We start from the raw sequence: 72,089 nt of genomic DNA, 5'->3' as shown, positions 1-72,089 counted from the left end.
TTTATATGCACTACCCAAGACTCATAAGGGTATCATCCCCCCACCCATGCGTCCTATTGTCTCAGGTATCGGGTCACTCACAGAGAAGCTCTCTGAGTGGCTCGATTTCTTGTTACAGCCTTTGGTACAGCGCACCCCTGGACATCTCAGAGACACTAAGGATGTACTATACATATTTGATAATAAGATATGGAATTCTAACTATACCTGGTTAAGCTGTGATGTAGTAGCGTTATACACCTCTATACCCCATCACATAGCTATTCAAGCTCTAAAACATCATATAGGAAAATATAGTTCATATGATATCAAGTTGCAAGCGTTCATGCTTGAGGTATTGTCATTCCTTATGACTCATAATTTCTTCAATTATGAGGGACATTACTTTCTTCAAAATAGAGGAGTCTCCATGGGTGCTAAGTTTTCCCCCTCCATTGCCAATTTAGTTATGGCGTGGTGGGAGGAAACCACCCTTTTTTCTGCCCACAATCCGTTTCTTCAACACATCCATTGGTATGGCAGGTACATCGACGACCTCCTGATTATTTGGGAGGATGATGTATCTGCCATACCTAAATTTCTTGAATATATCAACTCCAATCTTTTTAATTTGGCATTTACACATATTCATCATCCGGCCAGTATAAATTTTTTGGATTTGACACTAACAGGATTGGCAGGTAAAAGTATTCAAACAGAGATCTTCCATAAACCCATTTCGGGTAACACAATCCTACATGCCGCTAGTAATCATCCTAGTCACACTATTTCATCTATACCTGTAGGTGAATTAACCAGGGCGAAAAGAAACTGTACTACCAACAAAGGTTTCTTGAAAGAACAAGCAAATATCTTTAATAAATTAACAAAAAGAGGTTATAAAAGATGGACTCTAGACAGGGCTCAGGCCATTGTTAATCTTAAAGACAGGAAAGATCTACTTTCCATCCATCACCCAAACAGGGATCTATCAAAAACTAACAATTTGTCCAAACCGACGCTTATATTACAATATAACAATCAATTTCAAGAAATACGTAATATGATACACCGATATATTCCAATTTTGTTTGATGATCCCAAATTGGAATCAATTTTGAAAAACGGGTACCATATAGTCTCTCGTCGAGCTCCAACATTGGGTAATATTCTGTCTCCATCACAATTGCCATCTAATACTAAACCTCCAACTTGGTTACAATACACAGGGTACTACAAATGTGGGTCTCACCCGTGTAAAGTTTGCACCTTCAGCAAAAATACCAAAACTTTTTCAAATTGTGATAATACAACTAGTTTTCCTATTAAAACCCACATCAATTGTAATAGTGACCATGTTGTCTACATAGTGGAATGTTCACACTGCAACCTAAAATATGTGGGTTGTACCACAAGGAGACTAAAGGTGAGGATACTAGAACATCTTAGCTATATCAGGAATCCGGCCATAGTCAATATTTCCAACGCAAGTAGGCATTTTATTTCCTGTCATGATCGAAACATCAATTATTTTCGGATATATGCTATAGAAAAAATGATTAAAACTCATAGAGGAGGCGATCTTAAACACAGGTTACAAACTCGGGAGGCATTTTGGATTTATCATTTAAATACTAGATTTCCATATGGTCTTAACCTCCGTAAAGAATTGATGTTCCATTATTGATATTTTCACATTATTTAGCTTCTTATGATTATGATCTGTACATTACTGCTGCTGCATTTATGTGCATTTCTTTAAATCATTATCTTATTCCATATTCTATTAATATTAGCAAACAAAGTCCAATTATGAGATTATACTCATTTATTTATGTGAATTTTGTAATTTCCATCTTTTTGATATCTTCGTGTCTGTGTTTATCCATTTCATCACAATTTTACAATTGTGGTTAATATCTTGGTCTCAAGATATTCCGTTTTTATGTCTTACATTTTATCTTTATAAATATCTCCCTTATGGATTTTGTTTCTATTAATATGTCATTCATTCAATTTATATGTATTTCTATATATTTTGGCCGATGTGAGTTACAATATTATTTATGTCATTAGTAACTGTGGTAATATATACCATTACAAACAATATATTTAAATCCTTATGTAAATGTATAAATTTGTTATCAGTTATGGCTCTCATTTGCCGACTTTACTGTTCCGGTCAGTAAATTATATGTTTATATATTCCTTTTTTTCTTATTATGTTATGTATTATTTTCTTCACTGTGCATATTTATTGGTTTATGTTATGTACATTGTATATAAATTTTTCTATTCCTCTGTTCTGATATATATAACTTCGACTTATGACGCTCTGCAAGTGCTAAATATATGGACATTCCAGCTATACATTCATTTTTTATTTTTTCTACCAACAGTATACAATTCACGTTTATATTCTATTTTAGTTTTCCTCCGTGTACATTAGCTATATTCAGGTTATATTTTATTCATACCTACTTATTGATCTAGTTTCCTGGATCCTAAATTACCATATTAGAGGGCGTTGTTACGTTCCAGGTACTTCCTTCCACCTTTCCAGGATATATTTACCTTGACGCCTTGCAGCAGCTCATTCGTCTGAGCCATGACTAAGAGCACAGTCAGTGCTTGAAACGCGTAGGCTTCTCTTCTTTTTTTGCCATTCCACCACCTTGTTACCCTCCTGGTGTTTCCGTTACTTTGTGTCATTGTTCGTGGATTATTTTCCAATAAAGTGGGAACCCAGTTTTCCCTTATCTACATTATACATCGCTGGATCCTTTCTCTTCGTTGCTACAATAGTATATATACCAGATGACTAATGTTTCTATTGTTTGTTTTATTAATTTCGGCCTTTCGCAAATTTTGATTAGTTAGGAATTAACCAAGAGGCCCTTATAGCTTCCATAAATACGGATATATATATAAAAAATGGGGTAAAATCAAACGGTCATGGACTGCTGTAATCCTGTATATATTCTGTTGTTATTTCCTCTTCTCCACATTGAATAAATACATCAAACTAATCAGCCATCTCCACACTTAAAGAGGGGGGAGAGGTAGCAGAATGGTGAAAACTGAAGCAAGACTCATTGTTTTTCTTCATAGAAAAATAGGCATCATTGGGAGGAAGGTTGGTACTAAAAGAGCTGATTATATTCAAGGAACTTGGTTTCCCGACACCAACTGGGGACGTTATAAGGTTTTTAGAGATACATTGGAGACATGGTCTTCATTGTATAGACACAATCTATGCCAAGTTATTAAACTCATAGATATTAAAATATCAATTTTTAGGTACATCATACCGGATTTTATACATAGACAGTCCATTAAATCAGCATAGTGTCATTGGAGCATCTGTCCTAGGACAGGTCCCTTCTAACCTTATCCACCCTAAAACTGACCTCATATTAAGGAATAATAAAAGTTAAGTCTTATTTATTTGTTTGCCTCTTGGCAAATTGTATGGAGTCATAAGAATTCTACTTATACCACCTACTAGGGTCGGTTGGATATTTGTGTTAGAACAGTTTAAAGGGGTTCTCTGCTTTGAACAATTCCTACTTCTTAGAAGGGTCCCTTGACAATAAGGTGATCACAAAATGTTCCCCTGTTAGGACCCCTAGTGATCAGCTGTAATCGTGGGGAAACCTGGCAGTAAGTATTAAAATTCCCTGCAGCGCCACCACAAGGGGAAACTAAGCACTGTACAGTGTCCATTTAAATCAATAGGTTGTCTGTGTAATGCAGGACAGGACAGGTCCTTCGGACAAAGAGAGAGACATTCTTTTTAACTGCTCCCCAATCTAGCCAAGATATGAGAATCATGAACCGAGAACCCCCCTCTATGAACCAAGAATTCCCTAAAAGTGTATGAAACTAGGTTTTCTAAACTGGACAACCCCCCTAATAGGATCCTTTTTCTGAGTTATTTGCAGCCTCACTCCATTTAAGAAGACAGATAATGAGGGGCACCACAGAATATTTTGTGTAGGGGCCACCACAGACCTTGGCCTGGTGCTGGTTTTGATCACCCTCAAAAACATATGTGCTCTTCTGTGTGAATTCAGTTCCCCACACACCCACGTATGTATCATTCCGGACATGTACAGATAATAAATTACCATTTGCTAATATAAAAAGGATAAGTCTCATTGCGGAGTAACAATACACCTCTAAGTGACCTCAAATAATATCACTGTTATGGTACCACAATGTCCTGTAAGCAGATTACATGTCTTATTGAGTTACTGCTTGTTATCCTTGTACTAGAACATGGTTTGAGACAGTTTTCTATCAAAAATAGAAGGTCTTCTCCTAATCTGCTCCTATCTTCTAGGTACAGTACATGAAATTCAGTTTAATTAAGTTAATTGGGTTTGATAATTCTAAGAAACTGTCCCACCGTGTGTTTGCCTTGCCTTAGGCTTTGTACTTTGTCAATACTGTGAGCTCCTATTATGTAACACTTCACCATCTAGTCTGCATCAGTTATTTAAAGGAACACTGGATATTGTAGATAACATGTATCTAGGACATGGGCAGGATCATGTTTTTGGAATGTTCAGGGTAACTAAAACATTCAAAAAACTTCTGACATATCATAAGTTTTGATTGGTGGGGGTCCGAGCATTGGGAACCCCACCAATCGGTAAAACAAAGCGGCAGAATTGTTAGTGTGATTGCTCAGCCGCTTGGTTTCTGATCTGCTTTTTCCGGAAAGCCGATGTATCGGAGTACGGGCTCATAGACTTTCTATTGAGCCCGTACTCCGCTACATTGATTTCCGGAAAAAGCTGATCAGAAACGAAGCGGCTCAGCGCTCACACGAGCACTTCTGACGCTTCGTTTTAGCGATTGGTGGGGGTCTCAGTGGTTGGACCCCCACTAACCAAAACTTCTGACATGTCACTACGACATGTCAGAAGTTTGTTGAACCTTTAGTTGCCCGAACATCATCATCCTGCTTACTGGGAAAAAAAAATTGTACTAACTCTTCACCTGCAAAGTCAAGCAAATGATGAGTATACATAAATACATACATACATACATACATACATACATACATACATACAGTTATTTTTATATCCATTTGGCATATTAAAAAAAGCTCTTTAAATTTATTGTATGTATTATTTTACAGCCCAATATTTTTCCTGCAAGTCTATATGGAGCAGTAGAAGATGCATAGAGGATTGACGCTGCGTAGTCCAAGACTTGGGGACGCAGTTATTTTGAACCTTGAAGACAACGAATGGAAGGCGCGGTTCCACTCTGCTCCCCATTATCAGCACCAGTCACATGATTACATCAGCTCCGGCTCTTCATTCCTAGTCAGTGGTTTTGACCACTCGTTGGCGCGTCAGCCCATACCAAATACATCTTCCTGCTTGCGAGTGGCAAAATATAGAGGAAATGGAGGGCTTCAGGCTGCACGTGATGTAATTGACCTGCCCATTGGAATGCCCTTTGAAAGAAGAACAGAGTAGCAGATTATTTTCCCCATTAGATTACATTGTAAAGTTTTCTGCAGCATATTTTTACAATACAAGGCAAACACGCCACTCGTGACTTCACCTTTACATACTATGACATGAGATGTATTGTTACTGTCCCACTTTAATAGACATAGCAACTGTGGCAACGCCAATACAATTTACAAACATAACATTGCTACACAGCACTTATAAAATCAAGCTATACAATGCCAACATAAAAGGGCCATAAAGCACCTTTATAATAACAGTAATTCTAGGGCAGACATACTGTATGCCTGTGCGCTTGTATTTGAAAGAGAACCTTTCACTTGCCCATACATGTGAAGCTGAGTGCACCATGTAATAGGCAGGGCTGCACAAATCCTGGGGCACTCTAAAAAAAAATCCTATCCTACTCCGTTATTTAGATATCGGTGCCATTATATTTAGAACCCGATATTTAAATAACCCCCTGAATAGTCAATGGGGCGTGTAATAGCAAGGGGCATGTTACTATCGCTGTGACAAGGTCCAATCAGCTATGGACAGTGTCACAGCAAGAGCTGGAGAGGGGAGAGCTGGTGCGCGCACGCGCAGCTCCGCCGCCACCACTGAACAGAAGAGGAGAAGAATGTGAATTCTTCTACTTCTGTTCCATGGTGGTGGGAGTATCGTCAGTAGCAGCGTCTCTCTCGCGAGAGATCAAACAGTCTTGTCATTCCTTGTCTGCCGAGAGCTGAAGAGTGAGAGCATGCACACGCACAGCTCCGACGCCGCTACTGACATTACTCCCGCCGACATGGAACAGAAGTAGAAGAATTCACATTCTTCTTCTTTTCTGTACAGAGGTGGCGGCGGAGCTGCGTGTGCGCACACACGCTCTCCTCTCTCCAGCTCTTGCTGTGACACTGTCCATAGCTGATTGGACAGTGTCACAGCGATAGTAACACGCCCACTTGCCAATTACACGCCCCATTGACAGTTCAGGGGGTTATTTAAATATTGGGCGCCAAATATAATGGCACCGATATCTAAATAACGGAGGAGGAAAGGAAAAAAAATTAATTGCCCCAGGATTTGTGCAGCCCTGCATATTATATGCTGCACTCAGCTGCACATGTATGGGCAGGTGAAAGGCTCTCTTTAAGGACGGCACCAATCACTCCCATGGCTTTTTTATGGTTTCCACCAACTAAATTAGAGAGGGTTTTGCAAGAGAGCCAACATTGAGATGATAAACAATGAACACTTCAATTGTCTATTCGAGACCAAGGGGCCCATATAAAGTTCCCTACAGGGGCCCTCAGCTCATGTCCGCCTCTGATTTTAATGGCAGAGTTATGCTTCAACAGACACAGCATCATTGAACGTCCGTTGGGTGTCATTGACACGTGTATAATACTCAGCAAAACTAGCATGTGTTTTTTATTACTGCAGTATGTTCTCATAACTGAAAATAGGGAATTTAGAAATACTGGTGAATTTCTTGCAGTGATTTCTCTTTAAGGGTTCTTTGTAATGAATTTAGAGAGTGCAGGACATGCACAAGCGTAATATGGTAGTAGAGTCTAGTACCTAGTTAGCCATCCAGAGAGATAAAAATCTCTTAGTTGTATATTTTTTCTTTTTTTTTTTATTGGCTGACTGCGTTGCTAACTCGATAATTTCTCCCGACTCCCCCATAAACATGCATACTCGGCTCAGCCAAGCGTCTATATTTGTTATAATAGAGAGAGATGAATTAGCCGCTGCCAGACATGCCCAGGCACAAGACCTGCTCAATCTATCTTTCCTCCATCATTTGCCATTACTGGGGAGTCGGGTGGGATTCATACAAATTAAATCATCAGCCGATCCCACTGAAAATAGCGGGTTTGGCCAAGTTTTTTTTCTAATGTGTATGTGCAAGTCTCTTCCATGGGCATTTTGAGGACCACACAAGTGTCTCTAAAGCTTGCATCTGTAACTTACCCAGTTCGCCAATAAAAAGGATATCATTTTTGTAATATGCTATATGTCTCAGTTTGGTCCTTAGGTTCCTCAATGGGTTCAACCTATGGATGAGGAATGTATAGATACTAAACATCACTAGACAGATCTCTAGCTACACATTACCAATGGACTTCTAGGTAAAAATTCATGAATGTGCTACATTGTTATAAAGGGGCTTTCCGAGTTATTAAAAAAAAATTGGCCAAGGTAGGAGGGATGCATAAAAAAAATTCAGGCAATCAGTTGCTTGAGCGATCCTGTGACGTATACCTACTGAGACCAGTGATTGACTGCAATGGCACTGGAACGCTGGGGATCTGTGAGATGCTTTTTTTTAATGCATCCCTCCTGCCCCTTTTTGAATAAGTCTAAAAACCACTTTAATCCAGGGACTACGTGGACCAGATTACAAAGTTGCAGAACATTCTGGACTGCATTAAACTTTATTCACATAGTATTAGAGAAATAATTTAGTATTATGTGAGCGTACACAAAGGAGAATCGCAGATGCATAGCCCAATTCCCTCAAATACCAGGACATATGGTGCAAATTACATTCTGCCGGTCTCTCTGGTGTCATACTAATGACACAAAGTTGATATACAAAGCAATACACTTATATAGAAACAAAAAAGACTGATCTGCAATTTAATTAATTTGTAAATTATACAAACCCTATGAAACCTTGTGTTTGCCTAAAAAAGGGACAGATTTTAGTAGTCCGTGCTAGGAATTCTAGGAATTTAGTAATCTCACTGCTTACGATGTGTTTTATAGCCATAAAAAAGTTAACTAAATAAAAATATATTGCAGCAAATAGTTTAGGATCACCAGGACATGTTTAAAAGGAATGTGTTATCAGAAAATGTCCTATTATTTAAATCAAGTTTTTATGTAAAACATATTTTTGTAACATTTTTGGGGATATTTTTTTTATTTTCTATGTCATTATCTATATTAAAAATTATCCAAAAATCTTGCAGTTTTCACTCTGGCCACTGAGCCTCAAATAGACTGACACTTCCTGTTCTGTAGAGATTACTTCTCAGCAGTGGTCTCATTATTATCATCATAGGCAGGAATATAATGACAGGTAATACTTATATATAGATAACACAGGATCCACCATTGACAATAGGTGATGGACACAGCTCTCCTCCTCCCCCCGTTCTTGCACAATAACCTCTGCACAGGTCACAGAGCATGCCTAGAAAACTCTCTCATAGAAGTCAATGGGTCCCCTCCTGTTAACAGTTTCCTATTGAGCATGTGGCTGCTGTAAAGCATATCACTAAATACTGTTAACAGGCGCTTAGGCAAGATGGCTGCCCCCATAATTATGTACTGAAAATAGAATTAAAAAAAAAAGCTACAATCCCTAAATAAAAATAGATTAGAAAAAACCCATTATGTTTCACTATTCGGTCTTAATTGGGAAAAAAATTGATGTTATACATTCCCTTTTAAGTACATCAGACAAGAGGTGGCTGAGAATCCCAAGTATAGGGTCATCTTCTGACCTTTTGAGGCCAAAAGGTCAGAAGATGAACTTTAGGAAAGCACTGGAGCAGCACATTATACAATACTATATAATTAGAGGGTTGAAGGTGTAAGAACCTCCATCTCTGTGTTTTGCCTTCGTATGTGCGTGATCAAGTCTGTGAATGTGTATTAAAACAAGGAAATGGTGGATCTGGATGCAATTTAGTAGACATTTATGAAAATGTTCCCCTTCATATACTTTGGGCCTCATTCAGACAGCCGTGGTCGGTCCGTGACATACGGACCGTGTGTCAGCCATATTTCCCGGAACCGACCAGTGTTCAGGGAGCCGGGCTCCTAGCAGCATAGTTACGTACGACGCTAGGTGTCCTTGCCATCCCCCGGGAATACTGTCCCGTACTGAAAAAATTATTTCTGTACGGAGCAGTATTCCCACGGGGTAGCAGGGACTCCTAGCCTCATACATAACTATGCTGCTAGGAGCCCGTCTCTCTGAACTGTGGTCGGTCCAGTAAATATTGCCAACACACGGTCCGTATATCACGGGCCGAACATGGCCAATAAGGCCTTATAGATACCTCCCAGTTTATTATATTATTTGTTCAGGTAGATACATTGAGGAAATGTGAAAATCCAGAAGCACTATATACATTGGTCTACATCAAATAAACACACACAAAAAAAACCAGATGGTTTTAATTACAATACCTCCTGAAAAAAAAAGTCTGGGACTATAAAATATCATGGAAAACATACCAACAAAAATATTGATTTTGCAGCGTTGCTCATGATTTAAAAGTCTGGTTGTGTATTTTCAAAGAATATTGCCGTGTTAAATCCTGCCAATGTTAATTACAATATATAGTTGAGGTTGACTTTTCAGTCGTTCAACTTTAACACACAATAAAAAAGAAAAAATTCCTGTAGAACAATAAAAGGCTCAATGACATAGATGACTGAATGTTTTTCAATGTTTTTCACTTCCGAGGTGCACCCGTGCAGGACGCGTTGCCACGGATCCCCCATAGCCTAGAGTCTATCGAGGGATGTGTGACACACAGGAAAATAGGACATGTTCTATTTTTTCACTGACCCTTCACACGCTCCGTTGAAACAACAGTCGTGTGAAGGGCCGCATTGAAATACAGGAGTCCGTGTGACGCCCGTTGTTTTAACGGCCGTCACGCAAACGAGATACACGCTCGTCTGAATGAGCCCTTAGGGGTAAAGAACAGAAGAGTGGTATGGATTGTAACCGTCCTGTTTAACTGCCTAAGGCCTCATGCACACGACCGTAGCCGTGTGCACGGCCGTGATTTTCGGGTCGGCCGGCTGCGGACTGTCAGCCGCGGGCCGCCCGCAAATCGCGGGACATGCACATGGCCGCCGTCATTGTTTTCAATGAGCCCGGACCGCAGAAGACGGCCGTAATAGGACATGCCCGTTCTTTCTGCGGTGCGGGTTCCCGGGCCATGCACGGACCGTAAAAACTACGGTCGTGTGCATGGCCCCATAGAAAAGAATGGGGCCGCAATTCTCCCGTGGATTTTCGGGGGAATTGTGGCCGCAAAAACACATTCGTGTGCATGGGGCCTTAATTGTAATTTAGTCAATGGGCCAGAATTAATAATAAAAATAAAATGATCTTGTTGCCCTTAGCAAATAATTAGAGCTCAGTTTTCAATTGTTCACAGGTCAGATTTTTCCAGTGGATTTCTGCCACAGTTCGGCAGTTCACAGCCAAGTTTTACGCACACAGATTATTCCCATCCAGTGGGAATATTCTGCTTGTGCCTTCCAATGCTGTTTTCGCGGCAGAAACACATTTTTTCAGCAAAGCAGTTTGCTATTCCGCCGGCTGAAAATTCCAACCTGATGACCACAATGAGAGACTTTTTATCGACAAAATTGACGCAAATTCTGACACAAAAAACATTAGATTAGTTTTGATTAATGAGGCCCATTGTTGCTAGTCTAATGTAATTTAGAGCTCATGTATACAGTTGAGCCATGTCAATGGAGCCTGTACAATGGCACATGAAGATCCCATGGCCCCATACTACGGAGCGCCTTAGGCACTCTGTGTGAAGAAAGAAAGAAAGAAAGAAAGAAAGAAAGAAAGAAAGAAAGAAAGAAAGAAAGAAAGAAAGAAAGAAAGAAAGAAAGAAAGAAAGAAAGAAAGAAAGAAAGAGAGAATGAGAGAGAGACACTACTGCGTATGGGGCTCTGAAGCAGACGGATGGTTACTGCTCCTATGCTAACAAAGGTGTATCGGAAAAAGAGTCTTCAATTTGCACGGCAGTATCGGAATTGGACCACCGATGATTGACAAAAGCAAGACAATGCGACATGTCACATGGTTAGAAATGTCCGACAGCGGTTGTAAGAGCACGACCAAGACTTCCAAGTACTTCCCTGGCCCCCTAATTCACCAGACTTGAACCCAATTGAGCATCTGTGGGACCACCTCGATTGTCTTGTTTGATCTATGGATCCTCCCCCACGCACCCTCCAGCAAATGTGGGATGCACTGCAGTCAGCACGGCTCCAGATACCTGAGACAACTCACCAGCACCTTGTTGAGCCCGTCACTCCCAGACCGTCTAGCAGTCGGTTACCTGTCCTGAGAATATGCCACAAATGTCCCTGATGGGAAAACCTTTAATACATTTTCATCCAAAATGCATAAATATACCAGCCAAAATGCCCACATAATAGCAGCCATATAGAGAAAAGGTGAGCCATCCTGGCATTTAAAAGCGGCTCCTTTGTTATTTCCAGCACTTGTGGAGTTAAATTCTACTGAAAATAGCTTAAACTTTACTACTCTAGCAGACCATTGATATACAAAAATGTTATTTTACTCATGCTACATAAATATGTGTTATTTGGTCTAATACAATATCTTTATTCTAACCACAAGGATAAACACAACCACATTTGTCCTCAAGTGAACAGAACGTGAAACGTTCAAACCCTGCACCATGTACAGTAAAGCGTGTGCAGAAATACAGCCGGGTCTGGTCTCCTGGACTTCACACTCATCAGACGAGCTTAGCAGGTCTACTGGCAAGGATTGAGGGTTACATATTAATAAAAACATGTTGGAACACAACTGCTTCTCTCTTCACTGACCATCTTCTGCCGGGATTCTGACAATTCCCAGAACTGAATTTAGAATAGGAACAAATGTTTATTTGACCATGAAATCTTCATTTTGCAATCGCATAGCAATGCTTTTCAAGTAGTAGTCTGCAAGTTATGGCTCTCCAGCTTATGTGAAACTAAAACTCCCACCATGCCCTGAGACCCAGAGCCTTGTCCGAGCATGGTGGTGGTTGTACTTTTACTGTTGAAGAGCCACATTTACAACTTTGTTTATAATACAAAAACATATCTATCTAATCATTGTGACAACCTGGGGGCAAATTAGATCACAGGATTGCCATCTCTTGGGTTGGCACACTAGAAAATTCTTACTCCAACACAGTGGATTAGATTTACAACTTACCTCAACCAGCTTTACTCTCTTCTAACATGGCAATAAAGTTTTACAACACAGTGCAAAATAAACCCTAGGCTGTTCACACGAGCGAGGGCAGCCTCGGACGTGAAAAACGACAGTTTTTCATGTCCGAGGTGCATCCGTGCAGGTCACGTTATCACGAATACCCCATAGACTAGAGTGGACAAGTTACATGCTCGTCTGCAGGGCCGGCCTTAGGGGTGTGCGACCTGTGCCTTTGCACAGGGCGCATCACTCCAGCAGGTGGAAGGCGGCGCTGCGCTGGCTCCCTCCCCCTGCTTGTTTCAGAAGCGCCCGGGCCCAGCGACTCAGCAGCTGCCTTTCCGCCCGGGCGCTTCTTCACTCAGTGGCATTGCTACCGCTGTAGCAGCCATAGCGTCTGCTAGCGGTGACACCGGGCATGAGGGCGTCCGCACCGGGCCCCCCATGGGCGGCGCCGCTAGCAGCCGCAGCGACTGCTACAGCGGCAGCGATGGCACTATAGCAGAGTTGGGAGGTATCTCCCTGCTCTGCTATCTACTAGCGCCACTGTAGCTCCCTGAAGGAGCGGAATCCCCGTGTGGCCAGGGATTCCGCTCCTAGAGCGCTCCGCTTGATTTCTCTGTCCATATATGGACAGTGACATCAGGGGAAACTCCTGAAGCAGAATCCCCGTCCACAGCATTGCAGACACTGTGACCGGGGATTCCACTCCAGGAGAAGCCAATGACATAACTGTCCATAAATGGACAAAGGCGACAGGAGCTTCTCCTGGAGTGGAATCCCCGGTCACAGCGTCGGCAATGCTGTGGTCGGGGATTCCGCTTCAGGAGTTGCTCCTAATGTCACTGTCCATATAAGGACAGAGACATCAAGCGGAGCGCTCCATGGGTGGAATCACCGGCCACACGGGGATTCCGCTCCTTCAGGGAGCTACAGTGGCGCTATCTACAGGAAGAGGGGGGGGGGGGGCTGTGTGGCACTACCTACAAGGGGCTGTGTGGCACGATCTACAGGGGGAATCTGTGAGTGGTGGGCTGATGGCCATTTTACTGTGAGTGGGGGGCTGATGGTCATTTTACTGTGAGTGAGGGGCTGATGGTCATTTTACTGTGAGTGGGGGGCTGATGGTCATTTTACTGTGAGTGGGGGGGGACTGATGGTCATTTTACTGTGAGTGGGGGGGGGGGGGCTGATGGTCCTTTCACTGTGAGTGATGGTCCTCAAGTGGTTTCCACCTCTGACCTCCAATTGAAATTAATAGGAGGGAGAAAATACCTGCGCCGCTCGATTGGTGCATTTTTAACTGCGTCTTTTGCATTAGCTTCAACGGCTTAATAAAAGACGCGGAAAAAAAAGGTCAAACAACACTGTTTTTGCCTTACAAAAAATGCTGTGTGAACATACTCTACGAGTGTAGTTCTTGTTTTTAGCAATTTTCTGTCTTTCTCGAAATAATTTTTGGTAGGGGTGCCCTGAGGAAATTTTATTTCTCCAGTGCTGCCTCGAGTCTGAAAAGATAATATAAAAAGCAGAAAAAGGAACCACAGTGGCGGTGCTTATGATGAAAATGAACCAAAGTTCATGTTTAATAACGATTAAAATAGAATAGATGCTATGCGTTTCAACAACGGACTGGTGTCATGCCTGACAAAAAATGACCGTCGGCACAGAACATCGTAAGACCCATTCAAATGAATGGGCAGATGTTTGCCGACGCTTTTGAGACGCATTTTCGGACGTAATTCGGGGCTAAAACGCCCGAATTACGTCCGTAAATAGTGTGTGTGAACCCAGCCTCAAACTTGACTGTGCTCCTGAATTATCCTTAACTTGTGGAATAGGAAGCAGCTGTCTGTCAGCTTCTTCCTGTCCGACATTTTGACTATCATGGGGCTGCTCTTCACCACACCCGACGGAGCAAATATGGCAGTGCATGGAGGCTGTTTGGCTCCGCACTCGGATACAGGCTTCACACCCATGTGAATGAGTCCTTAGCCTAATATCACCATGTAAAACACAGAGAGACGACTGAGCGCTCAGACTCAAAGGATCACATTTTACCAACTAATAGCCCAATGAATATGGGTTTTATTGATACTAGTAGAAGACTAATCCGAATGTGTAGTCTCAACTCAAAACCTTGGCTAATGGGTTGGCATAGTGCCAGTGACATTTCAGACAATTGTGTGCTACTGATTTATGGTAACAGATTATACACAAAAGTGATTACTATAAAAAAAAATGTTTCTGAAAACTTTTTATGAATTAAAACTCCAACGTAAACCAGATGTTAGTGATATTAGTGTCTGACTTTGGACAATTACAATCTACAGCCATAATACAAAATGTAGTAGAAAGCCTTCCTAAATATTAGAGGCTGTTATAGCAGTACAGGGGGGACCATTCATAAATATTGATATAGGAATATTGGGTTTTAGGACAAGTACATATATATTTCATGTATGGCTGTCGTGATACTTTTGGTCATGTAATTTATTGTTTGGAATATCACTAGAATTGTATTCTATTGTCAGTAATTTTTACTGTTCATGTAATATATCAAATGCCCACTAGAGGGCAGCATTGTATTACTTTTTAGTAAGATTTGTTGTGGGTGCGTGCGTGGGTGCGTGCGTGCATGTGTGTGTGTAATATATAGTAAAAAGACCAGAGGCAAGTGACAAAAAACAAAAACAATAAACCTGTAAGTAAAAGAGAAGCAACTTAAAGTTAACAAGAAATAAAAAATACTGTATAAGCAAAGCAACATATGGTGTAAGAAATACAAAAAAAAGTCAGACAACAGACAAGAAAAGCCACTAAATTTAAACAGGTTGTCTCATGAAGACAACCCATATCGATATTCCCTATTACCATGTAGGGGGACCCCCTCTACTACCTCAACTGTCCAGGATCCGGCGGGGCAGTCCCGGTTTCTTACCGATGTCCCGCTGTCCCGGGCGGTCTGCAAAATGTCCCGCTGGCGCTGCATCAAAGCAGCTGATCGCTGCTGACTGCAGCAGCGATCAGAAGAAGGCAAGAGTCTTGCGATGGTGTTCTCACTGGGATCGATGCCGGCACGGGAGTGGACCAGTACAGTCACCTGACCTGTCATCTGACCTCACCGGTCAGGTGACTGGACTGGTTCACTCCTGGGCCGGCATCGACGCCAGTGAGAACGCCGCTGCAAGACTCCTGCCTTCTTCTGACGGTAAGTGTCGTCAAAGCAGAGCGGAGAGAGGCAGCAGTAGGGCCGGCTACCTCTACCGCTCTCCGCTCTGGCGGCATTGTGGCACAAACTATAAGGGGGTTGTGTTGCGCTACCTACTGGGGGGCTGTGTGTGGAGCTATCTACAGGGGGGCTGTGTGTGGCGGTATCTACAGGGGGGCTGTGTGTGGAGCCATCTACTGGGGGCGGTGTCTGGCGCTATGTACAGGGGGTCTGTGTGTGGAACTATCTACAGGGGGCTGTGTCTGGAGCGATCTACAGGAGGGCTGTGTGTGGAGCTATCTACAGGGGGGCTGTGTGTGAAGCTATCTACAGGGGGGCTGTGTATGGCACTATCTACAGGGGGGCTGTGTGTGGAGCTATTTGATGTGTTTATGCAGGATATTGGGCGTGGCTTAAAATGTCCCTCTTTTCCAAATTCAAAAGTTGGGTGGTATGCTATTACCCAGAGAAGAGAGCCACTAAGAAAAGGCGGCTCCCGATGTGACCCTCTTGGCCAGCCATTTATTACTCGGTTGCTTATTGATTTAAATGGGTGCCATATAGTGCTACATTTCCCCTGCATCGGTCGCTGCGTGGGAAATATGTGGCCGGTAGCAACTTCCCCCATGCTGATAAAACGACTTTAGGCCAGGATCACACACACAGTTTTGGTTCAGTTTTTTTACCCAAACACTGGAGTGCACAAATCCTTCACCGTTTTGACGTCCGTTTGAAATGAATCTGTGTGTCCATTATGACTTCCGTGTGCTTTCCGTTTTCACTCCGTGTTCGTTCCGTTGTTTCTTTTTAAACAGACGTGCATCCGTTTGTCTTCCGTTTTAAAAACGGAAGGTATTAAAATTAACTTGTCACATGACACAGGGAACACCCATAGGAACGTCACATGATCGTTTTGGCGCTGTTTTCACCACAAACAAGCATACAATGGCATAATAGCAAAACAGGGCCATAAATAATGAACTACAGAAAAGTGCAATGTGTGTATTTTCTGACGCTGTGCACGAGTTGCCTGCTCCCAACGACTCTGCAACAGCTGCTTTGAAAGCTCCTCCCACGTGGCATCCTTTTTGTACCGGTCGTGGTACAATTCTGCACCATTGTGATCAGTCTGTCCACATCCATCTTGTGTGTTGAATGCTGTGAACTTTGGCACTTTGGCACGCCCAGCCGTTGCTTGGCAACGGATCCGCCTTCCGTGTGCCGTCCATTATTTTGACGGACCCATAGTCTTCAATGGGCCACAGGGTCACTGAACAACGGACAAAAGTAAGACATGCTCTACTTTTGACGGGACGGAACAACGGAAACGTCAAAACAACGGAAGTGTGCATGCCACCATTGAAATGAATGGGTCAGGGTGCTATCCGTTAAAAAAACGGATAGCACCCTGAAGAAAATAACTGAAGTGGGCATGAGGCCTAAAGAGATGCATTAGTCTTTGCTTTTTATTTTTGCTTCCTTTTGGTTCCACTTTTTACTTACTTTGACTAAAAAAGCTGAGTTAAAAACTGCACCAAAAATTGCATCAAAGCGAATCTTTCTGTGCAGACCACAAATAGCATGTAAACTCACACAACGCCTGTATGCACTGGCGTAGCTATAGGGGTCGCAGCGGTCGCAATTGCGACAGGGCCCCAAGGCCAGGGGGGGCCCACAGCCCCCCGCACCACATCAATAAAAAGTTACTATAGTAACTCGGGCCGCGGGCCCCTGTTACTATAGTAACAGACTGTACTTACCTTCCTGGTTCCGGATCGCAGCGGAGGTCCTGACGTCAAGCGCTGTTCGCAGCGTATGACGTCACCGCGCTATGCGCCGCGCACAGCATCGAGAGGACAGAACTACCGCCGCGGCTGAAGAGGAAGGTAAGATTAGTAACCCTGACTGGCGGGGTCCGACTCCCGGGGACCCGCCAATCAGCTGTTTTGAAGGGGCCGCAGCACTCGTACGAGAGCTGCTCCCCTTCATTCCAGTCACACTGTGAATCGGTGTCGGCGATTCACAGTGTGACCGGGTAGTGAAATGAAGGGGAAGCAGCTGCGGCCCCTTCAAAACAGCTGATTGGCGGGTCCCGGGAGACGGACCCCGACACATCAGCTATTGATGGCCTATCCTGTGGATAGGCCATCAATGTTTAGGGACTGCACAACCCCTAAGCCTACGATGTAGCAGGCTTAGGGGGCCCATGAGACAGGATCACAGATTGTGTGATCCTGTCTGCTGGGCCCTGTATCTAAGCCAATCACATCGTAGGCTTAGATACATGACCCATGCGTGATCCTGTCTGCTGGGCCCTGTATCTAAGCCAATCACATGGTAGGCTTAGATACATGGCCCATGCGTGATCCTGTCTGATGGGAACTGTATATAAGCCTACCACACTGTAGGTTTAGATACAGGGCCCCAGCACACAGTAATCTTATACTGTATAAGATTACTGTCTGCTGGACCCTGTATCTAAGCCTACGTTGTGGTAGGCTTAGATACAGGGTCCCACAGACAGTATCACACATGGGCCCTGTATCGAAGCCTAACACATGTGTTACTAATCGTTTTTTTTGTGTGTTTTCTTACAGGTTCGGTCGTTGGACTACGTCGGATTCCAGGACTACTTCGATGACGGCTTTTTTTTTATTATCAATAAAATGGTTAATGAGGGTTGTGTGTTTTTTTTTTTATTTCAATAAAATATTTTTTCTATGTCTTTGTTTTTTTTAAAACTATATTACTACCGCCTTAGTAATGGCCGCCGGCTGATTGACAGCATCCATTGCTAAGGCGGGGCTTAGTGTTAGCCGGTGCAGAGGCTAGCACTAACCCCCTTTATTACCCCGGTAGCCACCGCCATCAGGGGTGCTGGGAAGAGCCGGGTTCGATCCAGTACCTGGCCATCTGTAGTGATGGTCGGCCACTGGGGCGGCCGCAGGCTGGTAGTATCAGGAGGGGAAAGGCCAGATACAGTGGCCCTTCCCACCCTGGTAATGCTAGGCTGCTGCTGCTTTATTGTATCTGGCTGGTTATGAAAAATGGGGGGGACCCCACGTCATTTAAAAAAAATAAAATAAAAAAATAATTGGAAAGAACGATGTCGGGTCCCCCCCCCCCCCCAATTTTCATAACCAGCCAGATACAACACAGCAGCAGCAGGCAGCATTACCAGGGTGGTAGGTGCCACTGTTTTTGGCCTTCCCCAGCCTAATACTACCAGCCTGCGGCCGCCCCGGTGCCTGACCGTCCCTACAGATGGTCGGGTACTGGTTCGTACCCGGCACTTGCCAGTACCCCTGGTGGTGGTGGGTACCGAGGTAATAATGGGGGTTAGTGTTCGCCTCTGCACCTGCCAATATTAAGCCCCGCCTTAGTAATGGAGGTTGTCAATCAGCCAGCGGCCATTACTAAGGCAGTGATAATAACGTTTAAAAAGATACAAGCACATAGAAAAAATATTTTATTGAAATAAAAAAACACAACCCCCATTAACCATTTTATTGAGAATAAAAAAACGCTGTCATTGACGTCCTCGTATCCGAAGTCCAACAACCGAACCTGTAAAAAAACACAAACACACAAAAATAATCAGTAACACATAAAGAAGCAAAATTATTATTCTTACCTTTCCTGGGTCCAGCACTGGAGCCGCAATGTCAGCAAGCTGGGCCCTATATCTAATCCTATCATGTGTGATACTGTCTGCTGAGTCCTGTATCTAATCCGATCATGTGTGATACTGTCTGCTGAGTCCTGTATCTAATCCGATAATGTGTGATACTGTCTGCTGAGCCATTGTATCTAAATCCTATCATGTGTGATACTGTCTGCTGGGCCCTATATCTAATCCGATCATGTGTGATACTGTCTGCTGAGCCACTGTATCTAATCCTATCATGTGTGATACTGTCTGCTGAGCCACTGTATCTAATCCTATCATGTGTGATACTGTCTGCTGAGCCGCTGTATCTAATTCGATCATGTGTGATACTGTCTGCTGGGCCCTATATCTAATCCGATCATGTGTGATACTGTCTGCTGAGTCCTGTATCTAATCCGATAATGTGTGATACTGTCTGCTGAGCCATTGTATCTAAATCCTATCATGTGTGATACTGTCTGCTGGGCCCTATATCTAATCCGATCATGTGTGATACTGTCTGCTGAGCCACTGTATCTAATCCTATCATGTGTGATACTGTCTGCTGAGCCACTGTATCTAATCCTATCGTGTGATACTGTCTGCTGAGCCGCTGTATCTAATTCGATCATGTGTGATACTGTCTGCTGGGCCCTATATCTAATCCGATCATGTGTGATACTGTCTGCTGAGCCACTGTATCTAATCCTATCATGTGTGATACTGTCTGCTGAGCTGTGTATCTAATCCTATCATGTGTGATACTGTCTGCTGAGCCGCTGTATCTAATTCGATCATGTGTGATACTGTCTGCTGAGCCGCTGTATCTAATTCGATCATGTGTGATACTGTCTGCTCAGCCACTGTATCTAATCCGATCATGTGTGATACTGTCTGCTGGGCCCTATATCTAATCCAATCATTTGTGATACTGTCTGCTGAGCCACTGTATCTAATCCTATCATGTGTGATACTGTCTGCTGAGCCGCTGTATCTAATCCTATCATGTGTGATACTGCCTTCCGAGCCACTGTATCTAATCCGATCATGTGTGATACTGTTTGCTGGGCCCTATATCTAATCCAATCATGTGTGATACTGTCTGCTGAGCCATTGTATCTAATCCTATCATATGTGATACTGTCTGTTCAGCCACTGTATCTAATCTTATCATGTGTGATACTGTCTGCTCAGCCACTGTATCTAATCCTATCATGTGTGATACTGCCTTCTCAGCCACTGTATCTAATCCTATTATGTGTGATACTGTCTGCTGAGCCAATATATCTAATCCTATCCATAGTTTATAGGGTCGTAGTGCTATAGATATGCTATGCTGTCTCCTATACACACATTTTGGACGGACACATCTGTATGTGTGATACTGTCTGCTGAGCCACTGTATCTAATCCTATCATGTGTGATACTGTCTGCTGAGTCATTGTATCTAATCCTATCATGTGTGATACTGTCTGCTGAGCCAATGTATCTAATCCTATCATGTGTAATACTGTCTGCTGAGCCATTGTATCTAATCCTATCATGTGTTATACTGTCTGCTGAGTCATTGTATCTAATCCTATCATGTGTGATACTGTCTGCTGGGCCACTGCATCTAATCCTATCATGTGTGATACTGTCTGCTGGGCCACTGTATCTAATCCTATCATGTGTGATACTGTCTGCTCAGCCACTGTATCTAATCCTATTATGTGTGATACTGTCTGCTGAGCCAATGTTTCTAATCCTATCCATAGTTTATAGGGTCGTAGTGCTATAGATATGCTATGCGGTCTCCTATACACACATTTTTTTTTGGGCGGACACATCTGTATGTGTGATACTGTCTGCTGAGCCACTGTATCTAATCCTATTATGTGTGATACTGTCTGCTCAGCCACTGTATCTAATCCTATTATGTGTGATACTGTCTGCTGAGCCAATGTATCTAATCCTATCCATAGTTTATAGGGTCGTAGTGCTATAGATATGCTATGCTGTCTCCTATACACACACTTTTTTTTGGGCGGACACATATGTATTGGGGCTATTTCCCTGACATTTTAAGCCCTGAGGGTATGTTCACACGGCAGCGTCCGTTACGGCTGAAATTACGGGGCTGTTTTCAGGAGAAAACAGCACCGTAATTTCAGCCGTAAAGGCATGTGCAGGCGTATTTCCATGGAAAACGGCTCCATTTACGTCCTTTTTTACGCGCCGCATTTTGACAGCGGCGCGTAAAAAAAATGACCGTCGGCACAGAACATCGTAAGACCCATTCAAATGAATGGGCAGATGTTTGCCAACGCTTTTAAGCCGCATTTTCGGACGTAATTCAATGCTAAAACGCCCGAATTACGTCCGTAAATAGGGTGTGTGAACCCAGCCTTAGTGACGCCCCCGGCTGCTAGTGCTGCATTGTTGGGTCACTTAGGAGACCGTTGGCCGTGAGAAGTTTGCGGGGGGGGGGCCCAATAGGAACTTTTGCATCGGGGCCCATGAGCCTTTAGCTACGCCCCTGCCTGTATGTCATAAAGACATATTTACTTTAGAGGGAATCTACCCACTTAATAAAAAACTATATGCCTGTTCTTTGTCACTTTTTCCCGTACTTTAAGGGCTGGTCCACACGTGTCGTAAATACTGTGGATTTTCCGAGGAGTGGATGAGATTTCAAGAAAACTCCACACACTGCGTAAGTGATATGCGGAGATTCCACAAACAAATTGACCTGCAGTGCGGTTTTTAAGCCGCAGCATGTCAATTGTGCTTGCGGAATTTTACTACTGGAATTCCATGGGGGATTTAAAAAACCTGCAACAAACACTCAAGTGTTGCAAATTTTGCGGCAGAGTTGCATTGATTAGGCCACAAAAATCGCAATTTATAAAAAAAAAATCCTTATCCTTACCTCTGACGTTGCTCAGGCCGGCCTCCTGGGATGACGCTTCATCCCATATTACCGCCGCTGCAGCCCAGCACAGGCTGTAGTAGTCTCCTGGGATGAAACTTCGTGCCAGCAGGCCGGCTGATTTGACAGTTTTCCACAGCAGACATTCCGGGCGAAAAACTGCACCACAATTTGGTGCAGTTTTTCGCCCGGAATACCCTGCGGCCACCAGGGCGGATACGGACTCACGATACGATATTTGTTTAAATTGACTTCAATGGGTGCGTGATGCGCGAACAGCGCACAAATATAGAACAGGTCGTGAGTTTTTTCCAACGGACTCACGTTGCACAAAATTCACAGACTGTCTGCACGGCCCCATAGACTATTATAGGTCCGTACGACACGCGTGAAAATCACGCGCGTCGTACGGACGAATAACACGCTCGTGTAAACAAGCCCTAAGTATGAGATTTTTATTTTTTTCTGAGTTCTGATTTTTTTGTGGCAGAATCGCAGCTTTTCCGCCGCAAAATAGCAACATCTACTATTTGTTGCAGGTTTTAACTCACAATTGAATTCACAAAATCCACAACAGAAAACCAGCGATTTCACAACATAAATTGGCATGCGGCGGATTGAAAAAAAGAGACCGCAGGTCACTTTATAAACTTTTCTTTTTTTGCGGGTTTGTTACGCAGCGTTTGGGTGATATTTGTTTAAATGTCATCTACTATACTGCTACTGTGTAACACTGCATATTTTCCACAATTAAATCAGTTGCGGAATATCTGCAGTATTTACACTACGTGTGAACCCGGCCTTTATATTTCCCTTTCCTTTTTATCCGCTTCTGGCTTTGGCTCAAATTACTGCATGAAAAACTGCCACAAAAACTGCGGCGTTTTAAAAAAAAAAACAAAAAAAAAAACGCTGTGTGTGAAATTACCCTAATGAAAATCAGATCGGTGGACCCTAGAACCTGCATCTATAGAAAAATAAGTCACAAATACGCACAAAGAACGGACATGTCATGAGTTTTACGCAGCGGACTCACGCAGCGCAAAAATCACGGACTGTCTGCATGGCCCCATAGACTAATATAGGTCCGTGCGAGACGCATGAAAATCACACGTGTTGCATGGACGTATATCACGTTCATCTGAATAAGCCCTGACTGAAACAAACGGAAACAATAGGTTTCCGTTTGCATCACCATTGATTTTAATGGTGATGGATCCGGTGCCAATGGTTTCCGTCTATCTCAGTTGTGCAAGGGTTCCGTCGTTTTGACGGAATCAATACCGTAGTCGACTACGAAAACAATGGTGATGCAAACCTATGGTTTCCATTTGTTTCAGTCAGGGTTTCGTTCCGACAGGAAGCCCCGACGGAACGTCAGAACGGGACCCTGACGCAGATGTGAATGAAGCCTGATACCACTATACTATACATCATGACCACATATTACCTACACATAGGGGGGAATTTATTAAGACGGGCGTTTCATACACCAGTCTTAATATAAAAATGTTGGAGTAATCTCCGACACATTTATTAAGAGACAAACGCCTCTTAGCAAATTTCTCGCATCTTTCGGTCAACCATGTGCCACAATTATGGCACAACAACCATGGCCGTGTCCATCGATTGCCTCTTTCCATCGGACATACTGTAAAATAAAAAAAAGTGTACTCACCTTACCACTGCTCTTCACTTCTCTTTGGGTTCTCTCAGGCACTTAGTACTGGCCGCGGCTCATACAGATCCTGACATGAGCAGAATCAGGGCTGTAAATGCAACGCAGCACTCAACGTCATCAGTGCTGCGTCACGTATAACGTTCTGATCCTGCCCAGCGTCAGTACGTTGTATGAGCCTCAATATGCTGAGGGAGCCGGAGGGGACTCAGAGGGGAGAACAGGAGCGGTGAGGTGAGTATTTCATTTTTTTTATTTCATTGTCTGATCATTGGGTGAGCTGGCGTATATTAATGTATGCAAAATATCTGGCATAAATTATAATAAATTTGTCAGGCAACTGTGGCTCTCTTTGGGGAAGCCATGCCCCCTTTTCACAAAAGTGGTGAGGGCAACATAAAAAGAGCAAAAGTCGCTATGTGCAACGCACATTGCGACTATTGGGCCCTTTTGCGACTTTTCTATGCCAGAAAATGATGATGGCCTTAGCTTTCAAATAATTATACGTACTAATGTAGCTTATTGGCCACTGTATGTTGAATGCAGCCTCAACTTGTGATGACGTCGGGCAGTGGTGCACACAATTGGTTGGGTTTTTCTCCAGCCAATCAGCATCACTGTTTTACCAAACTGAATAGAGGCGACTATAAAATAGAGATAGCTGGATAGTCCCTTCTACTACAGTGAAGGTCCCTGCTACTACAGTATAGCAGAAAATAGGGACTGTCAGTGAATTGAGTACAGTAATGTATCCCAAAACACATTTCATCTTCACTTACCACACCCCCAGAAAAAAACTCTTCTGTTTTTCCTGTACCAAAGTTAAAGGGGTTGTCAAGTCCCTAAAAATCGCAGTCCGACTCCTGGGACCCTCGCCAATCAGCTGTTTTCTACTTGCTTACTGTGAAATCGTTGACACGGATGTAGCGGCGATTCTCTTATAGCCTTTGTAGCCTTTTCTCTTATTGTAATGAATGGGAGAAGAAGGCTGCAACACTGTGAATTGCCGCTACATCCGTACATCCATACGAGCACTGCACCCCCTTCAAAACAGCTGATCGGTGAGGGTCCTGGGAGTCGGTCCGCGACCCATCAGCTATTGATGGCCTATCCTGAGGATAGGCCACCATTTTCTAGGGACTGGATAACCCTTTTAATGTATCTGAGATTGCAGTAAATGAATTGAACATTACAGGCACAAGCTGCCCCACAGAGAAGTGTGGATTAAGGGGTATTTCCATGTCATAAAGTGATGGCATATTGGTAGGATATGCCATCACAACGGTGGTAGTTCAACCTCTGTGACCCGGGAGGGCGCATGCGCGCAGCTGAACATGGCGGACGTCTTCTAGCCAGGCTCCACACCTCGTGAAGGTAACCCAGAATATATACAGCTAGTAGCAGGCATTGGACCCCATAAACGACAGGAGCAGTAGCTCGGATGCCCGGGCACTCACCTATGGCAAGAGGGAGCGGCAGACGGGGTAAGCGAACCCAGGCACAGAGATCCGCTAATGGCGGCGCCGAACATGGTGGAGCTGGGTCTGCAGCAGCAGGAGACACAGGCACAGCCCGTCTCATCGACTCTTTCGCAGGACTATCCTGTACTCCTCAGGGAGCAACGGAGCGTGTCGCCATCGCCGGCACCGGAGGATTTGATGGCAGAGGGCCCGATCCCAGACCTGGGAGCACCACAATCCTCGCCCTCTCATGTGGTACAGTACCCGCTCCCGCCGGCGGCCATTACTTCCGTCCTGTCAGAGGACGCCATTTTTTCCTGCATCTCTAGAGCTATGCAAGCACAGATGGGAGAGATCAGCTCCAAAATTGCTGCAGTCCACCATGATCTTCACAAAGTGGGTGCTCATATGCAGGCCATAGAAACCAGATTGATCTCCACAACGACAAGGGCTAACCAGAATACTAGATTTCTTGAGGATCTGCAGGGTCAATTGGATGTGGAGACTACTATAATCGAGGACCTGGAAAATAGGTCTCGACACTATAACTTCAGGATCAGAGGGGTCCTGGAATCTCAAACGCATGTGCCGACGGTGGTTCATATGCTACTCACTACTTTGATACCAGATATATCGGAATCTCATATGGAAATTGACCGAGCTCACAGAGCATTGACGGCCATGAGGCGGGATGGACTTCCTAGAGATATTATAGTGAAACTCCACTATTATTCTGTTAAGGAGAAAGTGATGGAAAGAGCTCGGAAACTTCCAGTGATCACCATTTGTAACACCACGATACAGATATTTGCAGATTTGGCTCCCCAAACCATACAAAAAAGGCGGATACTGCGCCCTGTTCTGCAGACCCTCAAACATCACGCTATTCCGTACAGGTGGGCATTTCCATTTCGCCTCCTCTTTATGTGTAATAACAGGCAATATGGCTTTTCCACGCTACAGGAAGGGGAAGATCTTCTGAGGGACTTAAATATCCTACCGTCGCCAGACACATCCAACCCTCCTCGCTTATCTATGCAAGATCCTCCGTTGTCACCGATTTGGCGTACACAGGGAGGTCGTCAGGACGCACCCCGGGAACAGCCGGTGTACTCTCGCCGCCTACAGTCTAACCCTCCTTGAAGTGTGGAGGGCCGAAGAGGGATCCTCCGTTTTGGATTACAATGTCTGCAGAAAGTGTCAACGTTGAGTTAGATTTCTGTGCTTCACAGCTACTGCCTGTTGCAGTCCTCAGGTTGATGGGAGACTCTGAACCATACTCTTGGTTCGCTTTGCTTTACTTTAAGGACTCACACTCGATGCCCCCATCGGAGCATTTTAGATATATGCAGATACACCATTTCTTGTTAGCCTGGAAATCCAAGTTGGGGGATTGACCACTTTTGAAAGGCTTTGTTGGCTCCCTGGTACAAGGCATAAGATATCTACGATATATTCTGATCTTGTCTCCCTTACATGACCCGATGGGAGCATGATTTAGACTCTGTGATGGACTTGGAGCAGTGGAGGGAGATGGCGTGTTTGACCTCGAAATTATCTATTAACACATCCTTGGTTGAAGCGGGTTATAAGGTATTGATGAGTTGGTATATGGTTCCCACTCGTATAGCTCGATTTAATTTGTCTGCTGATTCGCATTGCTTTAGGCAGTGTGGTTTCGGAGGGCACGCTAATGCATATCCTATGGGAATGTCCAATAGTTGTCACCTTTCGGAACCAGGTCTACCAGCCTATTAACAAGGTTGTTCAAGTCGAACCCCCCAATGATATAAATACGGCACTGTTGTGTGGTGCCATCCAGGCAGTTTGGGCCCCCTGGAGGAATCGTACAATTTTGTGACACATAGAGATGGTTACGACCCCCCCCATCTTTTTGTTATTGTGTGTTTTTCTTGTCCATAGAGGTCATATAATGGTCCGCTCTAAAGCAATGTGATGTCAATGATAGTTGCCTATGTTTACTATGATTAAATTTATATGCTCTAGATTTTGTAAAAGTTCCGACATCATGACAGTCATGTAATGTGGGTTTGAACACGGGCCATGTTGGTCTAATACTCTCTTTGATTGTATTGTTGTTATTCAATTGTTGAGACTCTGCGAGTCTGTATTATTGATATTTTACAAACCTGTTCAATAAAAAAAAACTATTGAAAACAACCTCTGTGACCCGATCCTGAGAATCCTGTTTTTACCTGCACAGCGGTGCTCCTGGCCACTGATCCAAGGATCAGTGGGGTTCCCAGAGCTGATGGATACTCCCATCATTGTAGAAAGTGGTTAACTAGTTTCCATTTACTCCTTCGGACTGATAAAAGTAAGGACTTGCTTTATCTTTATTATTTTTGTTCTAAATGTTCTTCAATCCTTCTTTTTTCGTGTTGACATTTTGGGGACTTCGGAACCAATTACCACTTTTCTATCAAGTTATGGGTTCAACATACAATGAATGTCCCGGAACCAATAAATATTGTATGTTGAGTTACATCTGCAGTGCCAAACAGATGCCCCAGAAAGTAACAGTGCCCCAAACAGCAATAGAGCCTCCTTTGTGGCATTAACACAGTAATAGCTCCCCTCTTTGCACCCCCACACAGTAATAGTGACTCTTCACAGTAATTAAGCTCCCTATCTGCCCATACACAGTAATAGAGTCGTCCCCCCTACTGTTCCTACACAGTAATAGAGTCGTCCCCCCCCCCCCCCCACTGTTCCTACACTGTAAGGGCTTGTCCACACGTAATGGAATTGCTGCATATTTTCCGCCTGGAATTGCGGACGGAAAATACGCAGCAGAATACAGCAGCCACAAAGTGGTGAGATTTAACAAATCTCATCCACACGCTGCGTAAAATTTCCGTGAAGAAATTCACCTGTGGTGCGTATTTTTCGTACCGCAGCATGTCGATTCCTGCTGCGGAAAGTGGACTGAATTGCTGCGATTTTCAGAGGAGATATCACCATCTCCCAGCATTGAGGAAAACGCAGCAAAATATGCACCATTTTCTGCAGTAAAAAAAAATGCTGGAAATGGTGCGGTTTTTCCGCAGCGGAATTTCTACTAGTTTCTGCGTAATTGTGGCAGAAATGTTCTGCATCAATTCTGTTACATGTGTACAAGCCCTAATGGTAATACCTTAGTGCCATACAGACAGTGATAGTGCCCCCACATATAAAGTGTGCATCATAAGGAAGTCCAAACACAGTACATGTGCCCCTTTAGTTCCCTCCCCACATAGTTATAGTGCCCCTAGTAAGCCTCAACACTGAAACTGGGCACCCCAACAATCACGTGTCATTTCCATAGCTCAAGGCTGCAACCTCTGCTTCCTCCGGCACTAACTCAACACCTTTTAAATATCCTCTGCAACATTAAAATTGCTCTAAGCCTAAGTGTATATACACACAGTGCAGTTTTGGTGATGTATTGAAAACCACAACCAGGTGTGGATTGAAATATAGAGGAGAAGTGGAATATTTTCTATTGTATATTATTCACCTTCCTTTAAAATCTAGTTCTGATAGTGGCTTCAAAAAACTGCATAAAAAAAACTGCACCACAACTGTACTGTGTGAATAAGGCTTTACAATGAACAGATTTTTCATAAATTAAACACTGTCATTTTGATAGTGCCGGTTATTTATATGATGACTATTCTAAGTACTACCTGTTAAACATGGGAAGATAATTTCATACACGCATACACATACCAATTGGCAGCAGAGACTAGTATTTGACTGTTCTTCTATGTCAATGTCTACTGCCCAGTGGCTCTGCAGCACGCCATAGTACACTGCCCCGATCGCATAGACTGACTTTGTGCTGTCAGGTTTTCCTAGACAATGTGCATTTTTTTTTTTAGTTCTAAGTTTCTCTGCCCCTATGAAGACCAGCTTCAAACGCTGTGATCGGAAGTCACTGTCCATGGTGCTGAACCAGTTTAACTCTTTCAGCACCGTGGACAGTGACTGTCTCCTGCCGTTGCGTACCCGAACATTTTTTGCCGGGTTCGGTCAAAACGAGTTCGGCCGAACCCGGTGAAGTTCGGCGCGCTCATCTCTAATTTGACACTCCGTTTGGATGTTTTTGTAAACAGAAAAGCACGTGGTGCTTTTCTGTTTACATTCATCCTTTTGACAGCTCTTGCGCGAATCACGCAGTTCGCACGGAAGTGCTTCCATGCGGCATGCATGGTTTTCACGCACCCATTGACTTCAATGGGTGCGTGATGCGTGAAAAACGCACGATTATAGAACATGTCGTGAGTTTTACGCAACGCACTCACGCTGCGCAAAATTCACGCATCGTCTAAACTGCCCCATAGAGTAATATAGGTGCGTACGACACGCGTGAAAAGCACGCGCGTATATTACGCTCGTGTAAATGAGGCCTTACGCAGCGGACTCACGCTGTGCAAAAATCACTGACTGTCTGCACGACCCCATAGACTAACATAGGTCCGTGCGAGGCGCGTGAAAACCACGCGCGTTCACAGACGTATATCACGTTCGTCTAAATAAGCCCTTAGGGTGTTTTGTCATCTCAAGACAATTGTGGTATATTCACAGGACACATCTGTAAGTGGGGGTGCTACCTCTGTGATCCCAACCCATCTGAAAAATAAGGATCCCCTGATTTACTTGGCCACGCCCCTCACCACTTCCTTAACCCCTTCCCGCTCCTGGACGTACTATTTGGTCATGGCAGCTGTATCGTTCGCGCTCCATGACCTAATAGTACGTCTCGGGAGTAACGGCCGTTTCGGCCGTCCTCCCGACACATACAGGAGCTGTGACGCTGCTGTCTTGTTCAGCAGCTGTCACAGCTCCTACAGCGGGGACCGATCGCTGTGTCCCCGCTGATTGACCCCTTAAAAGCCGCGTTCTATATAGATCGAGGCTTTTTAGGGGTTAAGCTGCCATCGCCGGCCTGCTACACGATAGCGGCCGGCGATGGTGACTATGGCAACCGGACACCAAACAATGGCGTCCGGCTATGCCATAGACTGAAGCTTAGTGGGTCCTGACACCGTCAGGACCCACTATGATTGCTGTCAGTGAGTAGCTGACAGTTCTAATACACTGCACTACGCATGTAGTGCAGTGTATTAGAATTGCGATCAGGGCCTCCTGCCCTCAAGTCCCCTAGTGGGACAAAGTAATAAAGTTAAAAAAAAGTTAAAAAAAGATGTGTAAAAATAAGAAAATAAAAGTTTTAAAAGTATTAAAAGTAAAAATCCCCCCTTTTCCCTTATCAGTCATTTATTATTAATAAAAATATATAAACAAACAAATAAACTAGACATAATTGGTATCGCCGCGTCCGCAACGGCCTGAACTACAAAATTATTTCGTTATTTATCCCGCACAGTGAACGCCGTAAAAGAAAATAATAATAAACCGTACCACAATCACAATTGTTTGGTCACTTCACCTCCCAAAAAATTGAATAAAAAGAGATCAAAAAGTCGCATGTACCGAAAAATGGTACTGATCGAAACTACAGTTCGTTACGCAAAAAATAAGTCCTCGCACGGCTTTATTGATTGAAAAATAAAAAAGTTATGGCTCTTAGAATAAGGCAACACAAAAAGTGAATGATTGTTTACAAAACGTATTTTATTGTGCAAACGCCATAAGACATAAAAAAACACTATAAACATCTGGTATCGACGTAATTGTATCGCCCCGCAGAATAAAGAGAATATGTCATTTATAGCGCACGGTGAACGCTGTAAAAAAAAAAAAGAATAAAAAAACAATAGTAGAATTGCTGTTTTTTAGTCACCACGCCACCTAAAAATAGAATAAAAACTGATCAAAAAGCCGCATGCACCCCAAGAAAACTACAATGGATTCCTCAAGGGGTCTAGTTTCCAAATTGGGGTCACTTTTGGGGGGTTCCCAATGTTTTGGCACCACAAGACCTCTTCAAACCGGACATGGTGCCTAATAAAAAGGAGGCCTCAAAATCCACTAGGTGGTCCTTTGCTTCGGAGGCCGGTGCTTCAGTCCATTACCGCACTAGGGCCACATGTGGGATATTTCTCAAAACTGCAGAATCTGGGCAATAAGTATTAAGTTGCGTTTCTCTAATAAATCCTTTTGTGTTATTAAAAAAATGGTATAAAGAGGATTTTCTGACAAAAAAAAAAATGTACATTTCACCTCTACTTTGCTCTAAATTTCTGTGAAACACCTAAAGGGTTCATAAACTTTCTAAATGCTGTTGTGAATACTTTGAGGGGTCTAGTTTCTAAAATGGGGTGTTTGATAGGGGTTTCTAATATATGGGCCCCTCAAAGCAACTTCAGAACTGAACTGTAACCTAAAAAAATAAATAAATGAGGCAATACTTTGCTTCTTACATTATACTGATAATGAGCCGTGCCCACCCCGAGATGACCCCAGTTTTGACCGTTTGTATAAACGGAGACCCCTATTAGACCGTTCCAGTGCCCGGTTTTCCCAAGCATTCACCCCTGAGAAGTGTATTTCTATTGATGAGTCCCTGGTATATTTTAAAGGGAGGGTTCAATTCCGCGAGTACCTGCCGGGTAAGAGGGCAAGGTATGGCGTGAAGATGTATAAGCTGTGCGAGAGTGCATCAGGGTATACATACAGGTTTAGGATATATGAAGGAAAGGCCACCCCCAAACCAGACTGCATCCTGGACTACAATAGGTACATGGGAGGGGTGGACTTGTAAGATCAAATCCTGAAGCCCTACAGCGCCATGCGGTGTGGTATAAGAAGCTGGCCGTGCACATCATACAGATGGCTTTGTACAATGCGTACGTGCTACATCGATGTACAGGCCAGATGGGAACTTTCCTGGAATTTCAAGAGGTGATTATCAAGAACCTAATCTTTAGAGACCAGGAAGGGGGGTGCACCCAGTACTTCTGGAAGCGGGGCCACACGCATTGTACCAGGGCGGCAACACTTTCCAGGAGAAGTTCCCCAAACTGGCAAGAAGGGAAAAAGTCAAAAGAGGTGCAAAGTCTGCTATAAGAGGGCGATAAGGGATGACACAATATATCAATGTGACGCGTGTCCCGAATAACCAGAGCTCTGTATGAAAGAGTGTTTTAAAATTTATCATACATCCCTTGGTTTATAATTTACCCCAATTTTACTTACCCTGATGCACTCCGCACAGCTTATCCCCCCTCGTCTTTCCCCTCTGAGCCCTGCTGTGTGCCCAGGCAGCTGATAACAGCCACATGTAGGGTATTGCCATACCCGGGAGAACCCACATTACAGTTTATGGGGTGTAGGTCTCCGGTCAAAATGCTCACTACACCTCTAGATGAATGCCTTAAGGGTGTAGTTTTTAAAACGGGGTCACTTCTTGCGGGTTTCAACTGTACTGGTACCTCAGGTGCTTTTTGCATACATGACTTCGCACTAGAAAATCCCCAGTAGGCCAAATGGTGGTCCTTTCCTTCTGAGCCCTCCCATGGGCCCAAACGGCAGTTTATCACAACAAATGGGGTGTTGCGGCACTCAGAACAAATTGCGCAACAGAATGGGGTATTTTGTTTCTTGTGAAAATAAGACATTTTCAGCCAAAACGACATATTATTTGAAAAAAATAATTTTGTTTTCATTCCCAGCCCAATTCAAATAAGTTCTGTGAAAAAACAATGGGGTCAAAATGGTCACAACACCCATAAATGAATTCCTTGAGGGGTGTAGTTTCCAAAATGGGGTAATTTGTGGTTGGTTTCTATTGCTTTGATACCTCTGGGGCTCTGCAAATGCGACATGGCACCCGAAAACCAATCCAGCAAAATCTGCACTCCAAAGAACACACAGCGCTCCTTCCCTTCTGAGGCCTCCCATGGGCCCAAACGGCAGTTTATTGCCACAAATGGGGTATTGCTGCACTCAGGAGAAATTGGGCAACAAAATTGAGTATTTTGTTCCCTGTGAAAATAAGAAATTTTGATAAAAAATTACATCTTATTGGAAAAAATGACATTTTTTTAATGTCACAGCCCAATTGAAATAGGTGCTGTGAAAAACTGTGTGGTCAAAATGCTAACAACAACCATAAATGAATTCCTTGAGGGATGTAGTTTCCAAAATGGGGTCACTTTTGGTGGGTTTCCATTGCTTTGATACCTCTGGGGCTCTGCAAATGCGACATGGCACCCGAAAACCAAACCAGCAAAATCTGCACTCCAAAGAACACACAGCGCTCCTTCCCTTCTGAGCCCTCCCATGGGCCCAAACGGCAGTTTATCACCACAAATGGGGTATTGCCACACTAAGGACAAATTGGGCAACAAAATGGGGTATTTTGTTCCCTGTGAAAATAAGAAATTTTGATCACAAATGACATTTTATTGGAAAAAATGACATTTTTTTCATTTCACAGCCCAATTCAAATACGTGCTGTGAAAAAACTGTGCGGTCAAAATGGTAACAACAACCATAAATGAATTCCTTGAGGGGTGTAGTTTCCAAAATGGGGTCACTATTGGGGGATTCCTACTGTTTTGGCACCTCAACACCACTTCAAACCTGGCATGCTGCCTAAAATATATTCTAATAAAAAAAGAGGCCTCAAAATGCACTAGGTGCTTCTTTGCTTCTAGGGCTTGTGTTTTAGTCCACGAGCGCAGTAGGGCCACATGTGGGACATTTCTAAAAACTGCAGAATCTGGACAATACATATTTAGTAGTGTTTCTCTGGTAAAACCTTCTGTGTTACAGAAAAAAAATGAATAAAATTGAAATTCAGCAAGAAAAATGAAATTTGCAAATTTCACCTCCACTTTGCTTTAAGGGTATGTTCACACGAGGGCGTCCGTAACGGCTGAAATTACGGGGATGTTTCAGCCTGAAAACATCCCCGTAATTTCAGCCGTAGCGGCATGTGCAGGCGCTTGAACGCCGCGTCAATTACGGGCGTAATTAGCGCTGCTATTCATTGGAGTCAATGAATAACGGCTCTAATTACGGCCAAAGAAGTGACAGGTCACTTCTTTGACGCGGGCGTCTATTTACGCGCCGTCTTTTGACAGCGGCGCGTAAATATACGCCTCGTGTGAACAGACAAACGTCTGCCCATTGCTTTCAATGGGCAGATGTTTGTCAGCGCTATTGAGGCGCTATTTTCGGGCGTAATTCGGGGCAAAAACGCCCGAATTACGTCCGTAAATAGGCCGTGTGAACATACCCTAATTCCTGTGAAATGCCTGAAGGGTTAAAAAACTTTCTAAATGCTGTTTTGAATACTTTGAGGGGTCTAGTTTTTAAAATGGGGTGTTTTATCAGGGTTTCTAATACATAGGCCCCACAAAGCCACTTCAGAACTCAAGAGGTACCTTAAAAAAAAGGCATTTGAAATTTTCTTAAAAATATGAGAAATTGCTGTTTATGTTCTAAGCCTTGTAACGTCCAAGAAAAATAAAAGAATGTTCAAAAAACGATGCCAATCCAAAGTAGACATATGGGAAATGTGAACTAGTGACTATTTTGGGTGGTATAACCGTCTGTTTTTCAAGCAGATGCATTTAAAAATTCTGAAAAATGCAATTTTTTCTAAATTTTCTCTAAATTTTGCAATTTTTCACAAATAAAGACTGAATATATCGACCAAATTTTACCACGAACATGAAGCCCAATGTGTCACGAGAAAACAATCTCAGAATCGCTTGGATAGGTTTAAGCATTCCGACGTTATTACCACATAAAGTGAAATATGTCAGATTTCAAAAATGGGCTCTGAGCCTTAAGGCCAAAACTAGGCTGCGTCCTTAAGGGGTTAAATATGTAAACCACATACAATTAGGTCCACAATTCTTTGGACAGTGACACAATCTTCATGATTTCGGCTCTGCATGTCACCACATTGGATTTGAAATGAAACAACTGAGATGCAATTGAAGTGTAGACTTTCAGGTTTAATTCAAGCAGTTGAACAAAAATGTCCTGTGAAACGTTTAGGAATTGCAAGCATTTTTCTACGCAGCCGCCTCATTTCAGGGGCTCAAATGTAATTGGACAAATTAACATTATCAGAAATAAAATGGTTTTTTTTAATACTTTGTAGAGAATCCCTCGCAGGCAATGACTGCCCGAAGTGTGGAACCCATGGACATCACCAAACGCTGGGTTTGCCCCTTTGTGATGCTTTGCCCCTTTACTGCAGCTGTCTTCAGTTGCTGCTTGTTTGTGGGTCTTTCTGCCTTAAGTTGAAATGCAGCTCGATCGGGTTGAGATCTGGTGATTGACTCGGCCATTGCAAAATATTCAATGTATCCAATTCTATCAAGCGGTGTAGCTATAGGAGCCTCTTATAGATATGCTATCTCTGATTTGCTTGTGCCCCTGATATTTTAAGACCCTACTAACGCCCCTGGTTTTACCTGTAGGATTTTTGGAATTTGCAAACTATCATGTCCATTTATATTTGTGTAAGGGCCTGTTCACATCTGTGTTTGAGGTTCCATTAGGGGCCTATGTCGCAGATACGGCCGAAAATCCCAGGTACAACAGCGCAGCATGTTGGCATTAACCTAAGCCCGGGGGAAGGGCATCCTCAGCCATGGTTCCCTAGAGGTTCCTCCACAGGGGTTTTTCCTGTCCTGAGTGCTGAAGGATGAGTCTTTGTGAGTCTGGGTTTTGCCGTTTTCAGTGTAGTCATGTGATTAGAAATAAAAGGGGAGACCGTTCAACACCCAATTAAAATGTTTTGTATCTTTATTTTTTCATTCTTGGGTTGCTTCCTTTTTATTGAGGGTCAGGGTCCATATGGGGGTGTGCATGGTCTGTATAGCTGGGGTGCGCGCATGGTCTGTATAGATGGGGTGCGCGCATGGTCTGTATAGATGGGGTGCGCGCATGGTCTGTATAGATGGGGTGAACATGGTCTGTATAGATGGGGTGCGCGCATGGTCTGTATAGATGGGGTGCGCGCATGGTCTGTATAGATGGGGGCGCACATGGTCTGTATAGATGGGTGCGCGCATGGTCTGTATAGATGGGGGTGGACATGGTCTGTATAGATGGGGTGCACATAGTCTGTATAGATGAGGGGTGGACATGGTCTGTATAGATGGGGGTGCACATGGTCTGTATAGATGGGGGTGCACATGGTCTGTATAGATGGGGTGCACATGGTCTGTATAGATGGGGTGCACATGGTCTGTATAGATGGGGTGCACATGGTCTGTATAGATGGGGTGCACATGGTCTGTATAGATGTGGGTGCACATGGTCTGTATAGATGTGGGTGCACATGGTCTGTATAGATGGGGGTGCACATGGTCTGTATAGATGTGGGTGCACATGGTCTGTATAGATGGGGGTGCACATGGTCTGTATAGATGGGGGTGCACATGGTCTGTATAGATGGGGTGCACATGGTCTGTATAGATGGGGTGCACATGGTCTGTATAGATGTGGGTGCACATGGTCTGTATAGATGTGGGTGCACATGGTCTGTATAGATGGGGGTGCACATGGTCTGTATAGATGGGGGTGCACATGGTCTGTATAGATGGGGGTGCACATGGTCTGTATAGATGGAGTGCACATGGTCTGTATAGATGGGGTGCGCGCATGGTCTGTATAGATGGGGTGCGCGCATGGTCTGTATAGATGGGGGCGCACATGGTCTGTATAGATGGGTGCGCGCATGGTCTGTATAGATGGGCGGTGCGCATGTCTGTATAGATGGGGGTGGACATGGTCTGTATAGATGGGGTGCACATAGTCTGTATAGATGAGGGGTGGACATGGTCTGTATAGATGGGGGTGCACATGGTCTGTATAGATGGGGGTGCACATGGTCTGTATAGATGGGGTGCACATGGTCTGTATAGATGGGGTGCACATGGTCTGTATAGATGGGGTGCACATGGTCTGTATAGATGGGGTGCACATGGTCTGAATAGATGTGGGTGCACATGGTCTGTATAGATGTGGGTGCACATGGTCTGTATAGATGGGGGTGCACATGGTCTGTATAGATGGGGTGCACATGGTCTGTATAGATGGGGGTGCACATGGTCTGTATAGATGGGGGTGCACATGGTCTGTATAGATGGGGGTGCACATGGTCTGTATAGATGGGGTGCACATGGTCTGTATAGATGGGGTGCACATGGTCTGTATAGATGTGGGTGCACATGGTCTGTATAGATGGGGTGCACATGGTCTGTATAGATGGGGGTGCACATGGTCTGTATAGATGGGGGTGCACATGGTCTGTATAGATGGGGGTGCACATGGTCTGTATAGATGGGGTGCACATGGTCTGTATAGATGGGGTGCACATGGTCTGTATAGATGGGGTGCACATGGTCTGTATAGATGTGGGTGCACATGGTCTGTATAGATGTGGGTGCACATGGTCTGTATAGATGGGTGCGCGCATGGTCTGTATAGATGGGGTGCACATAGTCTGTATAGATGAGGGGTGGACATGGTCTGTATAGATGGGGGTGCACATGGTCTGTATAGATGGGGGTGCACATGGTCTGTATAGATGGGGTGCACATGGTCTGTATAGATGGGGTGCACATGGTCTGTATAGATGGGGTGCACATGGTCTGTATAGATGGGGTGCACATGGTCTGTATAGATGTGGGTGCACATGGTCTGTATAGATGTGGGTGCACATGGTCTGTATAGATGGGGGTGCACATGGTCTGTATAGATGGGGTGCACATGGTCTGTATAGATGGGGGTGCACATGGTCTGTATAGATGGGGGTGCACATGGTCTGTATAGATGGGGTGCACATGGTCTGTATAGATGGGGTGCACATGGTCTGTATAGATGGGGTGCACATGGTCTGTATAGATGTGGGTGCACATGGTCTGTATAGATGGGGTGCACATGGTCTGTATAGATGGGGGTGCACATGGTCTGTATAGATGGGGTGCACATGGTCTGTATAGATGGGGTGCACATGGTCTGTATAGATGGGGGGCACATGGTCTGTATAGATGGGGGGCACATGGTCTGTATAGATGGGGGTGCACATGGTCTGTATAGATGGGGTGCACATGGTCTGTATAGATGGGGTGCACATGGTCTGTATAGATGGGGGGCACATGGTCTGTATAGATGGGGTGCACATGGTCTGTATAGATGTGGGTGCACATGGTCTGTATAGATGTGGGTGCACATGGTCTGTATAGATGGGGGTGCACATGGTCTGTATAGATGGGGGTGCACATGGTCTGTATAGATGGGGTGCACATGGTCTGTATAGATGTGGGTGCACATGGTCTGTATAGATGGGGTGCACATGGTCTGTATAGATGTGGGTGCACATGGTCTGTATAGATGGGGTGCACATGGTCTGTATAGATGGGGGTGCACATGGTCTGTATAGATGGGGTGCACATGGTCTGTATAGATGGGGTGCACATGGTCTGTATAGATGGGGGGCACATGGTCTCTATAGATGGGGGGCACATGGTCTGTATAGATGGGGGTGCACATGGTCTGTATAGATGGGGGTGCACATGGTCTGTATAGATGTGGTGTGCACATGATCTGTATAGATGGTGGGCACATGGTCTGTAGAGATGGGCGGCGCACATGGTCTGTATAGATGGGGGTGCACTTGTTTTTTTTTTATAAATTGTTTTTTTTATATAGATGGGGTTGCGACCTCAGAATCGCCCAAGGAACCCTAGTTTGACGCTGGGTGTCTGAAAAAAAAAATGTAATTTGCATGCTGTAGAAGTGAATGGGATGCATTGACGGATCTTTTTTCATTTATTTTTTTTAAACTTGGTCAGAAAAGCATAAAAGTAATCGTCTGTAGTGACTGAGCTCAAGTCACCAGTATAGTATAATGATAGGTTACTAGAATAATAATTGTCAGCTACATTTATGGCATTGAATAATAAATACAAACGCCTGATACAATGACTCAGCGTTAAATATTATCTTTATTCTCTGTCTATATTGTATAAATGGAGAGGGAATCATCAGAATGCTGGATACACCCTGACTGCACATTTTATTACAACTACGTAATAGAAATAAACACTCAGTACCGTGTGTCCGTGTTCTGGGCACAGACCAGCATCTCGTCAGCTGAGCGCTTCGCGCCTGCGCTTGTTTGGTCCTCCTCAGGCGCCGTACAGTAGTAGCGTATCCTCCAGTCTTGCTGTACACAGTGGATAAGCGCAGCTATAATGACCTCATTGTGTACACAACAGCTCAGGTAACCAGTATGTATCAATGACGCGAGCTTTGTAGCCGAATACGAAAAACGGCGACCTCCGGTGCTGGGACACACGGTACTGGGTGAGTAACGTCCATGCAGCAATTATTATGATTTGTATTCATTGTATTGTATATACGCTGGGGAAGATGTTATATATAAAACAACCAGTGTAAAGGTAACCTAGATTCCCATAGCAACCAATCACATCAATGCTTTCATTTTACAAAAGTGCCTTAGATAACAGAAAGCTGCAATCTGATTGGTTGCTACGGGTAACTGCTCCAGGTATCCTTTGCACTAGTGGTAATATGTCAGTGTGTCGGCTCAGTAATAAGTAATGTAGGGGACGCTCATGTCTGTGTGCTGGAGGAAGAGGCTGCTGTGGGGCTTTGGGTTAAACTGAATCACATAATCGGGGCCATGTATCAAATGTTGTGGGATATAAAAATGGAGCAGAGAAACCATGATGGGCAGATTGTTAGATTTTACCTCAGATACTGACTGACTTTACAGGTGTCATGGCTAAGCATTCATTATAAGCTGACATATGTATGAACAGCAGGTTTTACCCCCAAAAATGAATGCTGTATGTTTACCAATGCCTCGTGTTGTCTGCAGAACATTAAAAATCCTAAATAAATGACAGTACATTCAAGGTAAAGGGGCAAAGTCCACCGCGTCCGCAAATACGCTTCAGGGGAATCAATGTTAAATGAGAGGTTTTATACACACCTCGTTTTTAATACATAATCGCTGATGTCGATGATCAAATTGGAAACGAGTCACCAAAAGTTGTAAGCTGCAACTTATTGCAAAGCATTAGAGTACGTTCACACATCGCGATTTGGTGCAGTTTTTGATACAGATGTTTTAGCCAAAGCCAGAAGTGGTTTCAAAAGGAGTGGGAATTATACAGGAAGAACTTCTACTTCTCCTTCCTCCTGGATCTAATTCTGGCGTTGGCTTAAAAATCGGCATCAAAATTTTCAACAAATTATGATGTCAACACAGCTTCAGTGTATGTTCACACGCCGCAGATTCATTGCAAATCTTTTTATGACTGAAAAATCCTTTCTATACATCTGAATGGGACTCTTCAATCCATGGTGAGGGAACTTAAAAGGGTTGTCCAGTCCCAAAAAATTGATGGCCTATCGGTTGGGGGCCGACTCCTGGCACCCCCACCGATCAGCTGTTTTGAAGGTTACGAGCGCTGCTTCCCTTCATTCCTTATCTGCTTGTACTGTAAACCGCCGACACCCTCAGGATATGTGCACACGACCTCTTTTCAGACGTAATGGAGGCGTTTTACGCCTCGAATTACGCCTGAAAAGACGGCTCCAATACGTCGGCAAACATCTGCCCATTGCTTGCAATGGGTCTTACGATGTTCTGTGCAGACGAGCTGTCATTTTATGCGTCGCTGTCAGAAGACAGCGCGTAAAATTACGCCCGCGGCAAAGAAGTGAAGGACACTTCTTGGGATGTAATTGGAGCCGTTTTTCATTGACTCCAATGAAAACCAGCTCCAATTACATCCGTAAAATACGCCGCGAAAAACGCGAGTACTTGCAAAAACGTCTGAAATTCAGGAGCTGTTTTCTCCTGAAAACAACTCCGTAATTTCAGACGTATTTGGCGTTGTCGTGTGCACGTACCCTTATAGCCACGGTTTGCAGTATTGCAGCCTTCTCCTATTCACTTCACTGATCGTTGGGGATACCGGGAGTCGGACGCCGACCAGTCAGCTAGGATAGGCCATTAATTTTTTGGGACTCGACAACCCGTTTAAGGAAGCATTACAGTGATTTTCTATTTTTTCAAGTAGAGATCTACTATGTAGAGAATAAAGGGAAGAAAAACTTGGTATAGAAGGGCACTCGACTCATCGAGTATATAAAAAATAACAAGTGTTTATTAATACAAAAATAGAATTATATTAAAATGTCAGTATCAAAACATCTGCCGTGAAGGTAATCCTATATAGCGGGAATAAAGGGCGCACACGCGGCCCGGGTCACCGTTACAATTGAACAGTGTCATGAAAATATTAAACACAGCCAATAATGAATGCAAAGATATTGGTCCAACAGGTGAGTAGTAGTTTGTCCAATATTTTAACACCGAGGCCCGATCGGATGGAGTCCGTTGCGATAGCCAAACCGGTTAGTGTAAGTTCAGATTTGCTATGCACCATATATTTCGCCAATGGCCGAAGCAAGTCCAATTGGTTGGATTAGATCAATAGCAGATCTGTACAACTTCAAGTGTCCAAAGCATCAATTTCGCCCCACTAGTAGGGGGCTTAGACCAAGTTCAAGTGATTGTCTTGCAGCTGACGCAAAGTACGATCTTCACTCTGTGTCAAACGTTATATGGTTAAGCAGATCCACGTAAAAAAGGAGCCGGACTGACCGTGCTAGACTGCACTAGGTACCAAGAGGACCGCATGTGGAACAGTGACGATATACAGCAGTATGGAGCATTTTTTGCATTTGCCTAATTAAAAAAAAAAAAAAAAAAGCAGTGTAAAAGGAAAGGAATTTTGAGGCAGATTTTTAGTTTTTTTTCTTCTGCTTTGCAAAAACGCCATGCGCACATACCCTTAGGCTCTGTTCACACCTGAATCATGGCACTGGACGGACCCATTGACTTACTGTGGGGTCTGTCGGGGTACCATTGTAGTTTGCTTCATTCTGACGGTGCATAATGCATGCGGCACTATTCTTCCCGTTAAAGTTGATGGATTTTACCACAAAAGCTCTAAATAGAGCCTCCAACTCCTCAATAGAAAGCCTGCTTAGTTAGGGTGCCTTCACACAACATTTTTAGGGAAAAGTGCAGCGTTTTATGTGGCAGTTTTTCTGCTTTTTTGGGGCAAAAACCACTGTGGCCAGATGTCAGCTGGAAGTCTATAGGAAATGATGAAACGCACTACGTGTGTTTTTTGTGGCGTTGTTTTCCTTTTGTCATGTTTTTGTTTTTTTCTGGGTCAGTGGCGTTTTAGTTTCTCATAGGCTTCCTTATAGAAAAAGATAAAAGGGCTGAAAAAAGTGTGTAAGAAATGTGTGACTACAAAAAACGCAACCCAAAAATAGCTTAGGAAAAAAAACACATAAGGGCAGATTCACACGAACGTTGCGTTTTTGGCCGAACCCGGTGAAGTTCGGTTCGCTTGTCCGGCTTCGCTCATCGCAAAGACACTCCGTTTGGATGTTCGGAAACAGAAAAGCACGTGGTGCTTTTCTGTTTTCATTCATCCTTTTCACTGCTGTTGCGCGAATCACGCTCGTCCCACGGAAGTGCTTCCGTGTGGTGCGCGTGATTTTCACGCACCCATTGACTTCAATGGGTGCGTGATGCGCGAAATACGCAGAGTTATTGAACCTGTCGCGCTTTTTGCGCAGCAGACAAACGCTGTGCAAAAAGCACGGACTGTCTGTACTGCCCCATAGACTTGTATTGGTTCATGCGTGCCGCGTGAAAACCACGCGGCCCGCACGGACCGAATACACGCTCGTGTGAATCCCCCCTAAAATTTATGATACTTCGTTACAAGCTAAAAAAGATGGCCACAAAAAATAAGTGTGTAAAGGAAGCCTTATGGAGGTGAATGGGGATCGTTTTGGGCTAAGTGATCATCTTGCCGGAGCGTCCATTTAGCTGTCTATTTAAAAACTCCTGATTGGCAAAGCTACCTAGTTACCAGTCATCCATCCCATGCCCAAACATTGTAGCATAACTAAACCGCCACCCAGGATTGGTTGACAACTTTTGTGGAAGTTTTAGTGGTGCCCATATTGGTTGTCGACATTCACTGAGATCAGGGAATAATATATATATTGTGTGTGTGCTCTTTGCTACGTATGTTAGGGCTCATGCACACGACCGTTCTTTTCTTCAGTGTCCTGTCTGTCTGTTTGGGTTTTTTTCCATGGGGCTTTTACATATGGTTTTTTATGCGGGTCAGTGTGTCCGTTCTGCAAGTTATAGAACAGGTCCTATTCTTGTCAGTATTTGATGTCCGTCTCACCCATTCTAGAGTATGGGTTCGCAAAAAAACCGGACAGCAAATGGAAGTCCATAGAATCCATGTTTTGCCGTTGGCAAAACGTAAACAGTCGTGTGTAGAAATATATATTTACCGATTTTGTTTTCATATTACCGGTACTATTTCCTGCAGGTATGACAGGTAGGTTGACTATAAAATATACTGAGAGGTCTCCAGGGACAACAACTGTAAACAGAATTGGGTGGTTCCCTTCAGGTCACTAAGAGACTGTACACACACACACATGTACAACCTAAGCGAAGACTTTAGTTTTAATGCAAATCTGTGAGTATGGAGTAGAGGTGAAAAAACAGAGCAACTCCACCTCATGTGTATGTATATATGTTCTGGCTTTGGTATGTGGGTATGTAATACTTGTATTTGCTGAAGACTGGCATCTTTGCACACCACTGAAATGGTGGTGGTGCGATGCCCAGGAGCACATAAGTTTTTAGAATTATAGAATATTTAAAGGAATCATCAAAGTTTAGAAAAAAACCGCGCCTGTCTACAGGTTGTGTGCAGTATTGCAGCCCAGCACCATTCAATTCAATCGGGTTGAGCTTCAATACCAGACACAACCCGTGGATAGATTGGCGCTGTTTTTGGAATACATAATTATTATTTTTTAAGTAGAACTTCTTTATTTTGTTACTGTATAGGTGACCCATGATTGTACCCACATACTGAATATTGCACTATGGAAAACCATTTTATGTTCATTTATAGAGCTTAATTAAGGCCCTGTTCACACGGCGAAAGCTTCAGGATGATTACAACTTTTTTTAGCATAGAAATCGGCGTGGAAAACAGCGTAAGCAACCTCACATCGTCTTCAATGGGAAGCTGCCCTGTTTATATGGGGCAGAATTTTTATTGGGCAGAATTGTAAATTGCCCCGCTGAAAAATAAATAAGGACTTCTTGACGCAGTTTTCGCCACGAAAACTGCATCGGGTTACCACAAGCAGATTATCCCCGTTGAATGGGGCTAATCTGTGTGCAAAACCACGGCAGAAATCCAAGGCTGAGCGGTTCTGATTCCACGTCAGATTTTTCCACGTAATATTAAAAATGTTACATGTGTCCAGCGTTTACGCGTGCAACTTTCATTGTGATCTCACATGACCGCATTACGCAATGGCTCTAGGTGCTTTATATGTCTACTTGCATTTGCATGCACACGCGATCAGAATTACGCAAGCCGTGAGTGCTCAGCTATTTCCAGAACTCCTATAGAAGGTGAAGACTCCTATTCGCTTCGTAAGCTTTTATGGTGCCTTAAAGGAACAGTTACATGACAAATTCAGCCCTGCTATTTGGAGCTTTGCCCTGACATTTCAATCCAGGAATTTGTTTAGTGCTATTCAGTTGGTAATTATTCCCTTCCGATGATTTCTATTCCTTTTTTTTTTATCTGTAGATATTCAGACATTTACTCGGAATTGCAAATAAAAATTCATTTTTCCAACATAAGCCTCGGTGGAAACGCCTTACTGTGTGCGGTCTGGGCCAGAACAAGCACCGCGAACTGTGGAGGATTAACCCTGTGTTGAGGATGATGGATATCTCTACAGAGCGGACTTTTCTTATACCACTTTACGGCACCAACCAGTTTTGATCGGATGGATTATTAACTCTTACACCAGGAGACAATTTTATAAATTCCGTATACTATAACCTGCACTTGCTTCTGATATTCATGTATCATTATATCCAGAAAGGTCCCGATGCTTGTAAACCAGAACATTCCGTTCTGGAAGAAATATCAGTAGCTCATCTTCAGGTCAAAAGCCTTCATCAGGTCCCCAACCAAATACATTCCGGTAAGTCCTTTTTAGCTAACTTTCTGTGCACTTGTTACAATGCAAATTCAATAGGGGGTTTTAGATTTAGGTCTGGTTTATAGGTACTCCATGTAAAATATTAGGGGATTGCATAAACAGCAATTTCCTAATATATTGGTATGGAATTGCTTTTGTCAGTAGCTGGTTATCAAAAAATAGACCAAAGCAGCCTTCTATTTAAAGGCTCTCCTGTTCTAGCAATTGTTGGGGTCCCAGCAGTCAGACCCAACCTCTGGATATGTGAAAAATGTTTATGTATGGGATATCCCTTTAACCCCTTAGTGACCAGCCCATTTTAGGCCCTAATGACCAAGCTATTTTATTCGTTTTTCTATAGTCGCATTCAAAGAGCTATAACGTTCTTATTTTTTCGTCTACATAGCTGTATGAGGACTTGTTTTTTGCGGGATTAGTTGTGCTTTTTAATGGCACCATTTTTGGGTACATATAATTTTTAGATTAACTTTTATTAACCTTTTTGGGGGGGATTATAAAAAAAACCTGAAATTCCGCCATTGTTCTATGCGTTTTTAAATTGACGCCGTTCACTGTGCGACATAAATAACATGTGACCTTTATTCTATGGGTCGGTACGATTACGGCGATACCACATATGTAGAGGTTTTTTTATGTTTTACGACTTTTGCACAATAAAAACACTTTTGAACTAAAATTATTTGTTTTTGCATCGTCGCTTTCCAAGAGCCGTAATTTTTTTATTTTTCCATCAATGTAGTGATTTTTTGGGCTTGTTTTCTGCGGGACGAGACGTAGTTTTGAATGGTACTGTTTTGGGTGCGTGGGACTTATTGATTCATTTTTATTATGACTTTTTTGGGGGGCAATGGAAAAAAATTGCAATTCGCCATGTTTTTTTGCGTTTTTTTTTATGGTGTTCACTTTGCGGTTTAAATTACATATTAACTTTATTAATGGAGTCATTACGGTCGCGGCAATACCACATATGTGTACTTTTTTTTTTTTTTACACTTTTACTAAATAAAACCACTTTTTATGGAAAAAAATGGTTTTATTTATTTTTTTACTGTACTTTTTATTATTAATATTTATTTCACTTTGATGACTGATTTTATTAGTCCCACTAGGGGACTTTACTGTGCGATGTTCCGATCGCTGCTATAATGCTCTGGTATACTTCGTATACCAGAGCATTATTGCCTGTCAGTGTAAATCTGACAGGCAATCTGTTAGGACGTGCCTCCGGCGCGTCCTAACAGGCATATGTCCAGGGCAGACCTGGGGGCTTTTATCAAGCCCCCGGCTGCCATGACACCCCATCGGAGACCCGCGATTGCATTCGCGGGCCGCCGATGGGTGACAGAGGGAGCTCACTCCCTCTGTAAACAAAGTTAAATGCCGCGGTCGCTATTGACGGCGGCATTTAACGGGTTAAACGGCCGCGATCGAAGTAAACTTCGATCGCGGGCGTTGGAGCAGGAGCTCAGCTGTCATCAGACAGCAGAGCCCCGGCTCCTGCCTGCACGGGAGACCCGTGCAGGACTTAGACTAGGCTGACGTGAAAAGGCGTCAGCCTAGCCTAAAGCCCATTAGTGAATCACGTAAAAAGGCGTATTTGTGGTCACTAAGGGGTTAAACTTTGAAGCATGAGTGGCTTCCCTTGAAGTTTTGCAGCAGGCTGTAATCCGTCCCGTATGAGGTGGAATATAAAATTGAAGATATTGCATTGTCTGTTTTGTGCTATGTTTCGTACGCAGCCTCTGTCAGCTGTTCTGCAACTTCAGGCAGCAAGAGTAAATCGGAAATCGTCGCGCAATAAGGCCGGGTTCACACGACCACATTAACGTCCGTAATGGACGGACGTATTTAGTGCGGAAGTCCCGGACCGAACTCCGTGCAGGGAGCCGGGCTCCTAGCATCATAGTTATGTATGATTCTAGGAGTCCCTGTCTCTCCGTGGAACTACTGTCCCGTACTGAAAACATGATTACAGTACGGGACAGTTGTCCTGCAGAGAGGCAGGGACTCCTAGCGTCGTACATAACTATGATGCTAGGAGCCCGGCTCCCTGCACTGAGTTCGGTCCGGGACTTCCGGCCGAAATACGTCCGTCCATTACGGACGTTAATGTGGTCGTGTGAACACAGCCTAATTCTTTGCCCTATACTTGGTTATGCTGGAGGGAAAATAAAGTAGGAGATTGATGGGTGTCCATTATGTCCTTTGATTTCCATGGGTGTTGATTTATTAGCAACTTGTGCCTAAGTAGAACATATGAAAAGAATCATTATTTGTTATATGTGTCTTCTCACAGAATAAAGGCTTACTCCAACTTTACAAGTATTTAGGCCGATCAAGAAATATCTTCTGTTATCTCAGTAAGTAAAAATATGAAAAGTAACAGCACCTTCCCTTTGCCTAGATGACCATCTGCAGGAAGCCGTCTGGTAAGACCGTGCCTGACAAGGAGGGGGAGGACGCTGTAACAGAGCCCATTCAACATTCACGGAAAAATGGCTGGAGTTGGCCTCCACACCCGCTGCAATTTGTGGCCTGGTCCACTTATCTTCTGTTTACCATCATAGGAATTGGCATTCTCGTCCCACTCCTGCCTCGGTGCTGGGTAGCTGCCGGTTATGTTGTATCCTTTTAATACAGGTGTTTTTTATTTTAGAAAAAAAGGGTTATGAGATATAAAAAAGTTGAATATGGTAGAGAAAGGCTTAACCCTTGTTCATATGCCCTATTAGTGCATATGGACTTCATAGACTGATGGGTCCCTTGCTCTGGCTAATAAAGGGGAGCCCTGAGCATTTGAATTGGTAGCATGTAATACAGCAGGGGGCAGCAACCTTCGGCACTTCAGCTTTTGTGAATCTACAACTCCCAGCATGCCCTAAAAGCCAAAGACTTTATTATTCTAGCCAGAGACTGTCCGTGCACGCTAGGAATAGTGGTTTCACAACAGCTGCAGTGCCAAAGGTTGCTACCCCCTGCAATACAACATTTCTTCTTTATGGGCTGCTACAGGAGAAATGTGCAGTCGCCTATAGTTTTAGCTGAACGCTGGGGATTTCAGCTGCTTGACCCGTGACAATCAACTGATCACCCGGTTCTCATTTAGAGAAGAGGTTCTTCAGACTACCCCTTAATTATGAGTTCCCCAATATAATGGTGGCAGAGAGAGGCTATTTTGTGACATTCCGTGTTTTGCAATTCAGGTTGACGGATTATAGGTTGCTGTAAATAGCAGTTTATAGCCTGCTGACAGATCAGTAGGATAAGCACAGTTACATGGAATTCTCAGCTTTCCCTATTATTATCAGAAGGCTGAAGGGAGCGTCCTTGCAAATGACTTTATATTTTGGAATTACTAAGATAGCAAGAGCGTAGACAATGCAGTTTATAGAAACGTAAAAGTTTTAAATAGAATTGTATGCATAACATTATTACAAAAGTGCAACGTAAGGCCTCATTCAGAGATGATATATGGCCTCATTTTATGTAGGTCCCAATAAAGCTAGTATGAGTCATTAGACCCGCAGTCAGGACTGAACTTGTAGACATAATATGGATGCTAAAATGCGGTCGTCTCAATAACGCCTAAGGGTGCTAAAAGTGCTGGATGAGTTTTACATTCTTGAATGTAGTAGTTTTTTTTTTTTTGTTTTTTTTTAAATGGCATACGTTAACCATAGGCTATTACGGCATCTGTTTAACATATACGTCATGAGAGTCCATGACATGTATGTTAAATGGCTGTCTTAGTAGTTTATGGGTGATAAAAATCCATCACAGCCTACGTGTAACGTATACACTGGGAGTTACGTATATGTTAAACGTTGGCAAAAAATGGGATGTGTAAAGTGTCAGCCCAGCATAACAAAGATGTTCGCATTGACCTACCATGTGCACCTGCAGATACAGAGCTTACATTATTCTTCCTTAGTCTCCTTTACACAGTGTATGGGAGTTCTGTTCACTTTACATTGGGTTGTCCATTTTCTGGCTGTAACCATTGATCCAGCAGATGAGCATGTACGTGCCAAGAACTCCCCTGGTCCACTTCCTGTGTTCGATAGGACCAAGCATGCTCATGTCATTGAAAACCTGCATTGTTACATCTGTGAGGTGGATGTGTAAGTAAAAGTTCTTGTGTCCTGTGTGTGTAAGGCTTTGTTTACACTAGCAGATTTGCTGCAGATTTTGCATGCATTTTTAAGCCAAAACCAGATTTGGATCCAGGAGAACACGCCTACAAGGCCTTTTTTCCTATATATTTCTTCTCTTTAGGTTCCGTTCCTGGTTTTGGCTTAAAAAATACATGAAAAATCTGCAGCAAATCTGCACTGTGTGAACAAGGCATTAGATCCTCCTTAGGTGAGCTCTGTGCCTTTTTCTAGGAGCATTTACCTTACAATATAAGCACCTGAAAAGCCATTTTACCACATCAGTCATCAGTAGGCATAGTAGGAATTCTTGGAGAGCATTTTTCCCAGTTTCCTTTTAATCTGAGGAAATAATGTCTAAGCCATGGCGGTTCAGTGGCAAAATTGGTGCCGGTGATACATCCGTGCCTAAGACATGGCTGCGCAGTGATCTTTTCACTATTCTCCAAATTATCGTTGGCAATATTCTCAATGGTCTGGCCCTTGGTGGGCAATTTTTGCACTGAGCGCTCAAACCAGTGATGTCACCCGACCCAAGGAGATTCAAAATCCAAAGTCGATTTACATACACAGATGAAAAAACAGAACTGTTACCTTCCCTCTCACCGTATAGTAGTGAACAAGGTCAACATTGGGGTGCTGATTTAGAGCGGACAAAATTCATGTTGCCATAGTTTGCCCCTTTTTTACTTTTTTTTTGAAATTTTTTATTTTTTTTCCATGTAAGTCTAAAACCTCCTAACCGAGTGAGTGTACTCGACTGTTTTCGTTTTCTCATAGAGTTGTATGGAGCGCCAGTGCGCAAGGACAGCCACCGCTCCATGTAGCACGTATTAACCGCGGCCACCCTGCTGAGGAGAGCGAAAGGTCTTCCTTTCTAGTGATTGGTGGGGTTCCATGTGGTTGAACCCCCACCCACCAATCTAACATTTATCACCTATCATTTAATTACCGCCCATTTGTGCTTTTGCGGCGGTCATTAATGTAATGTTTTTTTGTCCTGCCTGTTGTAAAACACGCTGAAATACAGAAAACGCATGAGTTTGCTACAAATTTTTTGTCCAAAATATCTCTTACTTCAAGAGAAATGGCGAGAGCTTACGTCACAGGCCGGAGAATATTACCGTAATTGTATTGGATTTTTGGACTCAGAAATATATTATGTCTGTCTACATTGGACTCATTTGTGTTCTCTTTTTTTTTTTTTTTGTGTTAGTTCATGTGCATGAATTGTATGTATCAATATTCTATTCATATTTTGAGGTTATAAATATTTTACTGTTCTGTCTTCATAGGGGCGCCAAATCTAAGCACTGCAGTTTATGCAATAAGTGCGTCAGTCGTTTTGATCACCACTGCAAATGGCTCAATAACTGTGTGGGAGGAAAAAACTACTGGTAAGAGGAACATACATTTAATGGAGCTTAGAGACACTCGCATCCGTACCAGGAAAAACACTTCAGCATACCATGGCGTTGTGTAATCCTTGTTGGATAAAGCAGGGCTGGATCTTCAGCGCTGGAGAGTAGATGGAAAATAAACTGTGAAGTGTAAGGGTATGTGCACACGTAGTGACCAAAAATGTCTGAAAATACGACGCTGTTTTCAAGGGAAAACAGCCCCTGATTTTCAGACGTTTTTGAGCAACTCGCGTTTTTCACGTCCGTTTTTGGAGCTGTTTTCATTGGAGTCTATGAGAAAACGGCTCCAAAAAAGTGTCCTGCACTTCTTTTGACGAGGCTGTATTTTTACGCGTGGTCGTTTGACAGCTGTCAAACGACGACGCGTAAATTACAGGTCGTCGGCACAGTACATCGGCAAACCCATTCAAATGAATGGGCAGATGTTTGCCGACGTATTGGAGCCGTATTTTCAGGCGTAAAATGAGGCATAATACGCCTCGTTTACGCCTGAAAATAGGTTGTGTGAACCCAGCCTTAGTGTGAATGAGCAGCAAGTAATCTGTAATGAGGTAAGGGGTATGTGCACCTTTAGGATATGTTCGCTCTGAGTTTTTTGCAGGCTGAAAATTCAGCCTCAAAATTCTTTCTGGAATTTTGAGGCAGATTTTGATCTGCCTGCACGCCGTTTGCCGTATCTTTCGCTGCGTTTTTCGCCCGTGGCCATTTGGCGCCGCTGGCAAAAACGCAGCGGAAAACGCTTTCTCTACCTCCCATTGATGTCAATGGGAGGTCAGAGACGTAAACGGCCGAAGATAGGGCATGTCGCTTTTTCCTGCGAGCCGGTTGTGCCGCTCGCTGGGAAAAACCGCCTTCCATTGAAATCAATGGGAAGTGTTTTTGGACGTTTTTTGGCGCATTTTTCAACGTGGTTTCCGCATCAAAAACGGGTAAAAAAACTCTGTGTGAATAGGGCCTTAAAGTTACTTTCTAAAACAAGTTTGCAGGTAGGCTTGATTAAAAATATCCTACTGTTCTGTGTCTACAGCTCATGTGCAGAAAAATGTATCTTCATGGTTAAAAACTAAAATCAAATTCTTGTAGTCTGATCCTGCGGTCAGAGAGTGTAAATACAAATACACAGGGTTTGTTTCCATCTATCCCTTCCTTCTTTTTACCATAAATGCAGTAGATAATTTTTTTATTTTTATTCTTTTAGGCCATGATCATACACACTTGTTTTTGTTGCAGTTATTGGCTCAGTTTCTTGAGCCAAACACGAGTGGACACAAAAGAAAGGAGATGTATCTTTCCTTCATTTTGGATCCACTTTTGGCTTTGGCTCAGAAAACTGATCCAAAAACTGCACCTAAACTGCGTGTGTGATCCTGGCCTAAGGGATATACTGTTTCTATATAAAAGAATGGCAGTAATCCTTGCTTTATTACACTTCTATCAAAGACATTGCCAATTACATTATCACACTGATTTTTGTACAGTATAGGAAGCAATGTTTACACACACATGCAGTGGTCTAGTTTAACCCCTTGCCGCCTCAGCCATTTTTCTTTTTTTCATTTTAGTTTTTCCCTTCCCCACCTTCCAAAAGTCAATTTTTTTTTCTTTTTTCCCCCCATCAACATAGCTGTGTGAGAGCTTGTTATATGCGGGACGAGTAGTCGTTTTTAATGGCACCATTTATTATACTGTATAATGTACTGAAAAAAATAAAATAATAATTTTTGTGGCTTGGAATAGAAAATAAAATAGTGATTCCTTCATAATTTTTTGGGTTTCGTTTTTACGACGTTCACCATACGGTAAAAACGAAATGTTCATTCTGCTGGACAATACGATTACAGAAATATCAAATTTTATATGTATTGTGTTTTTGTATGATTTACTACTTTTACAAATAAAAATGATCGCAGGTAAACAGTATATAATATGTGGGATTTCTTTATTGTGGTCGTGTTACAGCCCACTGCAGTTATGTTATCACGTGGCTAATGTAGGGATTTAGATTAAATATGTGATAATTATTAGAAATTATACTTTGGGCTCCTACACCGCACTTCAGACCTGATAAACAAGACCGCCCTACATGGCTCATCTCAGCGACTAAACTTTTAATCCCACTACTCTGGTGTTCCAAGAAACTCCTACAATTCACCAATAGCATACAAAGGCAGAGTACATTTATAGATTTGAAGAATGGTTGGTTTGGGAAAATAATTCTAGACCTACATTTCTAGCAACATGGAACAAATAGCCCTCTTACAGTAAAGGCTGTCATATTGGTAGGCACACTTCAGTGAAATGCTTCAGCGTGCTAACCGTTTTTTGAATGGATAGCACACCGACCCATTCATTTCTATGGGGCCATGCACACTTCCGTTATTTTAACGGTTCCGTGCGTCTTTTCTGCGAAAAATAGAACAGGTCCCACTCCTGTCCATTTTTCGCGGATCAATCTTGGCCTTTCTATTAATTTGGTTGATTAAAACAACGGACCGCACATGGAAGCCAAAACGTGTGCGGTCCGTGTTTCACGGATGTGTGAATTACGGCCGGGCAAGTAGCAACGATTGTGTGCATAAGGCCTAATTTGTGCCTTTAGTGAACATAATTCTGTTATACATGATTCTCTACAGACCCGTCCTAACCAGCAGCATTGTCCTCTCTACTGTTCTAGTTCACTTTTAATTGTTCTTCCTATTGTCCGCTTCTCCAAACTCTTGGTCTCCTCATTTTCCACACAACATTGGAAACCTGTGTGTCCACCTTATAGCCTTTCTTCTCATATTATATATTTTCTTCTTTATTTTTCTGTGCACTTATAACGATTTTTCTGAGTGTTACAAAAAAAAAAAGAAAAATTACAAAGTTTGGAATTTTAAATCTGCTCCTGTTTTTCCACTCTTTAGGCTGTTTTTCAGCAGTCTTATATCTGCATTCCTGGGCACTGTATTGCTGAGCTCAATTTCATCATATATATTTGTTGCATATTTCGTTGACCCAGTCGCATTAAGGAGCGACCAGCAATTCCAAGGTGATCTTTCCACATTTTTTATTTTTTTTTGCTTTCATTATAACAATGATAGAAGTGTGAATTAAATACGGTAGAAAAGCATTTTTTTTTTTTTTTTACATATCTGTTAGGCTAGATTCACCCGAGCATTTCCGTTTTGCATCCGCAAAAAACTCAGTGTTTTTTGCTGCATTGCAGTTCCGTGTGGCATCTGTGTACGGTGCGCGTCTGCATATTTTACGCGTGTATGTCTTACATCTGAAAAAAAAACATGAAGGAGGTGTTTGTTTTATTATTTTTCCTTATCATTTCTTTAGCAACAGGTGCGTGAATCATGGACAGCAAATGGATGAAGTTTGTGTGCTGTCCGTTGTTTTCACGCACCCATGAAAAACGCATATCTGAATAGCCTCATTGAATTACATAGGTCTGTGTGACGGCCATTGTTTTAACATCCGTAACACGGACATAAAATACGCTCGTGTGAATCGGGCCTTAAAGCGCATCAGTCATACTATACTGCTATGTTTAAATGGTCCGCACAGGTCCGATCTACTAATAGTTAAAACGGCACAGCAAAAAAAATTGTGCTATTAAAGTCTAATAAAGAATACAGCAGACTAAAAGTAATGTTAGGGGAGCACAAATTCTTATCTGAATGTTGATCTAGTCTGATCAGGAGGAAATTTTTTCCCTTTTAGGGCAGATTAGCTCATGTCTTATGGGGGGTGTTGCTTTTCTCTAGCTCCAAAAGGAGTAAACAAAGTTCTAGATTTATTCCTCCCCTTTCCTTTCATTCACATCCTTTCCCTTCCCCTGGCCGATCTTGGTGAACATATGTTTTTCATAATCGGAATAACTATGTACGCTTTTTTGACGTCTGATTATAGGCATCTGCACAGGAAGCGTCTCAGATTACCGATACCCACATATTGTCAACTGGGAGAAGCGGTTATCTGAAGTCGCTGCGACATTGGCCGTCATAACCACTACTGGGATTATGGTAGTCGCTAAAAGCCAGTACTGCAATCCTACTGGGATGTCAGGGCTGTATAGCTATAAAGGGACATTCTTAGTGAACAGTTACTTTAAACAATGTTCACCCTTTGTAATGTGTCTTAATATCTAAGTGCAGCTCTGAGAGATCCGGTTAGGGAGGTAACAAAGATTCTGCTCCTAACCATATTGTTGCTGGCAGCCCTGCCGCCACAGCTGCTCACATAAAAACATAGGCAGCTCCGTACTCTAAAGTTTCAGGAACGGCATTCATTCCACCTCCTCAACACCTTAACTCCTTCTTTTACCCTAAATACATTTTCTTTTTTGGGTGGATACACCCATTATTCTGTTGATTTATAATATCACTGAATATGCCAATCTATGTCTCAGAAAAATGAATTATGGGAAATTAAAGAGTTATTCCGGTTTCTACTTCCTCTTTCTTTTGGGGCAGGATGGCAGGGGGAGGCCAACAGGTAGACCCAGGTCTGTGTCACTTAAGATACGTGCGTGGGTTTTGCTTGTGGTTGTTGCTTATGTTCTATATTACACCAAGTTGTAGTGTCTTATGGTAACCTCTGTCATTCATGTTTTCTAGCCAAGAACCGTTCGGATGTGTGGTATGTGTTCCTCCCTGCAGCCCCAGTGGAGACTCAAGCATCTGTCATTTTAGGCCTAGCAGCTCTTGTATCAGTGCTGGGACTCGTTACTATACTACTGATAGGACAATTGCTCTGCTTTCACATCTACCTCTGTAAGTATTGTTCACTCAGGCCTCATGCACACTTCCGTTGCCCATCGTCGGCCCCTAATGATGGATCCGCGAAGCACGGACCACATACGGATGGCTTCCGTGTGCAATCCGTTTCACGGACCAAATGAATGAAAAGGCTGAGACTGTTCCGTCAAAAACGGATAGGAGTAGGATCTGTCCTATTTTTGGTGGAATGGCCACACTGTTCTGTTAAAACAACAAAGTGTGCAGTTAAAAAAAACAGCACCGTGAAGAAAGTAACTGAAGTGTGCATGAGGCCTTAAAGTGCATTAATTGCTAATTTCCCTTGTGCACGTTCTGTTAAATTATATATTTTTTAGTGTCTCTTTGTCATTATGCGGGCATAAAAAAGATGCATTTTGATGACTGTTGCTCTTTAAGATGTTGCAAATGTCAGGATAGAAAATGGGTGGATTTGTCAAATGAACTAAAGAGTACAAAATGAAGTTCTTTTCTTTTATGTTTGGTGAAGCTCTTCACACAGACACCAGGCAATCAAAATTATTGGTGGCCAAAGATCCCGGCATATACATTAACCTTTCCATAGTCCCCCATTCACCAGAGGCCCAAAGAGTGGTTTTTTTTGCCCAATGTCTGTCGGGTATGCATTAGCATACAGTTTTATAATCTAATTTTTTTTTACAATGGCACTCTATGGATGATGGGTGTCCTTGTATAGCATCCATCACAACCCTCCAACAGGCATATACGTCCTGACCGTATGTGCCGGACTGGCTCAAATGAAGTGTTTACAGAGCCTATGAGTATTCACAGAATCGACAATCCTCACCTATCCACAGGATAGGTTGAGCATGTGCACTGCCACTCCATTTAAAGTCTATTGTAATGACGGAAACAGTCAGTACATGCCGAGTACAGCGCTTGTCTATTTCTGTCAGACCTATAGACATTGATATATGGAGCAGCGGGCGCATGCTCGACAGCCACTCCTTTCAAGCACCTCGTCACTGCGGAAAATGCAGTGAGAAGGAACGGGGGTGTTCTGGACCCTGTTCTCACAATCGGTGGGGGTCCCAGCTGTGGGGCTTCCCAGCGATCAGACAATGGATAGTGAGAATTGTGGATTCTGGTACACCTCCTTTAAGGGGTAATCTATTGCACACCATTATTTTCACTTTTACAAAAGTAGGTTAGGCATATTTTTATATTGTGCATAATTATTCTCAGACACTTGCTGGGATGTTGTCATAATTCCCTAGGAGTTGTTCGGGTTCCAGAGACTCCCCCGTTTTTTTTTTTCTCTCCTCATACCACATACCGTTGTGGCAATCCTGACTGTGTGAATGTCCTTTAAAACTGTATCCCTATTGCGCAACTTTAATTGGAAAAATTACATTAAGTATTGTTACAAAATGTATATAGTGTGTGTATGTATGTGTGTGTGTGTGTGTGTGTGTGTGTATATGTATATATATATATATATGTGTATGTGTGTATAATGGTTTTTATTCATATTATTGATGACTATAAAGATGACGGGAAGACGTTTTTTAATTGGAGAATAAGGATATGATTGTAACTTGTCCATCTATCCCAGTGTGGACTAAACTTAGCACTTATGAATATATAATGCATCAACGGCAGAAGCAGGAAATGAAGACGAACAGCAGGGACCCAGAGGCTGGAGGAACGCCTCCCACAGGACGGGCTCAGGTAAAGAATTGCTTCTAAAATCTATAATTCGTTGTATTATAAGTTTAAAGAAAATATAAACCCTATTAATTCCCATACAATAATGGTAGCCTTGTATCTTTTATAAATATAATTTTTTTTTTATAAAAGGATTCATTTCTATTATAATATGACTATTTCAGGAATTTGCTAATTCTGCTAGTACAGTTAGATGACCTTTATTGAACCTGTAATTGTGTACTGGGGAGTTACAATATAAAGTATTCTTTCATATTTACTTCACTTATGTCAATCGGTTAATCACGAACAAATTCATCTTTCCTGGTGCGGTCAGCAAGATACAGATCTGCTGTTACAACGATATGACAGCCTCTCTGCTCTGTACGTTCACAGAATACAGACGCTGTAAATGATAACAATATTCTGCACCGGGAGACAGCCGCAGTGAGTTTAAATTCCCTACAGCAGCTTTCCTCTATTATGTAAATTAACCAACTGCAGTAATAGAAGTATGTTAGATAATTATTCATTATCCTTCATGTATTAAAGTTGTTCCAAACGTGGAGCTTCACTTAAAGAGGACCTGTCATGTTTTGTTTTTTTTGTTTTTTTTAATGAAACCATTAAAGAGGACCTGTCATGTTTTTGTTTTTTTTGTTTTTTTTAATGAAACCATTAAAGAGGACCTGTCATGTTGTGTGTTGTTTTTTTTTTTAAACCACATGCCTCCTCTTATTCCTCGTGTCCTCTCGATTCCAGCACTGTCATTTTTTTGTTTGTTTTTTTTGGCCCCCCTGTTGTCCCACTACGGCAGCTGCTCCGCTTGGCGCCTCATACTGTACGCTAACTTTGAGTAAAGGTACAGAGAGGAGGAGACCTCATCTCTCCTGAGTAGGCGTTGCCTCCTGCATCACTGTGACGCTGTCCGCTCTGATTGGACTGCGTCACAGAGATAACGGAGGCCACGCCTACTGAGGAGAGATGAGGTCTCCTCCTCTCTGTACCTTTACTCAAAATAAGCACATTAGGTGTCAATCGGAGCAGGACAACGGGAGGGACAAAGAATAAATTAAAAAATTACAACACTGGAATCCAGAGGACACCAAGAGGAGGTGTGTGATTTAAAAGAACGGGGGGGGACGGGGACAAGACCGATCCTCTTTAAAGTTAAAGGGGTTGTAAAGATTAGATAACCCATTTTCCATATATCCAATTAGGGAATTTTGCGTTAATAGAGGGGGTGGTCTCTATTCAAGATTCTCATCTCCTGGTCAGAGTGGAGAGTGGTCACTAAGAGCATCTCTCAAGCTGGCGGACCTGTCCTGTCTGGCATTACACAGACAATCTATTAATGTGATAGTCCCTGTGTATTGCTTCATTTCCCCTGTGGCGGCGCTGCAGGGGTAATGAATAGTTATTGCCAGGTTTCCCCACAGTTTACAGCTGATCTCTGGGGGTTCCAGCGGGGGGACAGTTTGTGATCTGCTTATTGTTAAGGGACCCTTCTAATAAGTAGGGGTTGTTTAAGCAGAGAACCATTTTAAGGCAGCTAGTGAATTTCAATTCCTCGCTTTTGGTTTATGAGTGGCGCATACGGTAGCCTATATTCTTTCTACAAAGCAGCAGACTATCTACTGACAGCCTCCCATCTCTGACTGGTAAGTGCAGTTATTTCCATAATACATGTGTTGATCATACCGTTCTCTAATATAGTGTATTTTCTATTATATTTCTTTGGATTAATAGACTATAGTTTTGTTTCTCATTATCTCTCACTTTCTGCTTACTCCTTTAGAATGAGCGCTACGGTGGAAGTCTAATTTACACCAATCCAGACGTTCTAATTGAGGGCCCTTCATCAGGATCTCTAAATACAGAGTGAGTCAAAATCATGGGTTAGGTAATAAATAATGCTGATTTAGATGTTACCCCCATTCTGCCCACCCCACACAAATTAACAGGCTAAAGTTCCCCGTGAATGTTCTTGCACCTAGTGCCATCAACCGGATCAGCCAGACCCTGTACACTGACATGGAATTGAAATAATACATAATTAAAATGGGAAAAAAAAAAATTTAAAAAGTAAATATAGCGTCCTCTTCCCAAAATAGCGTCCTCCTCACTGAGCCCACATGCATAAGTATTCAACATCCTGCGTGACATTAACGCATTTTGCACGCCCCTTAGGTGCTCAGGCATTAATACGTTCCATTAATAACCCAGGCCCCCAATTTTTGGCTGCTTTTGTGCTTTCACTAAAAAATGTCTGTGCTGGGTAATTATTATCCATGTACAGAGCCTGTGTCTATAGTTATAAAGCGATGACATACATTATACAGTGTGCACATATTTGGAATTGCTATTCACTGGAGAATTAGAGGATTAATTTTGAGAGTAAATATTATCAATTGAACAAACTGTCCTTAAAATTAGTTTTCCATTTTTGACCATTTTTCTCTAAATAAGACTGAGAATACAATACAAAATTAATTAACATCCGCTGCAATTTTAAATAATAAGAAACCCCTATGTATTATGCAAAAAAAAAGTTGAGGTAGACTAAGATTTAGAAGCAAAAAAAAATTCTTTAGAATGTGGCACTTTATTAGGGGAAATGTACCAGCAAGTGAGGGAAAGACATGGTCCATGCATCCATTTTTACAGGGATTTTTACTGCTGAGGCCACATGGAAAGGTAAGTGTTTGTTTTTAATTTGTACAAATGGTTGTAGTTCTTGTAGTGGCTTCTGTTGCTCTGCCTATGGCGGGGAATTTGGCTCGGGGCCAAGGTGGCTTAGCCTAGCAGCATTGAGCATAGTTTCAGATCCTGCTGGACTCCTGCCATATACCAGCGTTTCAGGCATCCTATTGGTTTATGGTGTCCTCAATGTTTGCCCCATTTACTTCTTGTTTAGCCTTAATGCTCGAGCACCACTACAAGCGGACAGTGCCCCGCCCAAACGGTATATACAGGAATGATCGCAAACTGGTATATACAAGGATGGTGGGGGGTTATATACAGGGATGATGGCCGGTGTATATACATCATCCCTGTATATACCAGCCCACCATCATCCCTGTATATACCAGCCCGCCATCATCCCTGTATATACCAGCCCCCCATCATCCCTGTATATACCAGCCTCCCATCATCCCTGTATATACACCAACCAGTCATCAACCCTGTATATGACACCCATCATCCATATGCCATTGGGGCAGGCACTGTCCACTCGTTGTGGTGCGTGGACATTGAGGCTAAACAACAATAAAATGGGGCAGGCACTAAGGCAGAAAAAAATAAATAAATGGAGCGGGCATTGAGGACGCTGTGCACCAATAAGATGCCTGAAACGCCAGTATATAGCAGAAGTCCAGCGGAATCTGAAAATATGCCAGCAGGGGTGCTGTTGGACTGCTGGGTTGCTCCCCCTGCAGTTGCTGTGTTGCGTCGGCATTGGTTTCCAAGCGGTACTGCGCCTAATAGTGTAGTGACCCAGTTATGAGGTCGTCGTGATCAAAAATATGTTCTAAGAACCCCATGTTAATTTTTTTTTAATCTCTTTGCTTAGCAGCGAACTATCACTGTAAAAATGGATTTGCAGACCATGTCTTTTTTTTCTTTCTTGTTGGTAATGGGTGAAATTTTACTCTGGGCCCAGTCATGAAAGGGTTAAAGTTTGCTGGTTGTACAGATGAAGTAGAGTTAAATTTTTTCATTTATCTACTCTAGGCTGCATTTTTGTGATACCTCTGTAATCATAATAAAGCAGGTTTATCTGCAGTCCTGTGTAAAACCACAAGTGACACATCATTACGACTTTAGTTTTGAAATGCATAGGGTGAAATCCACAGTAAATCTGCATGTAAGGCTTAGTTCACATCTCGATTTGTGCACACGTTTGTTGTATACGCCAACGTATAAAAACATATACGTTTTTTTTGTTCTTTAGCAAAATCAAACTTTGTAAAGTGAAGATTTCCCATATATGGTTACAAAAACGTATACGTATACGTTTTACGTATGCAAACTTAGGGTTTAATATTGCATACGTCATCCATACATCGCCATTGACGTAAATACGAATAAAAACGTATACGTTTTGGAAAAGTACTAAAAGCGTAGTACACTACGCTTTTCAGGACATGGGAAAAAAAAAGGATACAACGTAAGCAAACAAAACGTAAGCACAAACTACACTATTAGGGCATCCGTCCTGAACATAGAAATGAATGTGCACGCTATGGTACACGTTTTGACACGGTTTTCTCATGTCAAAACGTGCATGTCAGACTTCCATTAAAAATGAGATGTGAACTTATCCTAACACATGCGGATTTACAGAAAATTATGTGGTGGATTCATTGGGCTTCATCAAGACCAGGGGTCTCAAACTCGGTCGGGTAAGTGGGCCACATATAGAAGAAATGGGAAGTTCAAATTTGATACAATACAAAATTATTGTTAATCAATTAGTTATTTGAACTACTATAACACTATATTACTATAATAATAGCGCTAGGTTTAAAATTTGAGATATTTCTCCACGTGCTTATTTCAACAATCCAGCTTTCCAGTTTAAGTGTCGCTAAATGCAGTCAGGCGGCTCAGTTAGCAGCGTTTGGCAGACACATGTCAATATTGGGCAGCCCCTCTGTGGATGCCGCCGCAGTGCCCTCTGTGGATGCCGCCGCAGTGCCCTCTGTGGATGCCGCCGCAGTGCCCTCTGGGGATGCCGCCGCAGTGCCCTCTGGGGATGCCGCCGCAGTGCCCTCTGGGGATGCCGCCGCAGTGATGTCAGGGGCTTGCCCAGAGCTGGAGTCCCGGAGCAGAGCCGCTTCTAGCACCCTGCCTGGGATTCCAGCTCTGCTCCTGACATCGCTGTCCATATATGGACAGAGATGTCAGGGGCAACCCCAGAGCTGGAGTCCCGGGCAGACCGCTAGTAGGCCCTTCCTGGGACTCCAGCTGTGCTCCTGACATCACTGGGACTCCTGCTCTGGGGAAGCCCCTGACATCATTGTCGATGTATGGACAGCGATGTCAGAGGCTTCCCCAGAGTCCCAGGGCAGAGACTATACTAACGCTCTGCCCGAGACTCTGCTCTGGGGAAGACCCTGACACACTGTCCATAAATGGACAGCGATGTCAGGGAATTCGAGAGTCCCGGAGCAGAGCTTGTACTAGCGCTCTGCACGGGACTCCGGCTCTGGGGAAGCCCCAGACATCGCTGTTCATATGTGGACAGCGATGTCAGGGAATTCGAGAGTCTCGGAGCAGAGCCGATACTAGCGGCTCTGTGTCCCGCGGGCCGCAGATGACCACCCCAGGGGCCGCATGCGGGCCGCGTGCTTGAGACCCCTGATCTAGACGTTGCCTAAATGTTTGAAGTATTTTTACTTCTGTTCACATGAGCTTGTATTTGTCCTTCTAGCTTTGACTTGAATGTCTGTCTTTCCCTGTTTATGCATTAGTGGAGCGCTAGGATTTTATTTTACTCTATAGCCTATTCTACACCGATCAGCCATAACATTAAAACCACTGACAGGTGAAGTGAATAAAATTGATTTATCACGTTACAATTGCGCCTTTCAAGGGTTGGGATATATTAGGCAGCAAGTGAACAGTCAATTCTTGAAGTTGATGTGTTGCAAGCAGGAAAAATGATACGGATAACATGTAAAAGTTGCTCATATCCGTCCGTGCAAGGCACAAATTGTTATGGCTAGACGACTGGGTCAGAGAATCTCCAAAACGGCAGGTCTTGTGGGGTGTTCCTGATATGCAGTGTTTAGTACCAACCAAAAGTGGTCCAAGGACCGTGAACGCCCAAGGTTCCCTGATGCCTTGGGGAACGAATGCTAGCCTGTCTATTCTACAGTAGCTCTTCTGTGGCATTGGACCAAATTACTGAAAAAGTTAATGCTGGCTATGATAGAAAGGTGTCAGAACACACAATGCATCGCAGCTCCCTGAGTTTAGGGCTGCGGGCCTGGTATTCATATGGATATAACTTTGACACGTACTAGTTACCTAAACATTGTTACAGACCAATTACACCCCTTAGTGACAATAGTATTACCTGACACACTGCAAAGATTGTTCAGGAAAGGTTTGAGGAACATGACCAAGAGTTCAAGGTGTTGACTCGGCCTCCAAATTCCCCAGATCTCAATCTAATCGAGTATCTGTGGGATGTGCTGGAAAAACAAGTCCGATCCATGGAGGCCGCACCTCACAACTTACAGGACATAAAAGATCTCCTGATAACGTCTTGGTGTGAGATCCTACAGGAACCTTCAGAGGTCTTGTGGAGCCCATGCCTTGACAGGTCAGAGTGGACCTATCCAATATTAGGCAGGTGGTTTTAATGTCATGTCTGATTGGTGTATATCCTAATATATTATTTACCTTTTTACAGCCAGTTGTTTGTACTGTAAATATATATATATATATATATATATATATATATATAATATGAAACACGTGCTCTACCTGTTTCTTACAAGCCTATCTTTGAAAGTTATGACAATATTCTGTGTTTGTGTGCAGCTCACCGGTGCCCCTGAATGTTGACCATATGAACAGAGATGCTGATTTTGAGCTTAAGACATCACCAGCAGAACAGAAGAAACCAAAGAAGGTTGGCATCAATAAAATGTTTTTTTTTCTCTCATTGATAGCTGTAGTGCTAAAACCTATAAATTTGCAGTATATATTATATATGAATTTCATCACACTGTTGTTTTAATTGATTTTTGCCTTCAGTTGAGGACAGTAACACATGGAATAAAAAGTCCTGTTGCCATCTTGGTATGTAATCCTATGATAAATGTCGGTAAACCTAAACAAATCCATGAATCTAAATTTGACATTTGCATATTGTAAGACTACGTGTTTTGCGGCGGTTTTTCTGTCTGGATTAGCAAACGGATAATCCGTAGTGGTATACAGTTGCCGCAAAGTGGATGAGACTGGAATGAATCTCACTCACATGCTGGGGAAAATGTCTGCTGTCATTTAATTCCATGGGAAAGAAAAAATTTGTGCGCAAATCCTATTGTGTATTTTGCTGCAGACTACCTGCAGCAAAATTTGCAAATCTAGACAGCTTAAAATCAGTTCAAAAAAGAATAAAATAAAAACACTATATTCTCCACACCTGGCGCTCCCATGGAAACGCTTCTCTGGGCCTCCGTTGGTCTCTGTACGCCTGTCTCCCAGCGATGTTGTGTCAAACTTCCTCGCTGGAGGCCAGGTGTATTTCCATGCGAACAGCAGCGGAGGGCAGTGTAGTGTTTTGTCTTTTTAACATGCATTTTGGGGGATGTTTTTAATTTAAAGTAATTTTGTACATGCGTTTTTTTTTCCTGGTGTTTTTTTTAAGTCATATAGAGAAGCCTATGAAAAAAATGGCTTACTTAGAGCATGCAGAGTTTTGAAAAAAATGCCACTGATCCCAGAAATGCTACGAACTTAAAGAGGCTCTGTCACCAGATTTTGCAACCCCTATCTGCTATTGCAGCAGATCGGCGCTGCAATGTAGATTACAGTAACGTTTTTATTTTTAAAAACGAGCATTTTTGGCCAAGTTATGACCATTTTTGTATTTATGCAAATGAGGCTTGCAAAAGTCCAAGTGGGTGTGTTTAAAAGTAAAAGTCCAAGTAGGCGTGTATTATGTGCGTACATCGGGGCGTTTTTACTACTTTTACTAGCTGGGCGTTCTGATGAGACGTATCATCCACTTCTCTTCAGAACGCCCAGCGTGTTCTCCAGAGATCACGCTGTGTCGTCACTCACAGGTCCTGCATCGTGTCGGACGAGCGAGGACACATCGGCACCAGAGGCTACAGTTGATTCTGCAGCAGCATCAGCGTTTGCAGGTAAGTAGCTACATCGACTTACCTGCTAACGCCAATGCTGCTGCAGAATCAACTGAAGCCTCTGGTGCCGATGTGTCCTCGCTCGTCTGACACGATGCAGGACCTGTGAGTGACGTCACAGCGTGATCTGGCAGAAGCTGGGCGTTCTGAAGAGAAGTGGATGATACTTCTCGTCAGAGCGCCCAGCTAGTAAAAGTATTAAAAACGCCCCGATGTACGCACATAATACACGCCCACTTGGACTTTTACTTTTAAACACGCCCACTTGGACTGTTGCAAGCCTCATTTGCATAACTACAAAAATGGTCATAACTTGGCCAAAAATGCTCGTTTTTAAAAAATAAAACCGTTACTGTAATCTACATTGCAGCGCCTATCTGCTGCAATAGCAGATAGGGGTTGCAAAATCTGGTGACAGAGCCTCTTTAAACGCTGTGTATGTAGGCTGTCTCATATTTTACTATAGACTTTGAAGGCTATGGACACCTTTTGCACTGAATTTTTTTGTTGTTCATCATGTCCTATTGCTTCTGACAGATCCGACAGCACACTGCTCCTGGCTGTGTCTGCTTTCTCTGCTCTCCCTCTCCCTTCTCTCTGTGCTAGAGATAAAAGAGGTTGTACACTGCAGATCAGAGTGTGGAGAGGGGAGAAAGCATCCAAGTGTTCAGGGAGGACAGATCACACAAGCTTAACGGTATCAGAGTATAGATAGAAAGGAAAGCACACACGTCGCAAAGACAAGTCATGTTTTTCTCCAAAGGAATTAATGAGAAATTGAAATTTGGGATAGACGCGCCAATTTTCCCTCCGGCTAGTTTATATGCAATTATTTTTTTTTGGGGGGGGTTTCTAAGAAACTTTCCATTGCGGAAATATTCGCGAAAACAAGTCACGTTTTGCCCCATCAGAATCAATGGGAAATTGAAATTTTCTGGTCACCGTACCTCCCTAAAAAGTGGAATAACAAGTGATAAGAAAATGTTGTATTTACCCCAAAACGATACCTATAAAAAATACTACATCCCCCCCCACCGCACACACACACAAAAAACAATCTCTGATGCCTCTGCATCGACAGAAAATAAAAAGAGATGGGCCTCCAAAGTATAGCGACACAAAACAATTTTTTGGAAAAAATCGTTTTTCGATTTTAGTAAAATACCAAATTTATATTGTTTTATTTTATATCGTCGTATTCATGTTGACCTGCAGAATAAAGTTAAATATGTAACTTTTTCCTGCACAGTGAATGTCGTAAAAGCAAGACCCCCGCACAAGATTGAGAAATGTTTTTTTTATTTTCTATTTTAAGCCATAAAATTACATTTTTTAAGGACATTGGATGATGCATTAAATGGTGCTATTAAAAATGACAACTCGTCCTGCAAAAAAAAAAAACCTTGTACAGCGACGTCGACGGAAAGATGAAAAGTTTTGGCTTTTGCAAGGCAGAGAGGAAAAAACGAAAATGTAAAAACAATTGAATGGCTGCGACGGGAAGGGGTTGAAGAGGCTGACTGAGAATAGAACAAGGGTCTGCTTTTTCTCTACAAACAGTACCACTCCTATCCACGGGGGTGTTTCTGGTATTGCTGGTATCTGGACAGGGGGCAGCAGACAATTCATGGGGGTGTGTCTGGTATCCGGACAGTGGGGAGCAGACCCTTCATGGGGTGTTTTTGATATTGGGGAGGGGGGCAGTCCCTTCATGGGGTGTTTTTGATATTGGGGAGGGGGGCAGTCCCTTCATGGGGTGTTTTTGATATTGGGGAGGGGGGCAGCCCCTTCATGGGGTGTTTTTGATATTGGGGAGGGGGGCAGACCCTTCAGTATGCCTTTTTGCAGGATTTTATTTGCCTCTGTCACCGAGAGTACACTGCATTGACTGAGTGGGTAGACTTCTATAAAGTAATGCAAAGCAGAATTGAAGTTGACAATAGAAACTTATCCAATTTCTCCTCTGTCTTTAAAGGATCATATTAAACATGACAAAACTACTGTTAGTTTTTTTTTTATTTGCACTCCTTTTTATAAATCTTCCCCAAATCTTAGTTATGTGGTTGCCATTAAATTGTATGGTAATTATACACATGATTTATCTTCCGCCAGAAGAAGAAAAAGAAAAGGACAAAAGGAAACAAAATCACTCCAGAAGACACAAATAAACATTCTGCTAATGTACCAGGCCTCCGTGTTTTTCCGCCATCCCAAGAAGAGAATGGTGAGATACAGAAGTTTACAATTCTGATGTAGATGTTGGTGTATTTATTATCACTGTGAACATATTTATAAAGCTGGACCAAAAGAATCCATGTCTGTGTATAATATCTGGTTTAATTTCTGGCCAGACCGTGCTTTTCCTTATGTACACTGTGTGCACAATTATTAGGCAAGTGAGTATTTTGACCATGTCATCATTTTTATGCATATTTTCCAACTCCAAGCTGTATAAACTTGACTGCTTATTGGATGAAGCACATCAGGTGACGTGTATTTGTGATGACGGAGGGTGCGGTCTAAGGAGATGAAGACCTTATATTAAGTGTGCAGAATTATTAGGCAGCTTGTTTTCCTCTGGCAAAATGGGCCAAAAAGAGATTTAACGGACTCTGAAAAGTCAAAAATTGTTAAGTCTTTCAGAGGGATGCAGCTCTCTTGAAATTGCTAAGATATTGGGGAGTGTGATCACAGAACCATCAAACACTTTGTTGCAAATAGTCAACAGGGTGGCAAGAAACGCGTTGAGAAAAAAACCCGCAAATTAACTGCCAAAGATTTGAGAAGAATCAAACATGAAGTGACCAGGAGCCCATTATCCTCCAGTGCTGTCATATTCCAGAACTGCAACCTCCCTGGAGCACCCAGAAGTACAAGGTGTTCAGTGCTCAGAGACCTGGCCAAACCCGACCACCGCTAAACAAGACACTTAAATTGAAACGTCAAGACTGGGCCAAGAAATATCTGAAGACAGATTTATTTTTTTTTCAAAGGTTTTATGGACTGATGAAATGAGAGTGACTCTTGACGGACCAGATGGATGGGCTCGTGGCTGGATCAGTATCGGGCACAGAGCTCCACTTAGACTCCAGCAAGGTGGAGGTGGGTTACTGCTATTGTCTGGTATTATTAAAGATGAGCTAGTTGGACCTCTTCGTGTTGAAAATGTACTAAAAATCAACACCCAAACCTACAGCCAGTTTTTAGAAGACACTTTTATCAAGCAGTGGTACAGAAAAAAGTCTCAATCTTTCAAGAAAATGACATGGCCCCTTCCTCACTTGACCTAAACCCTATTGAGAACTTGTGGGCCCTTCTTAAACGGAAGATTTAGGGTGAAGGAAAACTGTACACCTCTCTGAACAGTGTCTGGGAGGCTGTGATTGCTGCTGCAAAAAAAGTTGACTGCACTATTGATTCCGTAAAAAAAAACGGAAACCTGCCAGAATGGTGACAAACGGAAACCATTAGCAATGTTTCCGTCACCATTGATATCAATGGTGATGCAAATGGTAGCTAAGGTTAACGTTTGCCTTTCCGTTGAGGGGTTCTCCCGATAGAAACCTCCGACAGAACCCCTCAACGGAAAGCCAACGCTGATGTGAACAGGCCCTTACATAATACTTCTGCACACTAATAGTTGCCCAATAATTATGCACACATAGATATTCTCCTAAGAAAGCCAAAACCTCACTTTTACTTTCTTAAATATTCCGGTTTGAGGTTTATTAACATTTTGGATTGACCACCAGCTCTGTAGTTATTCAATAATAAATTGAATCCTCAAAAATACAATTTGCCTAATAATTGTGCACACAGTGTATTCTGTTAGGCCATTCATGTACCCATGCAGAAGTTTCAGCCATGTTAGGGGAGCACTTCTGACAATGAATGAACCCAGCCTTATTCAGAAGAATACCTCGAGACCGTGGTGTAGCAAATATTTAAAGTTTGTTTAAATTGGCAGAAAAACCACGGAGGATAAACATTACATTGAAATAAATGGGATTTTAAGGGGAATACTGTGGTCATTTTAAAACCGTAGAATGCACGGACACTCATTCACGCTCTTGGAGAAGTTCTCCCATTTATACCTCAAAGAAGGTTTGTGTTTGTGTCGATAGGGCATTCTTCATTTCTGTATTCTGGTCTAGATTTGTCGATTGATGCTGTGCGTAGGGGGCAGACAAAGCAATGTGCAGGCTGAAGTGAGCCAGCTCTAAAGTAAAAGTGACAGCTCCTGCTGATGCTGTTTATTTTTGGGTATGGCTGTCCGATTCCAAGGAACCCTGGCTGGGAATCATTACAGTATTGTGTTCTTAAAAGTGTTGTTCCATCTCTAAATAAGGACCCATTAGCGGTCAATTGATGAAATCCCCAACAATCGACTCTTACCGCCAGAGAAAGCTGCAGGCAGAAATGTAGTAGATGGTTGCGCTGAGTCCTCTAAAGCGGGTTCTATGACTCCTTTCTAGCTGTGTTAGGCCCTGTTCACACAGAGTTTTTTGCAGGCGAATAAATATGCCTCAAAAATTTTTCAGGAATTTTGAGGCAGATATTGACCTGCCTGCACGCTGTTTGCCACGTTTTTCGACATACAGGTCTGTTTTTCCAGGCTCTATTGTGTTCTTTAGGGAAAAGATGGCCACCATATGTGTTCTGAGGGAGCATGTGGCATATTGAAAAATATGGAATATATTCAGAAATAGTCACATCCTTTTTAAGATGCTGTTCCCCACTCCATTGTTTGTGAACATACCCAAAAATGATTGATTCAATATTACTCACAGAATCCTAAAAAGTTGTAATGTCGGGGTAGGGAGACAGACAGGTGAGCCCTAATCTACCCGCCACTCAGTCCCTGCCTACTTGCACGGCCCGTCCTAGGCGACGGCGTACAACTGGGCGACGGTCCCTACTCTCAATAAGTGCACAACAGACAAGGGTACACAGAAGCTAAGGGAAATGGGGCAATTGCCCACGGCAACACCGTGAGCCACAAGAGTAGTGAACGAGCCGAGTCAAACCAGGAGTGTACGAGGTACCAAACGCAGTGCAAGAGCGTAGTCAGTAAAGCCAGGGTCAATTTGAAGCAGAGGTCAATAGTACTAGCAGGAACAGCAGAGCCAGGAAACCAGACCGAATTCCAGGCAAAGGAAGAGCAGGAAATGTAGGTATAAATAGACCGAGGGCGGGAGCTAGCTCCTTCTGGCCAGGCTGTGATAGGCTCTCCCACTGCTCAGCCTACCAGCCTGAGTGGTAGCAGATCGAGTCACTCTATCAGACCTAGGAGCAGGTGCAGACTGATTAACCACGGGCGTCGACACAGAAGCTGTGTCTGGCAGATCCTTTACAGAAATTGTTTTTAATACAGAACAGTTTTATTATTTGTAAGTCTGGTAATGTTCTGGTTAATTCTGTCTAGATACTTAAAAATATAAAATGTAAGAAACATGATTCCATATATGTATAAAACGAAATTCAGAAATCTTCAGGTTTCCTGCTACCATTATGGGAGCCCAGACGACCGGTATACAATTAGAGCTGAGCTGTTGATGTATCTGACAGCAGAATTGGACATAAACTGCTGTCTGTTTCCAAGGGCAACAAGCAGAGTTTAAAAAACAAACAAAAGACAACTCCATATATAAATGTTATGAGAAGTCAATGAAGGTACAAAATCACCTAAGTTATTATGTTTTCTCTTTCTAGAGGTTCCAGTGTCCCCACCACCTCCAAGTTTGGCCATCCATTCTCCCAATTTCCCATCACGGTCTTTACCTGTCTTGGCTCCCATCAACATCCATCCAGTTCAGGCTGCAGGGCCACCTGCAGAATATCACTCGGACTCTGCTGAGTCCATGGAAGAAATTCCAGTAGCCCAGACACATCTTGGCAGCACTTCTACGAGCGAAAACTTGTTTATCACCCCAAGGAGTCCTAAAGGCCTAGTGAGTGGGTGTGAACATGGACCAAGGCAAAGTTACTTCTGGCCTGTTGATTTACAAAAGTTTGAACTACTTCCAAAGACTCCGTCTGTGTTTGTCAGTGAGAGCAGCGGAAAACCCATGTCCAATGGACTTATGGAGGAACCCAAAGCACAGGAGAAAACATGTTACAAAAAGATGTGGGTGGCAAAGGGCATGGAAGGAGAGCAGGTTCTTTCCATCTCTAATGCAGAAGTTTTGCCCTCCCATAATATGTAGCTACAAGCTTTTTTTCTTTTCTATGGCGACCTATAATAATTTTATTCTTATTAAAAAACCTTTTTATATTTGACAGCGTTTAGTTGTTTGTTTTGCTGTATTACAGTTGTACAATGCAGTCTGAAGAAAGGATTTGACCCTTTCACGGCCAAGGACGTATGTAAGAAGTAATGAATTCAAACGATGGCCACAGCTAAAATACAAGAGCCTGAGCTTAGGTCTTAATATCATATTAAAGCCCAGAATCTTCGCTCTCAAAAGCAGGACTCCTTTTGAAGTGGGGGCGCAGGATGAAAAGTTTCCCTTCCTGGTTTTGACTGTAAGGAAGGGGGAAAGCTTTAAGTAAGCAGAAAGATCACAGCCTGTTACTTTAATCTCTCCCTGTGTACAGCCTTGTAGAGGGGATCCATAAACTTCATGGCTGGGTACCCACGTAGCATAAACGCTGCAGAATTTCCGCAATGGAATTATGTGCGGAAAAAACGCAGAATCA

At 43.0% G+C, this 72,089-nt stretch overlaps 1 protein-coding gene across 2 annotated transcripts; it reads left to right on the top strand.

Moving 5' to 3' along the window:
• The first annotated feature begins 39,492 nt into the window (after nucleotides 1-39,492).
• ZDHHC1 (zDHHC palmitoyltransferase 1) lies at nucleotides 39,493-71,669 on the top strand. 2 transcript variants are annotated; one of them, XM_075837539.1, is made up of 13 exons: nucleotides 39,493-39,681; nucleotides 45,075-45,477; nucleotides 47,900-48,118; nucleotides 49,441-49,616; nucleotides 50,942-51,043; nucleotides 53,974-54,098; nucleotides 55,675-55,830; nucleotides 57,410-57,525; nucleotides 59,300-59,382; nucleotides 64,057-64,147; nucleotides 64,273-64,317; nucleotides 67,503-67,614; nucleotides 71,103-71,669. In XM_075837539.1, the coding sequence occupies exons 3-13, from the start codon at nucleotides 47,900-47,902 to the stop codon at nucleotides 71,594-71,596; spliced, it is 1,719 nt and encodes a 572-aa protein (XP_075693654.1). In that variant the 5' UTR covers nucleotides 39,493-39,681; nucleotides 45,075-45,477; the 3' UTR covers nucleotides 71,597-71,669. The 2 variants fall into 2 exon arrangements, with proteins under 2 accessions (XP_075693654.1, XP_075693655.1); XM_075837540.1 differs by lacking the exon at nucleotides 64,273-64,317 and having other exon boundaries at nucleotides 39,494-39,681.
• The last annotated feature ends 420 nt before the right edge of the window (nucleotides 71,670-72,089 follow it).

Source organism: Rhinoderma darwinii, chromosome 9 (genome assembly GCF_050947455.1).
Source record: "Rhinoderma darwinii isolate aRhiDar2 chromosome 9, aRhiDar2.hap1, whole genome shotgun sequence".
NCBI lineage: Eukaryota > Metazoa > Chordata > Amphibia > Anura > Rhinodermatidae > Rhinoderma > Rhinoderma darwinii.
This window is presented reverse-complemented; position numbering and strand designations above follow the sequence as displayed.

Coding starts and splice junctions, on each gene's coding strand:
- ZDHHC1 (XM_075837539.1), top strand. CDS start 47,900: ATGACCATCTGCAGGAAGCCGTCTGGTAAGACCGTGCCTGACAAGGAG. Junction 49,617..50,941: donor TACATCTGTGAGGTGGATGT/GTAAGTAAAAGT, acceptor CTGTCTTCATAG/GGGCGCCAAATCTAAGCACT. Junction 55,831..57,409: donor CTGCTTTCACATCTACCTCT/GTAAGTATTGTT, acceptor CATCTATCCCAG/TGTGGACTAAACTTAGCACT.